Here is a 72,089-nt window from a genome sequence, read left to right as displayed (position 1 = left end):
AATGCCTCAAATTTGTACTTATCAGACCAAAGGACAGATTTCCACCGATCCATTGCTCGTGTTTCTTGGCCCAAGCAAGTCTATTCTTATTATTGGTGTCCTTTAGTAGTGGTTTCTTTGCAGCAATTCAACCATGAAGGCCTGATTCATGCAGTCTCCTCTAAACAGTTGATTTTGAGATGTGTCGGTTACTGAAACTCAGAAGCATTTATTTGGGCTGCAATTTCTGAGGCTGGTAACTCTAATGAACTTATCCTCTGCAGCAGAGGAAACTGGGTCTTCCTTTCCCGTGGCGGTCCTCATGAGAGCCAGTTTCATCATAGCGCTTGAAGATTTTTGCGACTGCACTTGAAGAAACTTGACTGACCTTCATGTCTTAAAGTAATGATGGACTGTTGTTTCTCTTTGCTTATTTGAGCAGTCTTACCATAATGTGTACTTGTTCACTTACCAAATAGGGCTATGTTCTGTATACCTCTCCTACCATGTCACAACACAACTGATTGACTCAAACACATTAAGGAAAGAAATTCCACAAATTAACAAGGCACAGTAGTTAATTGAAATTCATTGAAATGCTTGCAAAGCTGTCATCAAGGCAAAGGGTGGCTACTTTGAAGAAACTAAAATATATTTTGATTTGTTTAACACTTTTTTGGTTACTACATGATTCATTGTGTTATTTCATAGTTTTGATGTCGCCACTATTATTCTACAATGTAGTAAATATTCAAAATAAAGAAAAACCTTGGAATGAATAAGTGTCCAAACTTTCAACTGGTACTGTATTTACCTATGACAATTCTGACTAGTCTTATTTAAACTGTTATGTAGACCATAATTGGTCTTTAAACGACGCAAAGAAAATACTAACCACACTATGTTCTTGAATTGAGCTGTCCTGAGCGGCGAGAGAAAGTTAAGCCCGACTGTACTTACTTCAAATGTGCCATCTAGACCCTCTGCCAAAATAAAGGAAACACCAAAAATAAAGTGTCTTAATAGGGTGTTGGGCCATCACGAGCCAGAACAGCTTCAATGTACCTTGGCATAGATTCTGTGTGTAGAAGTGTCTGGAACTCTATTGGAGGGATGCGACACCACTCTTCCAACAAGAAGTTCTATAAATTTTGTGTTTCGTTGATGGTGGTGGAAAGCGCCGTCTCAGGCGCCGCTCCTGAATCTCCCATAAGGTGTTCCAATTGGGTTGAGAACGGGTGACTGAGGCGGCCATGGCATATGGGTTACATAGTTTGTGTGTTCATCAAACCATTCAGTGACCACTTGTGCAATGTGGATGGGGCATAGCCATCATAGCCAAAATAATGCCCAGAATAACAGGATGCCCAGTATTTTTTTGACATGAACTGAAGATTGATGGGATGTTAATTGCTTAATAAAATCAGGAACCACACCTGTGTGGAAGCACTAGCTTTCAATATACTTTGCATCCCTTATAATATTATTTACTCAAGTGTTTCCATTATTTTGGCAGTACATTCCATTGATAAAGTACACTAGTGCCATCTATTGGTAGTATAACTGAACAGCATGATATTGATAAACACTCACATGAACCTATAAAGATGTTGTTTGACACACAAGATTGAGGCTTTAGGAATCTGTCTCAAAACAATTTATTCATACAATAATCAAACTTATATCCTTTGATAAATGTGTACAAAAACCCTGCAGTGCTGCAATCATAGAGATACATCTATGCCTCCAACAACAATTGAGAGTGTATTCTTTTACCATTTCACTTGTCCATATCCACATGAATTGCGCTAGGCAAACCAAAGTCCACATTTCTGTCCGATGGAGACCGACTGGTGATTGTATAACAGGCCACAGAAAGGTCTGGTTGATGATGCGTTTCCTGTTCAAAGAAGTTTACCTTTCTCAGCACTTTCTCTTAGCTTCAAACTTGTAGACGGCAGAGGCATTGACCGTCTCTTTGCTCACCTTCACCTTCTTGTTCTTATCCTGGACAGAGAGGAGACACCACAGAGATGGTAATACTGTTGAACATTCTATCATTTAGTGTGTCATCGTATTCTGTGGGAGACACACACAAGCACAACGAGGATCAAAGAAACCTCCTATATAGTTAACAAGCAGGCTGTTCTTTCTAGAAGTAGACGCCCCCTTTGGGACAGTGGATAGAATCGAATGGATTAGAACAGAACAGAACAGAAGCCTAGAATTAAGTACAACTTATCCACCAGAGGGGGGAAACGTACCTTTGGACTTTCTAACATGTGAAGCGCCTAGAAATACCCCATCAATACAACTATCATGGGGAAATCCATGTCTTTCCCAACCACCGCCGTAAGCATTACGAATCATTAAGTTTATATGGCTTGCGGTCATCACCTACTCACGTGTAGGTCTTTGCGTGTCTGGATCTTCTGGCCAATGACAAACATCTTCTTCTCCCGGTCAATCCGCTGGGACAAGATCTTATACTGGTGCTTCCTCTGTCTGGCCAACTTCTGCAGAGAGGAAAACATACGCAACCATCAACACATGTAACAGAGAAATACTCTGTAGAGAGTTGAATAACCACACACCACCATAATTGAGAAATATGAGAAATCTTCTGAGTTTATGCTAACAAAAGGCCTTAAAATGAGACTGGAATGGTCTAAAAAAAAATTGCAAAATCGACCCACCCGGTGCCCTGGGCGAGCTAAAACGAATGCACCCATTGCTGAGGATCAGTGTGGCTATCAGGCTACATGGGGGCAGTCCCGACTGACCTTTATCACGAGAGGCTCCACGGCACCGTGGATGGTCTGGCTCTCCAGTGTATGGAGGGTGGGCCGGTTGTACACTCTATCCACCAGCTCAGGAGCTGTATCCAGGTGGCTGGCCAGGTCAAAGTCTGCTACTGTAGTGGAACACAAAACCAGGAGATATGAGGGCTCTGTCTGTTTCAGATGGTCTTTAAAAACAGTCTTCAGTTCAAGGAAAGATTCACCCATCTCATTTCATCTCTGAGCAATGTTCTAAAGATTCCCGGGGACATTTCATGCTTATCGGAGCTACCTGATCCTAGATCGGCTCTCCTATACTTAAGACGCTTTATGAATATGGGCCCTGATCCCGAGGTGTACAAGAAGAACGTCTGTACGTATGATGAAAGTGGGAGTTAATGGCCTTCTGTATGAAATATCCAACACAATACTACAAATAACACTGCCCAGTGTGTATATACAGTTGAAGTCGGAAGCTTACATACACTCGTTTTTCAACAACTCCAAATTACTTGTTAAACTATAGTTTTGGCAAGTCGGTTAGGACATCTACTTTGTGCATGACACATGTAATATTTCCAACAATTGTTTACAGACAGATTATTTAACTTATAATTAATTCACTGTATCACAATTCCAGTGGGTCAGAAGTTCACATACACTAAGTTGACTGTGCAGTTAAACAGCTTGGAAAATTCCAGAAAATTATGTCATGGCTTTAGAAGCTTTAGAGGCTAATTGACATCATTTGAGTCAATTGGAAGTGTACCTGTGGATGTATTTCAAGGCCTACCTTCAAACTCAGTGCCTCTTTGCTTGACATTACGGGAAAATCAGAAAAGAGCCAAGACTTCAGGAAAAAAATTATGGACCTCCACAAGTCTAGTTCATCCTTGGGAGACATGTCCAAATGCCTGAAGGTACCACATTCATCTGTACAAGCAATAGCATGCAAGTAGAAACACCATGGGACCACGCAGCAGTCATACCGCTCAGGAAGGAGACGCGTTCTGTCTCCTAGAGATGAACACACTTTGTAGGGTGCTTTGCTGCAGGAGGGACTGGTGCACTTCACAAAATAGATGGCATCATACTTCCAAAGTTGTGGCAAAATGGCTTAAGGACAACAAGGTCAAGGTATTGGAGTGGCCATCACAAAGCCCTGACCTCAATCCTATAGAACATTTGTGGGCAGATCTGAAAAAGTGTGTGCGAGCAAGGAGGCCTACAAACCTGACTCAGTTACACCAGCTCTGTCAGGAGGAATGGGCTGAAATTCACCCAACTTATTGTGGGAAGCTTTTGGAAGACTTCCCAAAAAGTTAAACACAAGTTAAACAATTTAAAGGCAATGCTACCAAATACTAATTGAGCGTATGTAAACTTCTGACCCACTGGGAATGTGATGAAAGAAATAAAACACTAATATTATTCTGACATTTCACATTCTTAAAATAAAGTGGTGATCCTAACTGACCTAAGACGGAATTTTTACTAGGGTTAAAATGTCAGGAAGTGTGAAAAACTGAGTATAAATGTATTTGGCTAAGTTGTATGTAAACTTCCAACTTCAACTGTACTTTGCTTGGTGTTTGCATTAATGTATTCCTCTACCTTCTTGCTTTGAGTCCAAGTAGAAGGTGTGCCCGTTTTTCTGTTTGCCGTCAGCGTCCAGGAGATGGAGTTCTGATTTCAACCTCTCAATTTTCTGAGGGCAATTCAAAACACTTAAGCAATTCAAAACACTTAAGCCTGCACTATCACCACTGTATACCACCATTGACAACTTCAGTGATTTAACAGCGTGAGTACAAGAAAGCAACAGTCTGCACGTTGCACTCCACGGGATAAATTAACAGTTGATGTTGTTCAATTGCTTTTCATAGGCTCTTATTTGTGCTGACTGGCGTAGGTTCACCTCACAATTTCACACTGTACATATTCAAAGCCCATTCATTTATCTAATCATACAGCTAAAAGGAAATATGTTCATTCAAGAACACAAGGAACAGTTTATTCAAGTTTAAAAAGGCACCACACTGAGCTCTTACCTTGCCCTCAGCCACTCTCTTCATCTCTACATATCTGATATCCTGCGTCCTCATCACCTTCCTCTGTTCCTCTGTATTCTCCTCCTCTGTTCCTTTAGCCTTATTTGCCACATGCACTCCATCCTTTCAGAACACAAGAGGACCAGAGATCAAATCAAATTTATTTATATAGCCCTTCGTACATCAGCTGATATCTCAAAGTGCTGTACAGAAACCCAGCCTAAAACCCCAAACAGCAAGCAATGCAGGTGTAGAAGCACGGAGATGAGGGTATTTTATTATCAGACTGCAGAAATGGCACAGCCATTAATCTATCATGTTTTCCTTTCATTCTTATACCAGCGAGGATGAAATATGGACATGGTAAGACAGTCAAACATGAAATGACCGTATAAGCTAGCTATTGTATTAGCCCGAGTGCCAGTCTGTTTGTGCCATCATGCCAACTGATTATCACGCCTAACAATGAGCATGGGAGTTGGCAAGTGCACAAGCAGATCTGGGACCAGGAGACTCCTGTACAACCCGGACCCAGATCTTTGAGGTCTTACCCCATTGTGTTTGGCTTGACAATGACCAGAGGAGTTGACAAGACAGCACAAATCTGGGACCAGGCTAAGCAACATCCAACGAGTGATGACTTACCTTAAGCTGAGAGTTGACCATCTTAAAATAGAACTCATCGGGGTTTTTGTCCAAGGTTTTTTTATGCAAAGCAGCAAGGGTGTTCTGTTTCTTGTGGTAGTCACTGAAAAAGGTCGAAACAAAGCATATAAAGATCAGCAACCACATCAAATCTGTACATGGACCACACATATCTAGCTGTGTGGCTCATGTGACAGTTCAGCAAAAGGTGAATATGTGTTACTAGAATAAGCATGAATTAGATTGACTTACTCCGCGCGGAGTTTGTAATCCTTTTTCTTTTCAAGATGTCCCAGATGTTTTCTGAAAACAGGCTGTGGCACAACATTGAAGATGATTAGTTAACGTTAGTTATTACAGTAGGCAACAGGAACCACATTCACATTGTCATTAAATCGTTAGCAACATAATGCTACATGTCAACAACCACCAATCAATACTTTACACATTGGTAGCTGTACAAACAATAGCATTGCTACCTGGAAAGTTAACGCGTTAGCTAGCTAGCGATAGTAGCTAGCTAACGTAACAACTATCTCATCCTTACCTGGGATCTTTCTTTGTGATTTTTTTGTTGGGATTTCAATGCCTTTCTAAACGACGACATATTTCCGATTTTCAAAGTAAAAGAATCTATAAAGTAAAATAAACTGTCTGACTAACTACAAAGCCAAGACGCAAATGCCTCAAAATTCTCCCTTAGTAAAACACGTGGGTATACAGGAAGCGCTACTTCACTTTTCATTTAAGAAGATTCGCTATTTCTTCGCTCTTCGCTGGCAACTATATGTAGTACAAATCAAACCAATGATATTATAGTGAGCTCTCTTGATGTTATGGTGGGTGAAACGAGTGATGACAAAATATTAATATATGTTTCGAATTTCCGTTAGTGTCATTATTCATATCAACAAAATAGACAACATCAAACTTTTGTTGAAATTATCGGATGCAATATTCGCAAATAAACAGTACGTGGCACTGTTACACACATTTAGAAAATTAACCAGGCACTCCTGCCCTGATGTTGAAGGTACTATGTGATAGGTATTTGGGTATGACGATGAGTCAGGCTCCTCCTGTACGTGTCATCTTTCTGATAATGAATGTCCTAATACAGATGATATAACTAACCCCTTGGTCCTAAGGACTACCTTCTAGTATTCAGCAGAATATGCTCACTAAACTGAGGGGCTTAAAATATCTATTTTAATGCTATTATGTGCATATATTGTTATTAATGTCATTTTTCAGCGTGAATTTAAAAAGTAGCTTTAACTTTCGTTGTTGTGAGGATAATCAAATTAAAAATCAGCGATAAGACAACCAAATTAGCCATTCAGCTCAGTAAATCCTTTACTGTGTCGAAAGTTTTCCGTTAAAAGTTTTACTGTGGCTTTAAAATATCAACTTTGGCAATCTTTCTTCAAGCAGACCAAGGCAGATGCCAACATCCTGCTACAGAGACACTGAGCACACATCACCACATTATCTTTATATGGACTTTTTAAATCATCGGCATCCAAAACTGGGATCGTCCAGTCTAGTCTGTTCTGTCGCATGCTGCAAAATGCCAGGCTTGGAACCAGGAAAAGCTCCATAACAAACCCAGGTCACTGCGCTAGTCAGTTTATATGTCTTGGCCACAGTTTTGATGCTCCAAATGACTTAAGTCACCGTAATGAAGACCTGCTTTTGCCAAAGAAGTTGATTAACACAAACAGATAATAAACTCAGCAAAAAAAGAAACGTCCTCTCACTGTCAACTGCGCTTACTTTCAGCAAACTTGTGTAAATATTTGTATGAACATAACAAGATTCAACAACTGAGATATAAACTGAACAAGTTCCACAGACATGTGACTAGAAAATGAATAATGTACCCCTGAACAAAGGGGGGGTCAAAATCAAAAGTAACAGTCAGTATCTGGTGTGGCCACCAGCTGCATTAAGTACTGCAGTGCATCTCCTCCTCATGGACTACACCAGATTTGCCAGTTCTTGCTGTGAGATGTTACCCCACTCTTCCACCAAGGCACCTGCAAGTTCCCAGACATTTCTGGGGGGAATGGCCCTAGTCCTCACCCTCGGATCATGGCAGAACACTGATATTCCTGTCTTGCAGGAAATCACGCACAGAACGAGCAGTATGGCTGGTGGCATTGTCATGCTGGAGGGTCATGTCAAGATGAGCCTGCAGGAAGGGTGCCACATGAGGGAGGAGGATGTCTTCCCTGTAACGTAAAGCGTTGACATTGCCTGCAATGACAACAAGCTCAGTCTGATGATGCTGTGACACACCGCCCCAGACCATGACGGACCCTTCACCTCCAAATTGATCCCGCTCCAGAGTACAGGCCTCGGTGTAACGCTCATTCCTTCGACCATCACCCCTGGTGAGACAAAATCGCTGCGGAATACTGTGGTAACCATGCTGGTTAAGTGTGCCTTGAATTCTAAATAAATCACAGACAGTGTCACCAGCAAAGAAGCCCCACACCAATGAACCTCCTCCTCCATGCTTCCCGGTGGGAACCACACATGAGGAGTTCATCTGTTCACCTACTCTGCATCTCACAAAGACACAGCGGTTGGAACCAAAAATCTCAAATTTGGACTCATCAGACCAAAGAACAGATTTCCACCAGACTGATGTCCATTGCTTGTGTTTCTTGGCCCAAGCAGGTCTCTTCTTATTATTGGTATCCTTTGGTAAATGGGTATAAAAAGGATATAAAATATATTTTGATTTGTTTAACACTTTTTTTGGTTACTACATGATTCCATAAGTGTTATTTGATAGTTTTGATGTCTTCACTATTACTCTACAATGTAGAAAATAGTAAAAATAAAGAAAAACCCTATAATGAGTAGGTGTGTCCAAACATGTGGGGCCACAGTGCATGAACCATAACCATGTCGGAAATTACACACTCCCCATCTCTCTCGCACAAAAATAGTTATTATTAATACATTACATATACTGTCACGGGCATCGAAAGCATGCTCTTTTCCTCAGTGACATGGGGGTAAGGGGGTACAACACCTCCTTGGGGAACACCGCTCTCTCTCGCTCCACTTCCTGATACAATAATCCAAGGAGAGACCAGGCAAAGCCACAGTGGCACCAGATCCCTAATCCCTAATCTCATGTAGAATCTCACTTTGGGAATGCTATGGAAAAAGCTCAAGAAGGAAGAGAGATAATTCCACTATTCCACAAACCATCTTTTTTTCTGGGTTTGCACTCTCTGTGCTCTATCCCCCATGACCACATGACCACAAAGAATGTGTTTAATATGTGTGAGATTTGCCCAGCGAGCAGAATATTCTGCGGGTGATGAAGAAACCACTGAATGGGTTCAGTGTTTCCACTTTATGTCACTCACTTGTTTTTCATTTTCATCTCTAATGACCCTACTGTTTGGGGTCTGCCTCGGGGCCACTGTGATATACTAGTCCACTAACATGAGTCTAATTACCAAAACACAGACAGCACTTTAGGATTTATGGGTTAAATAATGTCTGTGTAGATTTAGACTAATCAGCACTACAAGCCCAAATGCCTGTTGAATTATTGTAAGGGGTAAATAGTAGAATGACGATTGTGAGTCATAACAAGTGGATCCTAGAGTGGGAGGACTAGGGCATTCGCCAAGGGTCAGGGATTTCGAAAAACCCTTATGGTGGCAGATCAAGTCAAATCAAACTTTTTGTCACATGCGCCGAATACAACAATTGTAGACCTTACCGTGAAATGCTTACTAACAAGCCCTTAATCAAACAAAAGTACCAATTGTGATGTTTATGGGACATATTGGAGTGCCAACAAAAGAAGCTCCTCAAAGGTAATGCATGTTTTATATTTTATTTCAGAGTTTTGTGTAGCGCCTGCAGGGTTGAAATATGCTAACCCCTTTGTTTACTGCTGGTGCTATCATCAGATAATAGCTTCTTATGCTTTCACCGAAAAGCATTTTTAAAATCTGACATGTTGGCTGGATTCACAACAAGTGTAGTTTTAATTGAGTATCTTACATGTGTGATTTAATGAAAGTTTGAATTTTACAACATTTTATTTTAATCTGGCGCTCTGCATTTTCCCTGGCAATTGGCCAGTTGAGACATTTGCGTCCCGCCTATCCCTAACTAGATTTATCCAACAGTGCAGTTCAAGAAGATTTAAGAAAATATTTACCAAATAAACTAAAGTAAAAAATAATAAAAAGTAACACAATAACATAACAATAACAAGACTTTATACAGAGGGTACCAGTACCGAGTCAGTGTGCAGGGGTACAGGTTAGAGGTCATTTGTACATGTAGGTAGGGGTGAAGTGACTTTGCATAGATAATAAACAGCGAGTAGCAGCAGTGTACAAAACAAATGGAGGTGGGGTGCAATGTAATAGTCCTGTGGCCATTTGAATAATTGTTCAGTAGTGTTATGGCTTGGGGGTGGAAGCTGTTAAGGAGCTTTTTGGTCCTAGACTTGGCACTCCGGTACCGCTTGCCGTGTGGTAGCAGAGAAAACAGTCTATGACTTGGGTGACTGGAGTCTCTAACAATTCTATGGGCTTTCCTCTGACATCGCCAATTATATAGGTCCTGGATTGCAGGAAGCTTGGCTCCAGTGATGTACTGGGCCGTACACATTACCCTCTGTAGCGCCCTACGGTCAGATGCCGAGCAGTTGCCATACCAGGCGGTGATGCAACCGGTCAGGATGCTCTCGATGGTGCAGCTGTAGAACTTTTTGAGGATGTGGGGACCCATGCCAAATCTTTTCAGTCTCCTGAGGGGGAAAAGGTTTTGTCGTGCTGTCTTCACGACTGTCTTGGTGTGTTTGGACCATAATAAATCATTGGTGATGCGGACAACAAGGAACTTGAAACTCTCGACCCGCTCCACTACAGCTCCGTTGATGTTAATGGGGGCCTGTTTGGCCCGCCTTTCCCTGTAGTCCAGGATCAGCTCCTTTGTCTTGCTCACATTGAGGGAAATGTTGTTGTCCTGGCACCACACTGCCAGTTCTCTGACCGCCTCCCTATAGGCTGTCTGATCGTTGTCGGTGATCAGGCTTACCACTGTTGTGTCATCAGCAAACTTAATGATGGTGATGGAGTTGTGTTCGGCCACGCAGTAGTGGGTGAACAGGTAGGACAGGGGGGACTAAGTACACATCCCTGAGGGGCCCCAGTGTTGTGGATCAGCATGGCAGGCGTGTTGTTGCCTACCCTTACCACCTGGGGGCGGCCTGTCAGGAAGTCCAGATTCCAGTTATAGAGGGAGGTGTTTAGTCCCAGGGTCCTTAGCTTAGTGATGAGCTCCGTGGGCACTATGGTGTTGAACGCTGAGCTGTAGTCAATGAACAGCATTCTCACATAGGTGTTCCTTTTGTCCTGGTGGGAAAGGGCAGTGTGGAGTGCGATTGAGATTGAGTCACCTGTGGATCTGTTGGGGCGGTATGCGAATTGGAGTGGGTCTAGGGTGTCCGGGAGGATGCTGTTGATGTGAGCCATGACCAGCCTTTCAAAGCACTTCATGGCTACCTACGTGAGTGCTACGGGGAGGTATTCATTTAGACAGGTTACCTTCGCTTCCTTGGGCACAGGGACTATGGTGGTCTGCTTGAAACATGTACATATTATAGACTCAGTTAGGGAGAGGTTGAAAATGTCAGTGAAGACACTTGTCAGTTCATGCTTTGAGTGCACGTCCTGGTAATCCATCTGTCGCGGCAGCTTTGTGAATGTTGACCTGTTTAAAGGTCTTGCTCACATTGGCTACCGAGAGTGTTATCCCACAGTCATCCAGAACAGCTGGTGCTCTCGTGCATGCTTCAATATTGCTTGACTCGAAGCGAGCATAAAAGGCATTTAGCTCGTCTGGTAGAAATGTGTCACTGGGCAGCTCGCATCTGGGTTTCTCTTTGTAGTCCGTAATAGGTAGTCCATAGTAGGATTCAATCTTCATCCTGTATTGACGCTTTGCTTGTTTGATGGTTCGTCTGAGGGCATAGCGGAATTTCTTATAGCCTTTCGGATTAGTGTCCCGCTCCTTGAAAGCGGCAGCTCTATCCTTTAACTCGATGCGAATGTTGCCTGTAATCCATGGCTTCTGGTTGGGATATGTACAACAGTACCACAGTATGGTCACTGTGGGGACGATGTCGTCGATGCACTTATTGATGAAGCCGTTGACTGAGGTGGTATACTCCTCAATGCCATTGGATGAATCCCGAAACATATTCCAGTCTGTGCTAGTGAAACAGTCCTGTAGCGTAGCATCCACACCATATGACCACTTCCGGATTGAGCGAGTCACTGGTACTTCCTGCTTTAGTTTTTGCTTGTAAGTAGGAATCAGGAGGATGGAATTATGGTCGGATTTGCCAAATGAGGGTTGGGGAGAGGTTTGTATTCATCTCTGTGTGTGGATTAAAGGTGGTCTAGAGTTTTTTTCTCTTCTGGTTGCACATGTGACATGCTGGTAAAAATGAGGTAAAACTGGTTTAAGTTTGTCTGCATTAAAGTCCCCGGCCACTAGGAGTGCTGCTTCTGGGTGAGCATTTTCTTGTTTGCTTATGGCCTTATTGAGTTGGTTGAGTGCGCTCTTAGTGCCAGCATCGGTCTGTGGTGGTACATAGATGGCTACAAATAATATAGATGAGAACTCTCTTGGTAGATAGTGTGGGCTACAGCTTATCAGCCAAGCAATACCTCGAGACTTCTTTAATATTAGACACCAGCACCAGCTGTTATTGACAAAAAGACACACACCCCCACCCCTCGTCTTACCAGACTTAGCTTCTCTGTTCTGCCGGTGCATGGAAAATCCCTCCAGCTCTATATTGTCTGTGTCGTCGTTCAGCCATGACTCAGTGAAACATAAGATATTACAGTTCTTAATGTCCCGTTGGTCGGCTAATTGTAATCGTAGGTCATCCGTTTTATTTTCCAATGATTGCATGTTAGCAAGTAGAATTGATGGCCATGGGAGTTTACTCGCTCTCCTATGGATTCTCAAAAGGCAGCCTGATCTGCGTCCTCTTTTCCTTCGTCTTTTCTTCACACAAATGACGTGGATCTGGGCCTGTTCCCGGGACAGCAATATATCTTTCTCGTCGGACTCGTTAAAGGAAAAAGCTTCTTCCAGTCAATGGTGAGTAATCCCAGTTATGATGTCCAGAAGTTATTTTTGGTCATAAGTGATGGTAGCAGCAACATTATGTACAAAATAAGTTAAAAATAATCCAGATCTATGTCCTGTTTGGTTTTTAATATGACCCCATAAAAATAACAGCAGTGAAATAAGCCTGCTGGACAGTGGCTGAGTTCAGGACTCTGGTCCTGTTTCCGCTGGCCCTGACCATTGCAGGGCCTTTTTTACAACAGGCCGACCCTGTCAGAAAAGTCCTCGAAAGGAGTTCCCGCGTGTGGTTCTAGATCTGTTTCTGCTGTCTGTCTAATTCCTATGGTCATTGGCGTGACAATGGCCATAGAAGTTGACAAACAGCCCAAACAGATCTGGGACCAGGTTAGGAGTTTAACATTTTAGTCCCCGGACCAAGACCACAGTATTTTTCCAGTACAATTGCATTACATTTCTATGATGAGGCCCAGCCTCTAAGACATATAGTGCGAGACATAACATTCTTCCTGTCTTTTCTCCCCATCTCCCCCGCTGTTCCTCGAGAGCCAGCAACAGTGAGTGCACCCCTGGACCTGATTCCCACCCTCACTCTCCAACCACAAATTCCTATAAAACGTAAATCATCTACAATGAACTGTTAAGTCTGCTGCTTAATTTCTCTGCTTGAGGTTGTGGTGTATATTGCTGGATTACCTGTTATATTATGGAGCCTCAGAGTGAGGTAGAGTGAGGTAGAGTGAGGTAGAGTGAGGTAGAGTGAGGTAGAGTGAGGTAGAGTGGGTGTTGGGTGTTGTAAGTCTCCAAAATATGTCTGCAATCCTGAGGTAAAGACAGTTAATCTCAAGCTTCAGCTCAAGCAGCTGTGAGCTTTAGGCCTAGGATTCTCTTATTGTCTTCTACATTTAATTTTTGGACAAGCAACCAATTGGATATTGCATTTGGACAAGCAACTACCACTTCTTAGACGTGGTCAAAAATACGTGGTCTTAGACATGGTCTATAGATAGCTACTCTAGCCTATGGTGACCCATTATGGCTAACTCTCTTGGCAGATGTGACAACACCCTTCAGAAATGAAAATGTCTTTTTTGTGCCAATGACACATATAGTACATGACAGTCACCTGGCTGAACTCATAACAGGTCATACCAGGTTGTATTCCAAACCGCATCCAAATCTGATTCTAAATTGAATCTAAAACTCTAAATCTAAATCAAAGGTCAAAATGTGTCCTGACATTACTGGACTCTGGTGGAAAATTGGCACTCGTGTTATTTTTGCTGTGACGGTTCCCAACCCGACACCACACACACACACACGACAGGCTGGGTGCAGAACAGGGTCAGCCGCAAAGCAACACCCCTGGATCAGTTTGGGGGATAATACCTTGCTCAAGGGCACAATGGCTGTAGGTGGTACCTGAAATAAATGCCAGCCTCCGAATTCCAACTCACTCCATATTTTTCCCATCAGCACGGGTAATCCCCCCCCATCAGGAAATGTATCATACTCATATCTCTAGAGTCATAGGGCTTCAATTAAACTCTGTGCTTCTGTGTTGGGGTACAATATGGATCTCAACATTTCTCAACATCTCTGGGAAGAAGATCACTTTTTTCCCCTGTGTGAATAGAGCAGCTTCGATTCTCTAATTTGTTGTGCAGGACTGACAGGCTTCCACCGAGGTGTGTAAAATAAGAATTTATAATTAGGGGAGTGAGGTGCTGAGAGGTCCTGACAGTATCAGAGACACACTCTTCCAATTGTCTTGCCTTTGAACCGTGAAGACTGAGGAGTCTCACATGTCTTAGGAAGGAAACATGTGAAGAATCCTTGCTTATCAACCCTCCCTCATCCTTTTAAGAAATGTGACACAATATTTTTTTCCCTAATGTTTCGCAACCCAAGATGCAGGTTGTAAAATATAAAATAGGGTTCTAATATGGTTCACATCACATGCGTGTGTTCTTTATCCCATCAAATACAGTATACTGAATCTAACGGTAACATGCACACTCTTGGTAAGGACCCTGCTTCAATGTCAAGACCATATCCACCCATTTACTTTTCCAAATGACCCTATCTTGTTTTCCATCTATGTACATTGATGATCTCGAGGCAGCACTCAAAACACTTTTTTTAAAAGCTGCTTTTAAGAATAATCCAAGCAGTGCTCAAAACTATTTCCTTGTTCCCTTTTTAAATTATAATTTGAAAACCATAGATTTATTTTATCACATCCATCTTTTTCTTGACCAAGTCCTCAGTGAACTGGCACCGTTGGCACCCAGTTGGCACTCATGCCTAGTGTTTGGACTGAGTGCAGAACCATGTGAAATGGCGATCTGCTAGAGCTAGCCTTGGCACTTGTCTCCGTGTAGTCTAAATAAAATGTGACGGTCAAAACACACCAGTTCAGACCAGAACAATACCATGGTGCAGGGTGATGCATGTGTCAACATCATGTTCTACAGGCTCGGCACAGCTTGCTGATGAAACACTTGGATTAACCTCTCCTCTATTCCTGGGAGTGTATAAAAAAAAGTTGATATAAGTGCCTGATCTAGGATCAGGTAACGTAATGTCCTTATAATGTTATTCATTATGATCTAAAAAGCCAAACTGATCCTAGATCAGCAATCCTACTCAGAGACACGTTTTGCATACTGGCCCAATTTCTACCCCAAGGACATACAGCTGTTGACATTTATATTGAGAACGCTCCCTCTTGTTGACTCATATAGACAAGATGAGACAAATGAAAAAAAGAGGGGAACAGAAGACAAATCGTATGAAACAGGAAGTGAGATCATTACCCATATTGGGGCAAAGTGCGCCAGATAGATCATGCCTGAGTTAAGAGAAAGAACAGCTGTGCAGTTTTGGGAAAATAGGAGAAAGTACTGATTCTGGTCACACACACACATACATACACACATATAGGTTTCAGTTGAACACGTGTAAAAGCTATCAATAAACTTACAACAGGAAAAAACATAATGAAAGAATGACCAAAGGAATTGAAAGCAATACCAATCCCAGTGGGCCTATTATGCACTTGTTGACAACATTGGATGAACTCTACGCAATGGCAATTCAAGCCCATAACACAAAACTATACAGTAGTAGGCTTACTGTCCATATTGTTGTGCAGGTTTGTTTGTCAGTGTTGTGTGTAAGCTAGGCCTACTTGTTGTCTGTTATCCCCACCTACCTGTTATGTGTGTCTAGCAAAATAATGATATCAGGTGTAGCCTAGATTGCAATCAAATCACAATTTCCATTAAGATATTTTTGGGAGAACTTGCATCTGTGTAAGGTGTGAATATACTTTGTTAGGGCTAATTGAGTGACTGTCAGTGACTGACATAACAATAGAAAAACTACTGAGGCACAACCCAATTTAGAAATTGCACCTTGTGTATTCTACTATTCTTACTCTCAACAGTAAATTGAGACCCCGACTTTTGGAGGGGAATTCATCGCGGGCCTACAAAAGGGGGGCTGCCAGTTTCCCCATCCCTGGCCTACATGACCAAAGCACAGCACAGTCCGAAGGTTCGAAGTCAGAGGGAGGAGATTTTTCTCCAATATCGGGGCGGGGTCTTGTGACTCACCATCAACTTCCTCATAGACAGTAGAGCCGGTGAACTGTGTCACACTTCAACATTGTACAGTTAGAGGTCTGAGTAGACTGCAGTGAAAAAGGAACGGGAAAAATTGTACAGTATAATAATCTGCCACTGGAGTAGCGACCGGCAGAAATTCACATCGTTTGAATGTCTGGTGACACAGCGCGAGAGGTGGGCTTCGATTGTCAAGTCGCAAAGGTGCATTCAACAGCAGATATAACATCGGGTAAGCGCGATCACCCATTCTACCTTGAATAGTGAATTGCAAACTTTTCGCCATCATATCTCCACTGTTCTTAGGTAGACCTACGTAAACTCTAGAGTAGGCCTACACACACGTTTCTTATTCTTTGCACATGGATATACTGATGAAAACCATTCTCTTTCTTTTTAATCATTCTATTGTGCTATTTTTGAGTCGTCCCATTCATTGCGCATTTTAGCCAGATGTCAGTAATGTAGGCATAATATGCATTTATTGAAGGAAATAAGTTTAATTTGAACTTTTCAGTTTTGAACTTTTCATTTGCAATGTGAGGCAGAAAAGAAGTTGAGCCGTGCTCCCGGATTCTGAATGAATGAATGAATGAAGGATAGATACAACAATGCATATAATGCATGTCAGGACAGGAAGAAAGGAATATCCGACAATTTAGAAATAGCCTACTTTGTAGCAGTTTTGTCCATATTATACTAATGAGACTAAGTAACCTGAGAACAACTGGAAATTGAGACTAGACTATACTTATAAACTAAACTTTCTACTGGACAATGGAACAACGGGAGTTATAAAGTAATTCCATAACAGCATGTACGCTTTTGTTGTCTCACGTCAAGCATAAGAGCCTCGGAATGGGATCTTGTGCCTAATGATATGTCAATTTCCATATGACGTTTCTACTTTCCACATTTCTAAAGCAACAAATGGTCAATAGCTCCCACCTAAACCACTCCAATTATGTCCTTATAAGTATAGTAAGGAAGGTGACCTAGCAGGCTATATCACTTCATTCGTGGATTTCTGCAAGTCTCAGTTGGTTGGAGAGATTTAATATGTCTGCATATTGTTATGTCTACTAACTCAGTATTTAACCATGTCTTCTATACAAGGGTATAGAAGTGCTGAGATAATTGGAGGTTCTCTAGACTTTGTAGTGTCCCTGAACATTCTCCAGTTGCACTGAGGGAATATGAACATTCTTGCCACTTAGCACCTTCAATAATTACACACCATGATAACTGGGACTGAAGACAGACTGAGCCATGAATGGAGAAGAGAGGGAACGATTGCAGGGAAAAAGGGACTATTCTTGTCACAGGGAGTGCTGGCATGTCCAGTGCCCACAGATGGGGCTGCATCCCAAATGGAGCCCTATTCCCCACAGTGGAGGCTGCTGAGGGGAGGACGGCTCATAATAATGGGTGGAAAGGAGCAAATGGAATGGCATCAAACACATGGAAACCATGTTTGATCCCATTCAACTGATTCTGTTCCAGCCATTACCACAAGCCCGCCCTCCCCAATTAACGTACCACCAACCTCTTCTGATTCCCTACAGAAACTGCAACACATAGGGCCCCATATGGCTCTGGTCCAATGTAGTGCACTATGTAGGGAATAGGGTGCCATTTGAGACAGAGCCATGGAATACTTACCACCCTCTGTTTTTCCCTGGCTTTCGTGCTACATGTCGTACCCCGAGGCTGTCATCAGGACTGGCATGCCTGGGGCATCCTGGCACTGATGGCGGTAGCTAGCTATCTCCTCATTGACTCGGTGGTCAGTCCCCAAGGCTGAGCAGTTCTTGGTTAGAACACTTTTGGAATCAGTATGGACTAAGCAGGAAAACCTGGGAATTTTGCAACCCTAGTCATGTTTCTGACTCATCTGTTGCCGTTTCACACGTGTTACATTGGGCGAGAAAGGGAAGATAAATCATACCCTTAAAATAGCTGTGTTACCAGGCTTACTGTGAGTTCCAGACCGACTAGCTAAGGCACCAGCGCAGTTGGTTCTCCCTTGCATGCTGCCTGCCTCCTGCTTCACCTGGGACAACTTTAGAGATCCCTGCTGTCCCAAACTTAAAAGACTACAATAGCCACAAGGCTGTTGACAACCAAAGCATCCATTACTGCAGTTGTTTAGCAGTTGATCCATTTCCTGTAGTTTGTTTCATGTAATCATTTTATTTTCAATTTCTACTTCAAGTGGCGCACCCTTTGTTAATAACATGTATTAAATAATATGAAATGTCATTTAAAAATAAGTTGACTCACCCACATAAGTATACCTGGATGCACATGTATCAACATTGAAATATGTTTTTCTTTGTTTGGCTAATGGCTAGGCTAATGTGGATTCTACCTAAAGCGCAGACATGACAGTGGCAATAGCCTGCAATTCACGTCACCCATGTAGATGGCAAACATTTGTTTAACTCTCAGTGCCCGGCCTCTTTCCCTCCAAACATTGTTAATTTAGCAGCATTGCTGCGTGAGCTAGGCGATGGGAGACCAAATACAGCGCTGCTCAATTCACTGCCCTTTCGCCGACGCAGGCGGTGACTCTTCTTCCATCGGTGGCATCATTTAGGTTGGCCCCTAGGTATACTTTTTTTGGGCTATGAACCAAGTGCGAACCGGCAGAGTTCCCACATTTGTTGTTGCGTCACCTCGCCTTAGCTGAGGAACGCACCCTTAACCTCTGACAAACTACAGTGTTCTTTGAAGGAGCCTCTCTTCTGGGTGTGTTGGTACAATATAACAGATGCTCAAGCTAATTTATAAATCGGCACCATTCCAATTTACTTTTGTGTGTATATAGTGTATGTGGACACCCCTTCAAATTAGTGGCTATTTCAGCCATACCCGTTGCTGACCGGAGTATAAAATCGAGCACACGGCCATGTAATCTTTTTGGACAATCATTGGCAGTAGAATGGCCTTACTGAAGAGCTCATTGACTTCCAACGAGTCAGTTCGTCAAATTTCTGCCCTGCTAGAGCTGCCCCGGTCAACATTAGGTGCTGTTATTGTGACGTGGAAATGTCTAGGAGCAACAATGGCTCAGCTGCGAAGTGGTAGGCCACACAAGCTCACAGAATGGGACCGCTGAGTGCTGAAGCGCGTTTGCAGCACTCACTACCAAGTTCCAAACTGCCTCTGGACGCAACGTCAGCACAAGAACTGTTAGTTGGGAGCATCATGAAATGGGTTTCCATCGCCAAGCAGCCCCACACAAGCCTAAGATCACCATGTGCAATGCCAAGCGTCTGCTAGAGTGGTGTAAAGCTTGCCGCCATTGGACTTTGTAGCTATGGAAACGTGTCCTCCGGAGTGATGAATCACGCTTCACCATCTGCCAGAAGAACACTACCTGCCGGACTGTATAGTGCCAAATGTAAAGTTTGGTAAAGGAGGAATAATGGTCTGGGGCTGTTTTTCATGGTTCGAGCTTGGTGTTCATAGTTCCAATGAGGGGAAATCTTAATGCTACAGCATACAATGACATGCTTAGACAATTCTGTGCTTCCAACTGTGTGGCAACAGTTTGGGGAAGGCCCTTTCCTGGTTCAGCATGACCATGCCTCCGTTCACAAAGCGAGGTCAATACAGAAATGGTTTGTTGAGATCGGTGTTGAAGAACTTGACTGGCCTGCAAATACAAATACTGGCCTGCACAGAGCCCTTACCTAAACCCCATCAAACACCTTTGGGATGAATTGGAACACCGACTGCGAGCCAGTCCTAATCGCCCAACATCAGTGCCCAACATCAGTGTCCAACCTCACTAACGCTCTTGTGGCTGAATGGAAGAAAGTCCCCGCCGCAATGTTCCAACATCTAGTGGAAAGCCTTCCCAGCAGAGTGGAGGCTATAATAGCATCAAAGGGGGCATCAGCTCCATATTAATGCCCATGATTTTGGAAAGAGATGTTCTACAAGCATGTGTCCACATGCACTACAATACCAAAAGTATGTCTTCTAAAAGATCTCATACATTATTTTAAATAAGAAAATAAGCTATTGATTTCATAAACAAGGATGGAAATAAGTATCTTATGCAAAAACCTTCATTTATTAGATCAAATACAACGCTTGTTTCATAAACATGGATAGAAATAATAGTAATCCTTGTCTTTGCTACATTTGATTTATAAAATTAGATTAGATGAGAATTAGATTACTTTCGACATCGATGCTCTTCATTTTTCTGTAGCATCACATTGTCACTTATGAAAGTCCAAGGTCATACCCCCAAGACATGCTAACCTCTCACATTACCAATAACAGGGGAGGTTAGCGTGTCTACGGGGCATGATCTTTGACCCTCTCTAGGGTCCTATAAAATCAGTGTTGCGGAGAACGCGGATGGAATCACAGAATCCAGACATTTAAAACGGAATTCAACAATATGAAAACATTTATTGACCATAGGAAATCAACTAAATGCATTAATATGCCAAAGATTATCATAAGACATGAACTAAATGCATCAGTGAATCATATTTTCCTGTAAGCTTTCTGAAGAGGCAACGGCACAGGAATTCCCCTGTTTGAATTTGCGCATTTGTCTACCACTTTGTGTAGCCGTTAGCGATGATGCTAATTTAAGACAACCTCTTCTGGTAGATGGAAAGGTTCTCAAAAACCTTCTCAATTAAATGTTAACTACAAAGTAGCCTATGCCTACCTGGCAGAATGTTAACATGATTGTTTGTATCAATCCAGTGGCCATTTGTTTTGTAAAATCTGCAGTCACATGATCATTACAGAAACATTGCTAACCAAATGGTCTCAGGATGGTGCACAGTTAAATTTAAAGGGTAACTACACCCAAAAAACGAAATTGTCGTAGATTTTTCCAGACCCCAAGTGGTCTCCTGATATGGTTTAAGCATTGTTGTGGACTTAACATCCAATTTTGTTGTTTTCTATCACAAAGTGTGATTTTGAGAGCAAAAAGCTGAGAAAAACAGAAACCTGGGAAATAAACATTTTTTTGGGGGTGCGACTAACTGAATCAGGCATAAGATTTGACAGATTTTTTTTTTTTTAGGGCCCTACCTATGTAACTCAAATGATGCACTACATTATTTACCATTTCATTTCTCTTGGGCACAAAATAATCTGAAAAAGAAACTGCAAATGCATCCAACAAGTTTGTAGCCACAAACATGATGCAGTCATGGCGTGCTAGGAATATGGAACCAAATACTAAACTTTTGACTACTTTATTTATAGGAATCTTTAGTAGTGATGGGAAGTTCGGCTCTTTTTACTGACTCAATCTTTTCGACTCCTTCAGTCAAAAAAACAAATCTTTCAACTCATTTTGCTCATTAGAGTCAGTAATGCCCAGAACACGCAGGACCCCTTACCAGTGAACAATGAACTGAAAACTCTAAAGAGTCATGGTTCTGCAAGCCTCTCGTTCACATGTCAGTCATCATAAGGGGCTTATTGGAGCTGTCATTTTGTCACTGAGACTTGGACATTGTTTTAAAGCACAATTTAATTTGATTGCGAGGCATTTGAAGTTGTGGCCGTAACCAAACTAGATTGTGAACAACTCTTGGCAGAATGCATTGCTTGACTGCCGTGAGTGTGATTGGCACTATATCATTTGAATTGCAGCACCCCCAACTATTCATTCTCGAGTTAGTTTGTTGAGCAAAGGCTGTGTGTACTGTATGTTTTGGTTCTTCAAATCTGTCCATAACATTCAATAATAAATGAATTGCATTAATTCTTACGCCATGCGATCAGTTATCAGTTCTATACATGTATATAATTTTTTTGTGTGTATTTTACCCACCTTTTCTCCCCTATTTTGTGATATCCAATTCCGATCTTGTCTCATCACTGCAACTCCCCAACGGGCTCAGGAGAGGCAAGCGTCGAGTCATGCGTCCTTCAAAACATGACCCGCCAAACCGCACTCCTTAACATGCGCCTGCTTCACCAATGTGTCAGAGGAGACACCATTAAACTGACCATAGAAGTCAGTCTACAGGCGCCCGGCCCACCACAAGGAGTCGCTAGAGCGCGGTGAGACAAGTAAACCCCCCGGCCAAACCCTCCCTAACCCGGATGACGCTGGGCCAATTGTGTGTCGCTCTATGGTACTCCTGTTCACGACTGGTTGTGACACAGCCTGGGATTGAACCCGGGTCTGTCGTGCCACTCGGGAGGCCCACGTGTTTTCTTCTTTATGCTGCCAGCAGCATGAAATGTTTCCCTGCGCGCATATATGACAGACAGCTGTTGGTCGAAGCACAGCTCCCGAGCCACTGAGTTGAAGGAGTGCGTATTAAGTCATTCAAATAATGAACTGTTTGCTAACTTCACATCACTAATCAATGTCAGTGTCAATCATTTGTTGTTGCATACAATATTATTTGAATAATTTATTTTATATAGTCATTATTAAACATCTTTGTCAAGGGTGTCAATAATTTCTGACCCTACATGGACAGTGGTAGTACATGGCTTTGTGCGGAACTATCGTCAACTTTAAAAAAAAATAGCTCTTCCTCTCAATTGTACACCACAACTCAACTTCCTCCTATGAAGAACTGTGTATCTGTAGTGTCCTGCTGTGCCAACCAGGCCAATCTGATGGTTTTCCAGTTACTTTTCCTCACAAGAGGGCAATAAAATCCAAAAGTAAACCTCCTTTATGTAGCGTCTGGCATGTCTTTGTCCCAGCTTATGGAGTATATCATGTATTTGTTTGCCTCTTTCCTCTTTTCTCTCTCTGGTGTTTTAAGCGATCACATTCTGTCTCTGTCTCATTCTGTCTCTGTGTTTTGCTGAAGGTTAGCAGTTCTCTGTTTTGGAGTGGTGCCGTGTTTAAACTTCAGTGGGACCATAATGACTTGTAATCAAATGTATCAGTCGCATACACCTTTTTTTGCAGATGTTATTGCGTGTGTGGTGAATTGCTGGTGGGTGGGTTTGGGGGCTGACAGTTTCTAGCCCGTAGTACAACGATGACGGACAATCCACAGTCAATTGCTTGCAGGTTGTTAGACTGGAATGTTGAATTGTAGTTTTGACACTGCACCCCTTTCGTTCCCTCTTTCTCCAACTCTGTTGTCGAGGAAGCTACTGGAACCCGTTTTCTTTTTGCGGTCTGCTTGCTGTCTATTTGCTGACTCTCAAACACTCTTAAGGGGAATCAGTATTGCAGTATGTGACATATTGGTTAAGATGGCCAGTTACTTTAAGACCGACGTAAAAGCTACCCAGACAATCTGAACACTAGTTCAGAAAATAGAACATTTATAAAGGTATTGAGCACACAAGTGAACCTGTCAAGCATTACCTCCAAAGCAGGCTTTTCTCTCTGTATCCTATATCCTCAAACCCCAACAGCCATTTCCCCCTTCTTCCTGCCTTCCTCTGGTAGTCAGACTAGCCACTAACCAGGCACCCTTCAATTGAGTATGGGGGTGTGTGGCACGCAGCTTGTGTGTGTGTGTGTGTGACCTCATGTTTCCTGCGTGAGTGGGGGTGGGTGTCCAGGTGCTGCAGTGTTATTGTGAGGGGGCACAGCTTCCTCCAGCGGCTATTTTGTTGGAAAATGTCCGAAATCCGATTCTGAGAGTTTGACCCCCTGCGGGAGGCATCGTAGTTTTTTAAATTTAATTGTTTTTTTTATTTCACCTTTATTTAACCAGGTAGGCCAGTTGAGAACAAGTTCTCATTTACAACTGCCACCTGCCCAAGATGACGCAAAGCAGTGCGACAAAAACAACACAGTTACACATGAAATAAACAAAAGTACAATCAATAACACAATAGAAAAATGTGCATACAGTGTGTGCAAATGAATTAAGGAGGTAAGGCAATAAATATGCCATAGTGGTGAAGTAATTACAATTTAGCAATTAACACTGGAGTGATAGATGTGAAGATGAGAATGTGCAGTAGAAATACTGGTGTGCAAAAGAGCAGAAAACCAGAACAAATATGGGATGAGGTAGGTAGTTGGTTGGATGGGCTCTTTACAGATGGGCTGTGTACAGCTGCAGCGATCGGTAAGCTGCTCTGACAGCTGATACTTGAAGTTAGTGAGGGAGATCTAAGTCTCCAACTTCAGTGAATTTATTTATTTTATTTTTTTTGCAATTTGTTCCAGTCATTGGCAGCAGAGAACTGGAAAGAAAGGCGGCCAAAGAGGTGTTGGCTTTGGGGATGACCAGTGAAATATACCTGCTGGAGCGCGTGCTATTGGTGGGTGTTGCTATGGTGACCAGTGAGCTAAGGCGGAGCTTTACCTAGCAAAGACTTTATAGATGACCTGAAGTATGTAGCGAGGACCAGCCAACGAGAGCATACAGGTCGCAGTGGTGGGTGGTATATGGGATTTGGTGACAAAACGTATGGCACTGTGATAGACTGCATCCAATTTGCTGAGTAGAGTGTCTGAGGCTTTTTTGAAAATGACATCGCCAAAGTCGAGGATCGGTATGATAGTCGTAAAACTGAGGGTATGTTTGGCTGTATGAGTGAAGGAGGCTTTGTTGTGAAATAGGAAGCCAATTCTAGATTTAATTTTGGATTGGAGATGCTTAATACGAGTCTGGAAGGAGAGTTTACAGTCTAGCCAGACACCTAGGTATTTATAGTGGTCCACATATTCTAAGTCAGAACTGTCCAGAGTAGTGATGTTAGTCGGGTGGGCGGGTGCGGGCAGCGATCGGTTGAAGAGCATGCATTTAGTTTTACTAGCAGTTGGCGGCCACGGAAGGAGTGTTGTATGGCATTGAAGCTCGTTTGGAGGTTTGTTAACACCGTGTCCAAAGACTGGTCAGATGTAGGTGCTCTCTGGTCTCTCTCTCTCTTCTCTCTCCTCTCTTATGTATAAAGGTTATTTAGACCATATGTTGTTCACTTCTCCCCTCACCACTTTCACTCTTTCTATCATAAATGTTTCTTTGGTCCCTCCCATGACATCAAATAATCCTTACCGTCTACCCGATCTTGCCAATGCATGTTGTGTAAGAGTTTGGCTATTCCAATAACATTTTGTGAGAGCCCTGTCCACTCTCCTAGCTGCGTTCGAAACCGCATGATGTCAGCGACAGCCCCATAGCTCTTGTGATGAAGCAGATGTTTTAGGTGCGTGATTCCTGTCGAGTCACCCCCCCCCCAAGTCATGTATCCGGCTTTGTGAGTCAGCCATGACTGGTTCCCTGGCTGCGCCCAGACCTACAGCAGGAGGATGTTGTCTACTGCAAGACTATGAGAAGTACAGCTATTGAGTAGTTGAAAGGCATGTAATCATATTTAGGCCCCTCTGCAAGAAACAATCATGTGACACACTGATTTTTTAAATGTTTTTATTTTTATCCTGTATTTTAAGCCTCATCCAAAAATAAGAATTGGACAAATGAAAGTAATTGGCTGAGGATGATGCTGGACCATCTGACATAAAGAGGACAGTTTTGATAAATAAAATAAATAAAAAAGTTCAAATCCAGGCACATCACATGATTGCGCAAAACACATGGCCCTAGTCATGACGCAAGACGGACTGTCTCGTTAACATCAACACCTCCCTCGTGATTAGTGTTATCCTGTTAGAAAAGGTTCACCGTTTTAATGGCACATCTATAGTGAGTTAACCTGCCGTCTAAGTTGAACTGTTGTGAAACAATAGTGAGGACAGTGTTCAGTCTGGTTTAGGCAGGCTGATGGTTGATTCCAGCATTTGGCATGCATTTCTATCCCCCTCGCCTAGACTTGCAACACTGTTAGAGAATGTGCCCTAGAACCCTGGCAGCCACACCACCGTGCCTTGTCAGTTGTAAACATCACTCTTATTCCCCATTTTCCCATAAATGGAGGCCATGTATAAATATTTATTTTTTTCAAGCAAACATGCCTCCAGAACCAACACGCAAGTCCCATCAAGCTGTGTAAAAAGTGCACAAGGCACACATTGCGAGTTTGAAGACAAATTGCAGCGGTTTTGAGATGACGAGTAATGTGATGTGTATTATGAATTTCATACATACGTTGGGATGTGGCTAATGATTAAATCATAGGATAGGCCTATATGGTTAACAGAGGCACTTGGGGGGGAGGAGAAATGTAGGCCAATTTATACAGCGTGGTAGGGTGTGTAATTTCGCCTTGCAACAAACCTGGGAAAGACGGTGTGAGGAGGCCTCTATGCTGCTGTTCACTCAGCAACCCTATGTCCTCCATTGAATTGTGAGTGTATATGTTTATACAGATATATTCACCCTACAGTAACTTAAACATCCCTTCCGTAGCTGTCCCCTGTAATTACTTTGGCAACTCCCAAAGCATTTATCTTCGAGGACCATGACCTACCAGAAAACTACTGTCCGACAACAATAAAAGAAATAACAATGAGGAAGAAGGAAGTTTTATCGAGGAATCCATTTGTCAATCAACCACACAAACCCAAACCTTTTTTCTGTTTGATTTCTTCCGATGATAATAATACATGGGTTTTATATAGCCTCTTTCAAGACCAAGACGCTTCTACTCTGTGAACTTAAGGGCGGGCCCAAAAAAAACACATCTGTGGGACAGACTGTCCTGAAGGATCACCCTCTCGTGATAAGCATGTAGTATCTCTTGTCATCTTTCAGTAATCCTATTCTCGCCTAGATTTACACCTCCCGTAATGTATGTGATAGAAGTCATTGTTCATCTGGAGTGTCATGGATTTAGTCTTTTCCTTTTTTTTGGCTTGCTCTCACACGCCAAGCATATGGCCTAATTGGCCTTCACTTTGAGGCATTGTGGCTTGCTATGATCCCCACCAAAGAGTGATGCTCAACAGCCCTGGAACAAGGCCCGGCGCTAATGCTAACGATACAACCAGAGAGCATTAGAGGGCCTGACATCTTTCCACGACAGCATTCTCACAAGGCTTTCGCACAACAGTGATGTCCTGGCGTAGCAATTTGCCTGCAATCCTTGTTTGTTCCAACATGCCATCAGCACCATCGACACCACCGCAGTGGCTTTGTCTTTACATGGTTCGGCTACCCACCTCGCCCCAGCACTCACTCACGCACACGCTGAGCTAAGTGCCGAGGCCGGTGTATTAGGCTTGATTGCTTCCCAACACTTAATGAGCCTAGCCTCCCACCACATCTGCAAGAAATGAAACCAAATGACTGACATCATCACAGATGTGGTGTAATCGGAGGAGAGTCTGTGTGTGTGTGTGCGCATTTCCTTGATTTGTGTGTGTTTGGATGTATGTGGACCCATTTTTGTGCAGGTATTGAACCCTGTACCATAACAAGTTGTTACTCACAGCTTTTCTGGAGGAGCTGTGGTGAAGTGTGTACGTGCGTAAACTCCTCAACCCAAGTTATGGATTGGCTCACCCTGGACGCCCCGTCTTGCATGAATGTGTTAAAAGCTGTTACTTGTACAGATTCGATATGCATTTTTCTCCTCTGTTAAATTCATATGGCTGTTTATTTGGAGCACAGCTGCGAGTGAGTGTGTTCCCCTCTTTAAGTAACACAAGCAAATCCCTGTTCCACATGATGAAACTGGTGGGCCATCAAGAATGTAACTCCTTATCGGGTATCTTCAGTAGCCGTCTCTCTCCATCTCCGTGGTTGAATAGACAGTGGAGTTCTCTACTCCGAGGAGGCAGGCTGAGACAGGCCAGACCGACCTGCCACATTCACACATTCCGATAAAGGTGTGAGCGCATGTCACTCCGTGGACCTTAAATTAAATCGAAGTGTATATGACAAGTTGCCTAAGTCCAACATAAACCTAGGGGAGTGTTTACTTGGCAGCAGCATGGGTACAGGTTGGCACTAATGTGCAAGAGTCAAAGGCAGAGTAAAGGGGGGGCTGTTCCCATCAATGCCTTGTACTTGCAGGAGCCATAAATGGGAGAACATGTCCTTGGCTTGGCTATAAAAGAACACAAGCTCTTGGTTGAGGAAGAGGAGAAGACTGAGGTGATTTACGACAGGACGGGCAATGGAGAGCCACTGCCAGGGAGCTTGAATGAAGGGATGCAGAGAGGAGATGGCGAGAGGAGTGGCCCAAGAGGAACACCATTAATGCTCGTAGGCCACTGACAGGTGTGCCTGTCACAGCATGGCTTCATCTGAGATTACTGCAAGTCCCTACTGTTTGGTTGGAGTGCAGTGCAGTGCATACTAATGTTATTGACTCTCGCTTGTAAGGGTTTGTGTTGGGCAACTAGGCCGGAGAAATTCCACTCCCTTTTTTTTTTCTGCGGATTTAAAGGTGGACTCAGTAATATGACAGATGCAGAAAAAACACATTTCCGCAACAGTCTTGCATCTCTATCTGCAGCGCCGCTCATGGCAACGTTATTTAGCGGCGACTACCTTTTAATTCAACAGAGAGCGGAAGAGAACGTAATTTTATTTGACACACTTGATTAAACTGTTTACCTTTTACTCTTAAGGTCTTTTGTCATGCGGTCGGATCTATGAGATCATTGGACTAATGTTCTCCAAAGATCTGTTTGTTTCGATAGGGCATGCAGAACCAAAGGGCGGATTAAGCCCAGGATGTTTGTGGTAATTGAATATATACACTATTTAAAAAAATTCTAGTTTCAACTAATAATAATTAGTATTTTTAACAGCCTTTTTTTAGTTTTCTGTTAAAGTGTAACCTGAATTGAACTGTTTTTGAGAAGTCTGTCAGTTCTGTCAACATAAAATGTGTTTGCTCAATTTGTCTCATGTTTGTTCAACTATTATTTTGGCATGTTAACAAAAAAAAGGCTGTGGAACCAATAATAATTATACTTAACAAAAATATGAATGCAACATGCAACAATTTCAAAGATTTTCCTGTGATTCAGTCAATTGAAATAAATTCCTTAGGCTGTAATCTATTGATTTCACATGACTGGACAGGGATGAAGCCATGGGAGCCAGGTTGACCCACTGGGGAGCAAGGCCCAGCCAATCAGAATTGTGTTTTTCCCCACAAAGGGCTTTACTACAGACATAAATATTCCACCACCCCCGCAGGTGAAGGTCCTGGGCTGGCGTGGTTACACATGGTCTGCGGTTGTGAAGCCGGTTGGACATACTGCAAAATTCTCTAAAACAACATTGGAGGCAGCTTATGGTAGAGAAGTGAACATTCAATTCTATGGCAACAGCTCTGGATGACATTCCTGCAGTCAGCATGTCAATTGCACACTCCCTCAACTTGAGATATCTGTGCCATGTTGTGTGACACAACTGTGCATTTTAGTGGCCTTTTATTGTCCTCGGCGCAAGGTGCACCTGTGTAATGGTCATGCTGTTTAATCAGCTTCTTGATATGCCACACCTGTCAGGTGGATGGATTATCTTGACAAAGGATAAAATGCTCCCTTACAGGGATGTAAATAGAGAGAAATAAGCTTTTTGTGCGTATGGCGCATTTGTGGGACATTTTATTTAAACTCATAAAACATGGGACCAACACTTTACATGTTGTTTATATTTTTGTTCTGTGTAGTTGCAGCAACTACAATTTATTTATTTTTTCTTCAGTGTAACTCATTCCAGAGCAGAGACCAGAACATCTAACACATTTACCAGCACAGATGGGACCCAGACCTTAAATGCCATAGAGGTTCTGTTGATGTTGTGTCTGCTGTTGTGCACATTTCTTTGAGGTTCCCAGGCCTGTTAGACTCCGTAATGTAATGTCCAGACTTTCTGGTTCTCTGATCAAGACTTTTATAAGTGTCCTGCTACTGTCAATCAAGACAACTTTTTTTTGTGTCTTCATTCGAGAGGGAGAGATGTCTTCACTTAAAGGGGACCGTGACATCCATAGAAACAGAATCTATTAGAGTCTAATGTTCATGATGACATCACTCCCATGCCCCTGACCGTCAAACACCAAGCTGACCCTTACTGCAGATGGAACCCTATCCCTACACATGACCACTGACTTTGACCGTGACCCTGATCTGAAAGGTTTAGAGGACCTTTGGTCAGAGTGAAATCTATAGTTTCCCAGCTGCATTCCTGTTTAGGGCTTTTACACCCAGAGAGGAATTATTCTTGAATCTGTTTCAATACTATACTTAGGTTGTGAAAAATACTAATGTTGTTATAACTCTGCATTGGTGTGGGCTGGAATATAATCGCTGCTTTGCACTGTTCAGCTCTCCTCAAAAGGTGTAGAGCCGGGGTGCTGGGTAACCAACCATGCACGTTGCCATCTCCATTCAGACTTACTTAATGGGGGTTGCCAGATTACCTCTCTATTCTCTACTGAGACTGTCCAGCTGTACATTCTCAACGCATCCACCCATTCCTCTCGAGCAAAGTCTGGCAAACATTATTAGTTGTTTGTTCTCTTCTTTTTGCCATACGTTAGCAATTCAGTTTTATTTTAAGGGGAGTAGGAGACCTAGGCATCCAGCATCAAACAGAACCACATCCAATGCAAGTGTAAAATAAATGAAATCAATGAGTAGAATGGGGGAGCGCCAGACTGCTTGGAAAGTAGTATAGCATGGGGCCAATGACACCAACACCATGACTTCGCCCCGAAAATATTTCACCCCCCCTCGGCTGCCCTCATCCCCTCGCCGGCTGAAAAAAAGAATTAAGAAAACAGTGGCACCCCATTGGTCAAAAACTGGTTGAATCAACGTTGTTTCCACATTTCAACCCCCTCAAAAAATCTAAGTGATGACGTTGAATCAACATGGAAAAGAGATTTGGATTTGCAAAAAGTCATTGACGTTGAGGGCATTTTTAATCACTTTTTTTCAACCATTTTTAAAAAAGAATAATAATCGAAATCCAATGACATTTTGTTGAATTCACAAAAGTTGACAACTCAACGCTTTCGGTCTTAAGTTTGCATATAGATAAGGCTCATTGGTCAGACCACGTCATACTTGTTCTCTGTTGGACACCGAGATCATTTATGTATGGTGTATATGTGTGCTCCTACACATTCCTGTGTTTTGTGTGTGTGTGTGTGTGTGTGTGTGCCAGCTTTTTATCCTTTACAGTGTAGCCAGATTGAATGGTGTTTACTGTAGAGTGCCGTGGGATGCCTTTTGTCACCATCTGTGGTTGACTGTGACGCTGTGCAAGCTAGCAGCCCACTAATCAGGGGTTGTGCAGTAAATTTAGTTAATTTACACCTTGTGTGACAAACATGTACTTTTAGTTGATCGATGGAGACGTTCTCAGAGCAGTGACTAAACCTGGCGCCTTTGACTAGGGAGTGTCAGTCTGTCTGCCAGGTTTCTGTCTTTTCCTGTCTCACTGCTAAAGTAATTTTCCTGTTCCTACTAGTGTTGCATGGCATACCGAAACTTCAGTACTTTTTCAATACTAGAACATGAAAAACGGTTTGGTACTTCTGTGAAATGTGTCTCACGTCGTCTACTGATTGAGAGAGGATCATGTCTCTCTTACAGCGTAGCTGATGTCCCCTTTATAGTGCAAACGCACCATGCCTGCTCCACTTACTCATTGCTAGCTCTATCCTGTACTGAGGAACCACTGCACTCACTGGGAGTCTGGGCTGCATCATCACTTATGCTGCACAGAGGTTAACACACTTAAATAATGCAACACGGCATTTAGAAATGTTAAACTGTTCATTTACTGTTCGCAAAACAATGTCCATTACAGGCTAGAACACTTTATAATGCAAGATTCCGGTAGCTTCCAGCTTTGTAGGCCAACTTTTTCTTACTAGCTTACAGCTGAAGCTAACATCAATACACTACCCTAGTACCTTGAAAAAAAAAAACATATTGTTGAAATCCAAAGCTGATTTGAATAAAGTTTTTGGTGACATTCACTTAGTCTCCCTTGCCTCACATCTCTCCCAGTCAAGATCATCTTTGCTCGAGCCTTGAACTGACTGTGGTGTGTGTGTGAATAAGTGCTAACTTTATAAAAAGATATTGCTGCTTCTATGCAAATGTTGTTGACCAGTATAATAACATGAGTCCCAAATGGAAAGGAAACTGTTTCATCTGTAGCCCCATGAAATCAGTCAAACAAAGCTCAATAACACAATGAATGCACACACTTCTATTTAATATGCATTCACCTGTATTGTGACTAGGCCTAGGTTACATCCTGATTTACCCAGTTTCAGTAAATTTACCATACAAATAAATCAATACCATTGTTACGTAGTTGGATTGGTAAAATAAAAAAATCGAATGGATTGTATAATTGATTCATTAATGCATAAATTCAAACATTTCATCAAATGTAATGACATTAAACTAAAAAAAGATCTGTCTGGATCAAGTGCAATTCTGTGACTTTGGGTAATACGTCTTGTTTTTTTGTCATGTATCGAGTATCGTGATACTAAACCTGGTATCGAAGTAAATATTCTGGTCTTATGTCAACACTACTTCCTACTCTGTTAAGCTGTTCTTATGTCCTAGTCTTGAAGTTTCCCCTATACTGTTTCCTATATAGCCTACCGTCTCCTAAAGAAGAGACATGTATAGGACCAGAGTAAAATAGGGAGTTGAGAAAGAGTGGGGAGATTGTAGTTGATATATTGAGAGAGCGAGAGAGAGATAAGACATGTCTGATTGGGACTCGACATAATTCACCTCCACTACCTGTGTTTACCGAAACACCTGTGCTTGCGTACATTGTCTCTTTATTTAACCAAAGCGCTGGGTGGACTTTGCATTTTATCACTTTGCAGTGAATTAGGCGGAGAACACGAATAGTGTTTTGCATGATAAAGAGATCCCATGTGACACAGCGAGATAAGAGCGTGACTGATTGTGGCTCTCCTCTGGTAAAGTCAAAATCGGATTTCTTAGATGGGGCTCTCCTTCAAGCACTTTTGAACACACCAACAGTCGAGCTCCCTGTCCATTCGCACCAAGGTATATCTGCAATTTCTGATAATGATTATGATGACAAAAATGTGTCTTCTGAGCATCTACTTATAACAACCTGCCACTCCCCAAATATCTTCTATGACAAGGATGCAATGACCTGCCCTTGACCTGGCTACTACTAGTTCTGACTCATTTCTTCTCAGCAGTGGAGTCAGAAGAAGGACGGGACCAGAGTGAATGAGCACTGAGAATGTGCCTGCATTGCAAAGTCCAGCCAATATTGCACAATATAGACCCAGAATAAAGAGTTTCATCTCTGAGTCCATGCTCTACCATCTTTCATGCACAACTGAACGTGGCCCAGGTTCTCAGGTTGGAGAAGGGCAGAGAGATGGAGGGGTGAGGGGGAGAGGTGCAGAGGGGAACGGGATGGAGTCCTTGGCATGGCAGCTTGATTTATGGACACCTTTTTGAAGTGAGCTCATTCCAGCCGCATGCTCAGCCTGCGTTTTGAATATCAGAGCCGGTGGGGGGGGGTTTATGTATGTGTGTGAGCCAGGGCGTTCTCCCTGCGGTACGAAGAGGGAAAAAATTGACCCGCGGGTCGCTGACCCCCACTGGCTGCACTGTTGGCTTCTCCAACAGACACGTGACATTCTCTTCTCTCGGGTCCTATGTGAAGGTCAAAGAAAATGAGAGAAGGGAGGGGTGAGTGAAGAGGTGGTTATTTTTTGATGGGTCTGCTGGGGATTGTACAATTGGTTCAGGAGAGGCGTGTTTCGGCACAAGCCAGCCGTCATTCCTCTTTCTTCCCTCATGCCGGACTCTGGAAAGATGTTTAGTAACTGTGTGGTTGTGTAAGTTTTTTTTAATTTATTTTTTATTTTTTGTGTGTCATTATTGGCCTAATGCAGATTTTTTTTTTATGGCCGGCGTGTATAGAAGTTGACACTTTTCCCTGTTATGTCAGCTTCAGTGAAATCACTGTTGGAATGAGCAGCTTTTATTGGTCTCTTATACCAGTGAGGAGAGTAATTTGGCAGGATTATGCCTATTAAACCCTAGTGCTTCTTATCCCAGTCTGGTCCGCTCTCTGTCTGGATTGATTATCCACTCAGTGTGCTTTGATGACTATGACCAGGATCTGCCCACTTTGTTTTTAGAGCTCATTTCCTAAATATATCAAGTTGTTTGATCTTATCGGGTTCATTTATGAGTGGAACAGTCGGAATTGTGAATATGAGCATTAATGACACTCAATGGGAAGTCGCCACAAATAGACTTTTGTTTTCATCCCAAATGGCACCCTGTTCCCTATATAGTGCCCTATGTTTGGCCAGAGCTGTATGTGCCCTTGTCAAAAATAGTGCACTATAGGGAATAGGTTGCCATTTGAGACTCCGCTTTAAACAAACAAACTGCTGGTTGCTCACCGCTTCTGGTCTTCCTGCACTAGTCACCCATTTGTCCCCTGATTTTTATTTTATTTAAAAAAAAAAAAGTTTTGTCTTTGAACAATCTCTTCCTATTTAGCTTTTCAGCGTAAAGAAAGAGTGTGTGTGTATGCAAACTTTTACATGTGCTGTATATGTTTGTAGATGAGCGCAGTGGCCTGCTGTTTCTTTGTCTACTTGCTTGTCTCTGTGTCAGGCGTGTTTATACAGTACGTGTCTGTTTTTTTCTTTGTGACCGTGTGGGTACTGTGTCTGTGTTGGGATCTGTGAGAGCTCTGGGATATACCTCTGTTCTGGGGACAGGAAGGAGCAACTGGCCCCTGCATTGTCTTTGACCCCACGCTAGTCATAGGGGTCACCCTCCAGCAGGAAAGGAACCTACTTCTGGCCTCTCCTACAAATACCAGAATGAAAGAAATGGTCATTACGTTTTTATGAGTGGAAACTTCAAATTTGATAGGTATCAGACAGGCCAACTGGTGGAATGGGACTCTCGAAATAGAAATGCCTGTCGCTCCACCACCATTATCACACCTAGTTATTAGGTCTATTATTCTATTTTTGTACAGTACATCTTTAGTACGATGCTTTTAATATGCTTCTGTTATACGGTCCCTTACTGTACAGACATGGATTGACCTGATCCTCAGGTTCTGGAGACTTTTGGCCAACTTTCCAAGAGTTGCATCAGTTTTATATACAAGTTTTTATTTTTTTTATTTAGGGCACCTTAGATCCATAATGTGTTTTTTTTTTTATCGGGGTAAAGGGAATGAAGTCAGCCCACGAGTCATGTACAGTATCCGATGAAAGTGAAATAGTTAATCGAGCATATGTGTACTCATTCAGTGCCTAATTGATAATTGATAGTGTAAGAGTCAACATATTTCGCATTGCCACGGTATCACCTCCAGAACGCCCTTGGTGAACTCTGGGAGGACTAGAAGCAAGGGAAGACTTCACTGCCAAGTGTTTTATGGTGCCGGGGAATGAGGGCACTGTTTACACATTTCCAAGGAGACCATACTCTGTAGGGGGGGGGAAAGTACCTCTGCATATTACTGGAAATTACTTTTAATGGTGATTTCATCCCAGTCATTTCCCATTTGGCACGTTCCCTCAGCATTTTCTGGACATACGTAATGTTCCCCCCTCAAATAAACCCATCTTTTCAAGGTTGTGGAGCGAGTGAGTGAAAGGGCTGGTTTTTGGTGACCGCAATTTATTCTTGTGAGTTGCAGAGAACATAGCTAGGGTAGATGTCAGCTTTGATACTCATTACAAGTGTACATAACTAGGAACGTTGTGCAACACTTCTAATAGGACATGTCTCAGATGCCTACACCTGCAAGCCACAAAGCCTCCAGATAGTCCCTGTATAGGTTTGAAATAGAGAGAGCGAGCAATGGGGAAAGAGAGCATTGACCAAAAATCTGTCATCTTAACCCAAGGATCAGGTGCCACCATAGCAATCATGAGTGGCCATGTGTGTGAGAGGAATAATTGCTTGCAGTTGTGGCGAGCAGCAATTGCATGTGGCCATCAAAGGGTGCTCAAATTGCTGACTGTGCGGGCTCGGAAACTCTACACCAGCTCCTTGATGCCCTCGCTAACTGTGCTGAGTCGGCAGAGTCAGGCGACCACCTGGGAATGGCCAGTTTACAGGAGCCATTTTGGCTCTGTGGCGCGTGGTCTAGCCTTGGTTTTTGGTCCGTGTGGGTTGGAAATAGCCATGGACCTATAAAAGGCGGCGAGGATGTATGGCATGAAAGGGATGATGTCAAATCAACTTGCTGACGTATTCATGAACATTGTGCTTTCTCTGTTAAATGGGCTGTGTAGCATTTGACTAGCCAACTTTGTGTCAAAGGTTCAAGGGAACTACACAGATGACCATTTGGTAAGCAAATAGAGAATGTGAAGTGTCTTTCAGGTCAGATCCCTAGAAACCAGGAAGGATGGAATTTGCATTGCCCGTTACAGACGATAAGAGGCAGTGTGTATCTTTCACCATGGTCTCTGCATGACGGACCGGACTCTGAGAAATGCCTTAGGACACGAGTAACTTGATATACAGTACAATCTCAGCCTTGAGACCAGTCCTACTACAGCAGGGGTCTCCAACATTTTCTAGCTACTTTTAAATTATGAAATATGTTGCAAACTACTCATGAATTCTTTCCTCGCTAAATATGCACTATTTAGTATTTTCACATTTTATTTTTCCTGGTTTGGGATTTTTTCTTCAGTTTCTCACTCTCAAAATTGCAAGTATCCATAGAGAACAATGACATTGGATGTTCTAAGTCCATGTCAATGCTTAAAACCTCTCTAGGGTATGTGGGCGTCCCACCTGGCCAACATCCAGTGAGATTGCAGAGCACCAAATTCAAATACAGAAATTATAAAAATTCAGAAAACAAAACATATTTTACATGGGTTTAAAGATTAACTTCTTGTGGATCCAACCACGGTGTCAGACTTAAAAAATGCTTGATGGCAAAAGCATACCTTAAGATTATTTGAGAACATAGCCCAGTTGACAAATTATTACAAACAGTAACCAGCCAAACAGAAGCATTACAAAACTAAAATTAATCCCTTACCTTTTGATGATCTTCATATGGTGGCACTCAGAAGACATTAATTTACTCAATAAATGTTCCTTTTGTTCGATAAAGTCTCTATATCCAAAAACCTCTGTTTTTGTTCGTTTTCTTCAGTAATCCACAGGCTCAAAACAGGCAGACAAAATCCTAATTGTATCCGTAAAGTTCATAGAAACATGTCAAACGATGTTTATATTCAATCCCCAGGTTGTTTTTAGCCTAAATGATCTATAATATTTCAACCAGACAATAATGTTGTCAATATAAAAGGTAAACAAGAAATACACTCTCTCGGGAGTGCGCATGAAAAAAGCTCTGTGACACGTCAGGGTCCACTCATTCAGACTGGTCTTACTCCCTCATTTATAAGAATACAAGCCTGAAACAATTTCTAAAGACTGACATCTAGTGGAAGGCATAGGAACTGCAAATTGAGTCCTAAGTCAATGGAGACTGTAATGGCATTGAATAGAAAACTACAACAAAAAATACTTCCTGAATGGGTTTTTCTTGGGTTTTCACCTGCCAAATCAGTTCTGTTATACTCGGACACTATTTTAACAGTTTTGGAAACTTTAGTGTTTTCTATCCAAATCTACCAGTTATATGCATATCATATCTTCTGGGCCCGAGTAGCAGGCCGTTTAATTTGGGCATGCTTTTCATCCAAAATTCCGAATGCTGCCCCCTACCCTAGAGAAGTTAAATTGCATCACAAAATTTGAGGGCTGAAAAAAAAAAAACACATGGATTTTTTTGGGTGTAATACCCCTTTAACTTGTGCATTTTGCAAAAGAGGAATGTGCTGGTCTAGTGATGTTTTTGCTGCTGCATATATCCAGTGGTGGAAAAGTACCCAATTGTCATACTTGAATAAAAGTAAAGATACCCTTTTCTAAATGAAAATACTACTTGAGTATCAGTATCAAAAGTATAAATAATTGCAAATACTTTATATTAAGCAAACCAGATGTCACAATTGTTGGGTTTAAAAACATTTAACTATGGATAGCCAGGGGCACACTTTGTGTAGTGAGTCTGCCAGCTCAACGGCAGTTGAGATGACGACCAGGGATGTTCTCTTGATAAGTGTGTGAATTGGACCATTTTCCTGTCCTGTTAAGCACTTTCAGAATTGTTTGGCGAGCTAGTGATAGGTGGGCTGCCAGCGTTCAGCCTGTTAGACCCCAGTACTACAGCATAAAATGTGTGACTGAATCCATTTCTATGACTGAATCACTGACCTCTAAATTAGAAAATCACCATTTCCGTACCAAAGTGTCAAGTCTTCACAGTTCAGAAATATTTAACAGATTGTGTTTTTTTTTTCTGGGTCCAGACATAACAGCCTTGTGTCTGATGACTGGGGAGGTTGTTGTGTCTAGCTCTAGGTACAAACGAGGGGGGAGGTAGGCGAGATGTAAAACACCGGCAGAGATGAAATTGTCACCACGCCAGTAAAGATATTGCATAGGAGGACTCCCTCCGTTTCCCCTTCTGAAGATTAGTGCAAACACCGTCCTGTCCGGAGACCAGCTAGGCTGACCTGCTGCTGAAAGGGAGCCAGAGTGTACTGTGACCCACTGTAACTAAATATTCTGGTCGTACTGCTCTAGTAGCACCATTCTCCTTTAGGTGGGAGAAATGCAATACTTTTTCAAGGATCAAGCTAAGGCGGCATGTTAAGTTCTGTTTGCAAGCATGAATTAAATTTGCCGCACAAAAAAAACCCACAGCCTTTGACAGATATTCAAACAATCAACTTCCCATGTTATCTACACGTCTGCGTTTCCACCTTGCTCCAATGAAGCCTCAGCGGATGCTATTGAGCCAAACCCTCCCCTCACTCTGCCAGTGTCTAGTATTCAGTAGGGTTCTGTTTTTCAAAGAGATGAAAGGGAAGCCCTGACCTATCCCCTGGATCTGAGTGCAGATGACCAGCAGCCCAGCCAGGGGAGGACAGGACAGTGACGAGAATTATGGGATGGCCATGTTTGGTAATAAATCTGCACGGTGCTGCTGGTCAGTGGGACTCCTGGGAATCAGGGCCATGTTTTGTTTGTACAAGGAGGAATAATATACTCCACCTTCTCATACAGTGGCTTCTGAACTGTACTCACCCCACTCCATATAATCCACTCCCTACCCCTACCAATGTCCACTAGGGCCCTAACTGGGACGATTTACTATAATGACTGTCAACTACATGCTTGCTCCTTTTTTCAGACATTTCTCTCTCTCCCCTTAGCGTTTAAGTCTATCTTGTTTCTATCTTTTATTACTACGACTAGCTTTTTATCCTTTTGTTGAACATTGATCTCTATATAGCCTTTTGTCTCTGCATTCTTTCACTTCCTGTGTTCCCCTTGCAATGCTGACAGTCTTGTCATTATCTCTCCCTCAACTAGTGTTTCCCAACTCAGATCTAGGCCGATATCTTTTCCCACTTGCTCCCAGTCTGTCACTTACTGTACCTTTCTCTTTCTCGCTCTCTCTGTTTTTCCCTCTGCCCTCTTAACATTTACCGGTGAATACCAGTGCTGCAGAGAAAGTAAAGACACCCCTTCCTGAATTCTCCAGTCAGTGACTGTCCAAAACCTCCTTTGGCATGCTGGAGTTGACTGCATACTTCCCCCGAATCCAAACCAGATGTGAAATTGTAATGTATGGCAGGGTTTTTTTCTTTCTCTTCAAAGGAAGTCGAATGTGGGCCAAAAATGTAGTCTTTTGACCATCCACACCGGGATATAAAAATGTATCCAGATACATTTTCCAGAATCTAAAGCTGTTTTTCATGATTGGTTGAAAAAGCACTGTAGGATTTAGGTACATTTTCTGTTATCGTTGGGGGAAGAGTTATGGTAAGCTTCGATAGACATTTGGGGGAGGGGGAGGGGGCGATATATGACAATTGCATTTCGGGCTGTGCTTTACTTCTGAGAGTAGCTATTCATTCTTTCCTCACAATGAACATGTCCTCTCTTGGCAAGTAAGAATACGTTTTTATCACAATGTCATTTTTGGCATTTACAAAAGTCTGTAATAGGCCTACAGAAATTACTGATGAGTGCTGTGTTGCCTCATTTTCTGTGGTTAACTGACATTCTCCATAAGATATTCTAAATCACTATGAAACTCCTCCTGTTCCATGTTGAGCCCCATTTTTTTTTTTCTTCCCCTTCAGGGCCAGTTAGCGCATCCTTCTACTCGCTGTGCAAAGTAAACCCTGCTAACATTCTAGCGGAGGTTTGTGTCCCGCATAGGCCTGTTGTTTTCCTGGGTTTCCTCTGCCTCTCTTCAAATCTCTAAATCACATCTCTCCTCTACACCTGCTCGCTCATTAAAAGCTAAGAGGAGAGACAAATGCCCTGCCACAGGTACTCATTTGGCCACCTTTATGTTTACGACACTCTCCCTCATCGGAGCCCTCTGTCCTCCCACCACCACACCAGGCTGTGTTTAAATGCTCAGGGACAATGACCGGTTAGACCTCCTGTGTCTGGTCCTCGGCCCAGCCCTCTATTGTTGAAGTCAAACCCTCCACATAGGAACAGTGTACCGCTTTGTCACTACTGAGCAAAATTAAGATGAGCCGTACTGGGCCTGCCTGTTTACGGTTCCAGCATAGTTGCTGGAACCATGTGGGAAGGACGATATGAGAAGAAAATATCTGAGCCAGCACAGTATGGCTTGAGTCTGCATGATATTATGAAAATGGTCAGTAGAGACAAAGCATCTCAACGCTGTTATTCTAGGTATCACAGAGAGTAGCGATGGCCACAGCAGTAGTGTTTTAGTGGGCCTCGGGCCTACTGATTGTAGCCTCATGAAATGTGTGAGGAATGAGGATGTTGGTGGGTGGGCCAGGTTGTTCTCGTCTGAAAGTGGGGGAGAAAAGACGTAGAAGTGGCAACTCTTCAGCTGGATCCTCTGTTTGTTTACCAACGGCGTCCGATCTGTGGCTCCACTCCGTGTCTGGAAGCGTAAACAGCGGCGGCCACAGATTGCGCAATGGCTATGCATCCCGACCCGTGGAAGCTATGGAGTGCTGGGGCGGAGTTGGCCTGTTCCAACCGCAATTAAGGAAATGATGCATTGCTTAACAGGAAGTGTTGGTTTAACAAAGGTTTGACCTACCGAGACACATCAGAGTTTAAGATATGCCTCTGGCATTTTAATCGTGATGAGTGAGTGCCTTTGTCCTTGTTTTTTTAAAATGTTGGGTACTATTGGAAAGCAGCTACATAGGTTCTGCGTCATATTATCCCCATGTGAATCGTCATTTGTCAGTTAGAAGCAGAAAGCATCTTTGTGGTCTGAGTGTCTGTTCATTAGGTTGTTATAGTGACTGTGTTTGTAAGCGTGGTTATCTCGTTTTCATTGGGTTGTTATAGTCACTGTTTTTGCAAACATGGTGTGATCTCGTTATCATGAGCAATTTCCTCTGCTTCCTCTGACTTCATTGGCTCACCCCTTCCTCACAGTTACTGTAGTGTCTTTATCTGATACAGCGAATGCCAGCGAGTGCAGCTCACAACTACAAAAGTACAAACAGATGTTGCTCATGAAATGTATCCCCTAGTTTGACTTTGTTGCTTCATTGTGCCTCCAGTCTTATGTCAACCGACATGCATAGGCTGAGTTACAGTGGCTTCAGAAAGTATTCGTACCCCTAGACTTATTCCTCATTTTGTTGTGTTACAGATTACATCCAAAATGTATTACATGTTTTTTTCTCACCCATTTTCACACAATACGCTTTAATGACAGTAAAAAAATTTTTTTTTTGCACATTTATTGAAAATATCTCATTTGCATAAGTATTCACACTTCTGAATCAATACTTTGTAGAAGCACCTTTTGGGTAAGTCTCAAAGCTTTCCACATCTGGATTTTGCAACATTTCTCCATTCTTTTCAAAATTCTTCGATCTCTGTCAAATTGGTTGTTGATCATGGCTAGATAGTCATTTTCAGGTCTTGCCATAGATTTTCAAGTAGAAGCAATTCAAATCTGTAACTCGGCCACTCAAGAACCTTTACTGTCTTGGTAAGCAACTCCAGTGTAGATTTGGCCTTGTTCAAGTTAATTGGGAATTCATATCCCAGTGTCTGGTGGAAAGCAGACGGAACCAGGTTTTCCTCTAGGATTTTGCCTGTGCTTAGCTCCATTCCATTTATTATTTTATCCTGAAAGACTCCCTAGTCCTTAACGGTTACAAGCATACCCATGACATGATGCAGCCACTACTATAGTGAAAAATATGGAGAGTGGTACTCACTAATGTGTATGTTTGGGGCAAATCCAATAACACTTTGTATTCAGGACAAAAAGTTATATTGCTTTGCCACATTTTTTTGCAGTATTACTTTAGCGCCTTGTTGCAAACAGGATGCATATTTTGGAATATTTTTTTCATTCATGTACATGCTTCTTTTCAATGTCAGTTAGGTTAATATTGTGGAGTAACTACAATGTTGTTGATCCATCCTCAGTTTTCTCTTACCACAGCCATTAATCTGTAACTGTTTTAAAGTCCCCATTGGCCTCATGGTGAAATTCCTGAGCGGTTTCCTTACTCTTCGGCAACTGAGATGGGAAGGACACACATGTGACTGGGTGTATTCATACACCATCCAAAGTGAAATTAATAACTTCTTCATGCTCACAGGGATATTCAATATTAGTTTTTAAAAAAAATCTATTTTCTTTGCGAGGAATTGGAAAACCTCCCTGGTCTTTGTGGTTGAATGTGTTTGAAATTCACTGCTCGACTGAGGGACCTTACAATTATCAGTATGAGTGGGATACGGAGATGAGCTAGTCATTCAAATATTGTTAAACACTATTGCACTCCGTGAGTCCATGCATCTTATTATGACCTTAATGTGACCTTATAAGCACATTTTTACCCCACTTATTTAGGATTGCCAAAACAAAGGGGTTGAATACATATGGACTCAAGACATTTCAGTTAATAAAAATAAAAAATATATATATAACGTAATTCCACTTTGACATTACGTGTTATTGTGTGTAGACCATTGACAATTTTTGGGATTTTTTAAAATCAATTTGAAAATAAAATGTCTCAATGTGGAAAAAGTAAGGGGATGTGAATACTTTCTGAAGGCACTGTACTTATCCAGCACAAGACTTGCAGTAGCTAGATCATTGTGTTCTCAAAAGCCTAACAAGGCAGTTGAACCTGACAGCCCGTTGATGTCCTGATGTTAAAGTGGAAGTGGCCAGGCAAATGTCCAGTCATCTTGGCCTCCTAGCTGTCTCTGTGGAGAGTGTAGTCCTTGAATTATCAACTGTTTAAATCCCAAAGGACACTGGCCTTGCCTTAAAAAAAATAAACGTAAAGGGATTGTAATCCTAAGGACAGTCTAACACAAACAGGTTCTGGACCATGAAAATATTTTTGTGTAATTCATGCAATTGACATTTAACATTCGTCACCAAATGGAGAGTCTTCTCTAGCTGACACGGCGTGATACATTGAGTAAATAAGGCAGGGAGAGGTTCCCCGTTTGGCTTAGTTTTGAAATGGCCATTGCGATTGGACTGTAACACACATGAACTTTTCTCGATATGCTCAACCGGGCCTTAAATGATATACTGAAGTGTCCAGCGCTGTATTTTCTACCCGTCTCAAAGCCAGCCAAGGAGCTTTACTCTGTCTGGAAGACATCCAGACGGTAGAACTGAGGAGCATAATGTGGTGGTATGTGTTTATCCAAACCCAACGTTTCACTTTTCCTCTGCTCTGATTTATGACGTGTCATAGGTTTCAGATCCAACGCCAAGATTGGATTTTCCTCTAAATGTCACCCTCTTCTTTGCTCTTTCTATCTATTCCATTTGATTTCTCCTTAATTTCTTCTCACTCTCCGTGCGTTTTCTCTGTCCTTCTCATATTGCCCATTCTAGCCAGTTTAGCTAATGCAGCAATTGTCATGTTTTAATTCGAAAAATACTAAGCAGGTTAATATTAACTGATACACTACATGACCAAAAATTATGCGGACACCACTTCAAATAAGTGGCTTCGACTATTTCAGCAACACCGGTAGCTGAAAGGTGTAGAAAATCGAGCACACAGCCATGCAATCACCATAGACAGACACTGGCAGTAGAATGGCCCGTACTGAAGAGCTCGGTGACTTTCAACGTGGCACCGTCACATTTTTGTGACCTGCTAGAGCTGCCCCGGTCAACTGTAAGTGCAGTTATTGTGAAGTGTAAATGTCTAGGAGCAACAACTGCTCAGCTGTGAAGTGGTAGGCCACACAAGCTCCTGAAGCATGTACCATGTATAAATCATCTGTCCTCTGTTGCAACACTCACTACTGAGTTCCAAACTGCCTCTGAAAGCAACTTCAGCACAAAACTGTTCTCTGGAGTGATGAATTACGCTTCATCTGGCAGTCCGATGGACTAATCTTGGTTTGGTGGGTACCAGGAGAACGCTACCTGCCCGACTGCATAGTGCCAAATGTAAAGTTTGGTGAAGAAGGAATAATGATCTGGGGCTGTTTTTCATGGTTCGGGCTAGACCTCTTAGTTCCAGTGAAGGGAAATCTTAACGCTACAGCATACAATAACACTCTAGACGATTCTGTGCTTCCAACTTTGTGGCAACAGTTTGGGAAACAGTCCTATTTCAGCATGGCAATGCCCTGTGCGCAAAGCGAGGTCCATATAGAAATGGTTTGTCGATTTTATGTGGAATAACTTGACTTGACTGGCCTGCACTGAGCCCTGACCTCAACCCCATCGAACACCTTTGGGATGAACTGGAACGCCGACTGCGAGCCAGGCCTAATCGCTCCCAACATCAATGCCGACCTCACTAATGCTCTTGTGGCTAAATTCTGAGGGGACTTGCTTCCAATGTTCCAACCTCAAGTGGAAAGCCTTCCCAGAAGAGTGAAGGCTGTTATAGCAGCAAAGGGTGGACCAACTCCATAATAATGCCCATGATTTTGGAATGAGCTGTTTGATGAGCAGGTGTCCACATACTTTTGGTCATGTAGTGTATCTGTAAGTATTGACTACGTAATAGTCAGTTGTGAATATTCTTTCATTGCACTCTAGGATTTATTTTGAGGGTGCATTGTGGGCTGTATTCCCTCCTCTCCCATTCACAACATTCATTGTTGAGGTGACAACACAAGTATGAAAGGAAGCAGAGGTATTTGGCAACTACAGGAAGTATAGGTCAGCTGGATGCTGGAGACTCAGATTCCCTGTGCTCTACTGATTTGCGCATACTCGCCAATACTCAATGAAACCTATTCCCACACATCTATAGAAACACACAACCATCTAAACAGACACAAACACAGGATAGACACAACAAAAGCTATAGACTAAACAAAATTGTACACTTGTCGTGCCATTTATAAAACCTTTGATTGGTCAAAACAGAGGACACTGGCTCTAAGTCCCTGGAGAGCCACAATGTGGTTTGTAGGGCTCTATGAAATCACTAAAAATGTTTGCCTGATTCCAATGCCCCCGTGCACAAAGCGAGGTCCATACAGAAATGGTTTGTCGATCTTTGTGGAAGAACTTGACTGACCTGCACAGAGCCCTGACCTCAACCCCAACAAATACCTTTGGAATGAATTGGAACGCCTACTGCGAGCCAGGCATTATTGCCCGACCTGACTAATGCGCTTGTGACTGAATGCAAGCAAGTCCCTGCAGCAATGTTTCAACATCTAGTGGAAAGCCTTCCTAGAAGAGTGGAGGCTGTTCTAGCTGCAAAGGGGGGGGGACCAGCTCCATATTAATGCCCATGATTTTGCAATGAGAAGTTTGACAAGCAGGTGTCCACATACTCTTGGTAATGTAGTGTATATGCTTTGATGTTTTTATATAGACCAATGGTTAGTTCAATGTGTGTGAAATATATGCCTTTGGGCTGCAATAGGAAGCCATCTTTGTTTCCCCTATACTCCTCCATGTCTTTGAGATGTTGTAATTTAGAGAACTATTGGATAGACTCTTAACGGACTGGCTTATCTTGACACTTTTACTGAGGAGTGGCCATAGACTGTAGGGGAGTACTCTTTGCACACCAGACTGGCCTGACCAACTGCAGAGCGCCGAGTGGTTAGAAGTAATATTCCTAAGGAGGCCAGCTCATGTCTAACACAACCACTCCCCATATTCTGGTAGTCGATCTTTTCTTTTCTCACACTTTAAGATGGCCATTAATGTCCTTTTTTTCTTAATATATGTCCTTTTAAAAAGAACAACGGTAGTGTCATTCACAGTCGGTGAAATAGAGGTGTTTTAAAACCGGGAGCACACATTCTTGTCGAAGTTAAAACAGTTGTAGTCGGTAATAATAAGGTTTTGTTGACCTTGTTTGATTCTGCTTTTCACACTTTGGAAAGGAGACAAAAGATACAGCAGCATTGCTTGTGGTTGATGTCTGTGTGTGTGAGGACACTCTGAACCTTTTTTGAGGATCGGTGTGTGTGTGTGGTGTGTGTGTGTGTGTGTGTGTGTTTGTATGTATGTATGTGCTTAATCATAGAGTACACACAGACAAGCAAGAGCTTGAACTCTACACAGAACACCTGTTGGGTGAAGTACACAGGGCGATGTCGCTGTCTAGTACGTCAAGGGCTCTCCTTGCCATGTTTACATCGGCTCAGCTCCAGCAGCCTTACGCTTACTCATCAACATTCTGATCCACTCCGACAGACTAATCCTCAACAAATGATTATAGAGGAAATTTCCAGAAATGACACAAGTACAGTAGCTATAGCGTCACAGTTTTTTTTTCAGCCTCTAAGACATGCATGTGTTTCCCATAAGATTGAAACGTGTTAGTCGTGTCCACTCTGGCTATAGATAGACCTATTATGTACTTGGTTTATTTGGTTGTCTCGTAAATATCACCCTTTCATATCCACATTTTGAAATCCTTTTCGAATAACTTTCTCTGCTCATGGTCTTCATAACATTTTCCTTCACAACAACTTGTCTCTCATCAATGCTATTCCTGTGTCTGTAATTGTGGAACATTAGATGGTTATGTCATAATTTGCTTGTGTAGCATACTTTGGAACTCGCTACAGTCCCTTTTTTTTCCCGACAGCCAGGGACTGTCTCTCTCATCTGTTGATGTAACACACTGTCTACTGCTTTGTCTGGCAACTCTGACCGTCGCCAAACAGACGTTTTACAAGCGGATACTCTCACCGGGGCGTTGGGACAGAGGAAGAGCGCTAGGGACTGTTCCCAGCGCGGAGTGCAACGGCCGGCTCGTTTGGAGTGAACCGAAGCGCGAGCAGAGTTTTTAATCAGGGGATTAGCGGGCCGTCAGTTAAACCGGACCGAGCACTGGGGTTGGTGGGAGGGAGCCTTAGCTAACCCATCTCTGGCGCACATCCTGAGTTTGAGCCTCATCAAACGGTGTATAGTGCTGACTGACTTGGCAGCAATGAGTAAACAACTTGCATAGACCCATAGAGAAAGCAATCCGCCACTCTATTGTTTTATGCATAGAGAGAATCACGTTTACATTGCTAGGGTTCTATCTCTACGCATAAACCTCTGTCGGGTCTCCAATAAGCCCACCAACATGTTAATCGGGGGTGGGGGGCTGCGGGTTGTGATGACTAGACTAGACTGACCTTGACGTTCTCTAGCTATCTCACCGAATGTTCTGGCTGAGACTGAGAGACTTCAACCCCAATCAACGGCCTTGAAAGAGTAAAGAAAGTCTGAGGAAAAGGCACTGGTGAGGAGCCGCTCCATTTCTACCTACAGTATATAGCATTTGCAGCATCTGGATACGTTTCCATTGAGCTAAATGTCTTCCAGACAGTTGCATTCCCTTTTGGGAATTATGCATGTAATATACCAGAATGTATTACAAGTAACCTTCCCTACTGCAAGACATGATATCATAAACAGAATTGTTGGGTTGTTGGTCATCCTTGGCGGGGGAGGTAGTGCTTTCCTAGAAGTCTCTCTCAGGGGAATGTGTCACTCACTACTCTAGTGTTTGGGAATGTTACGAGCAGAAAGTGGTTTTTCTTAGTCACTGCGCCCCAAGCATGGATAATATGGACTCCTTCCGGGAATCCGGGATACACTGGGAGCAAAGCAGTGTGAGAAATAGTCTCAATCGTAGTTCTCTGAGTACCACTTCCACCCCCTACATCCTTCCATTCTCTCGGTCTCGCTCTCACTCTCTCTGAGCAAACAGCAGCCCCCTCACCATCTTTTTAGGGGGTGGTGGTGGTTTGAAGGGTGGTCGTTTCGGTTTCTGGATTCAATCACTTGTGGAGCCCCAGGGTCGTACACTGACGTCATGCTCTCTCGCTGTGAGAGCCCAGGTCCTGTGGCATCCGGAGTTAATTTACCCATCAGGGCTGTCCGCTCGCCCCTCACGGATTGTTACTCTTGCATTTCAATACTACAAGATGTGAAGACCAAACAACCCGTTCTGTCCTACCCTAATATGTATTTATGTAACGGGCTTAGGAATGTCGACGAGTGTAAAGTTCCCATCCTTAGTTTGGAGTCCTTTGGAGCCACTGGCCGCTTCCTAATCTTAACTGATTGCTGGCAGGCGGGTTATTGTAGCTCAAGCCGTCGTCTCCCCAGGGGCCATAAATACTTGTGAACTCGGCAAAAAAAGAAACGTCCTCTCACTGTCAACTTTATTTTCAGCAAACTTAACATGTAAATATTTATGAACAGAACTGAGACATAAACCTAACAAGTTCCACAGACATGTAACTAACAAATTGAATAATGTGTCCCTGAACAAAGGGGGGAGGGGGAGGGTCAAAATCAAAAGTAACATTAAGTATCTGGTGTGGCCACCAGCTGTATTAAGTACTGCTGTGCATCTCCTCCTCATGGACTGTACTAGATTTGCCAGTTCTTGCTGTGAGATGTTAGCCCACTCTTCCACCAAGGCACCTGCAAGTTCCCGTACATTTCTGGGGGGAATGGCCCTAGCCCTCACCCCCCGATCCAACAGGTCCCAGACATGCTCAATGGGATTGAGATCTGTGCTCTTCGCTGGACGTGGCAAAACACTGACATTCCTGTCTTGCAGGACATCACGGACAGAACGAGCAGTATGACTGGTGGCATTGGCATTAGAGGTTGACCGATTAATCGGAATGGCTGATTTAATTAGGGCCGATTTTCAAGTTTTCCGAAAAATCTGATTTAAAAAAAATTTATGTTATTTATATATATATATATATTGCTCAAAAGAATAAAGGGAACACTTAAACAACACAATGTAACTCCAAGTCAATCACACTTCTGTGAAATCAAACCGTCCACTTAGGAAGCAACACTGATTGACAATACATTGCACATGCTGTTGTGCAAATGGAATAGACAACAGGTGGAAATTATAGGCAATTAGCAAGACACCCCCAATAAAGGAGTGGTTCTGCAGGTGGTGACCACAGACCACTTCTCAGTTCCTATGCTTCCTGGCTGATGTTTTGGTCACTTTTGAATGCTGGCGGTGCTTTCACTCTAGTGGTAGACTCCGTCTCATGCTAAAACTCACACAAGTGGCTCAGGTAGTGCAGCTCATCCAGGATGGCACGACAATGCGAGCTGTGGCAAGAAGGTTTGCTGTGTCTGTCAGCGTAGTGTCCAGAGCATGGAGGCGCTACCAGGAGACAGGCCAGTACATCAGGTGACGTGGAGGAGGCCATAGGAGGGCAACAACCCAGCAGCAGGACCGCTACCTCCGCCTTTGTGCAAGGAGGAGCAGGAGGAGCACTGCCAGAGCCCTGCAAAATGACCTCCAGCAGTCCACAAATGTGCATGTGTCTGCTCAAACGGTCAGAAACAGACTCCATGAGGGTGGTATGAGGGCCCGACGTCCACAGGTGGGGGTTGTGCTTACAGCCCAACACCGTGCAGGACGTTTGGCATTTGCCAGAGAACACCAAGATTGGCAAATTCGCCACTGGCGCCCTGTGCTCTTCACAGATGAAAGCAGGTTCACACTGAGCACATGTGACAGACATGACAGAGTCTGGAGACGCAGTGAAGAACGTTCTGCTGCCTGCAACATCCTCCAGCATGACCGGTTTGGTGGTGGGTCAGTCATGGTGTGGGGTGGCATTTCTTTGGGGGGCCGCACAGCCCTCCATGTGCTCGCCAGAGGTAGCCTGACTGCCATTAGGTACCGAGATGAGATCCTCAGACCCCTTGTGAGACCATATGCTGGTGTGGTTGTCCCTGGGTTCCTCCTAATGCAAGACAATGCTAGATCTCATGTGGCTGGAGTGTGTCAGCAGTTCCTGCAAGAGGAAGGCATTGATGCTATGGACTGGCCCGCCCGTTCCCCAGACCTGAATCCAATTGAGCACATCTGGGACATCATGTCTTGCTCTATCCACCAACGCCACGTTGCACCACAGACTGTCCAGGAGTTGGCGGATGCTTTAGTCCAGGTCTGGGAGGAAATCCCTCAGGAGACCATCCGCCACCTCATCAGGAGCATGCCCAGGCGTTGTAGGGAGTTCATACAGGCACGTGGAGGCCACACACACTACTGAGCCTAATTTTGGCTTGTTTTCGGACATTACATCAAAGTTGGATCAGCATGTAGTGTGGTTTTCCACATTAATTTTGAGTGTGACTCCAAATCCAGACCTCCATGGGTTGATAAATTTGATTTCCATTGATAATTTGTGTGATTTTGTTGTCAGCACATTCAACTATGTAAAGAAAAAAGTATTTAAGAATATTTCATTCATTCAGATCTAGGATGTTATTTTAGTGTTCCCTTAATTTTTTTGAGCAGTGTGTATATTTTATTATGTTTATTTATATATATTTTTTGTTATATCTTGTATTTAACTGGGCAAGTCAGTTAAGAACACATTCTTATTTTCAATAACGGCCTGGGAAAGGTGGGTTAACTGCCCATTTCAGGGGCAGAACGACAGATTTTCACCTTGTCAGCTCGGGGGATCCGATCTTGCAGTCTTACAGTAGTCCAACGCAATAGCGACCTGCCTCTCTCTCGTTGCACTCCACAAGGAGACTGCCTGTTATGCGAATGCAGTAAGCCAAGGTAAGTTGCTAGCTAGGATTAAATTTATCTTCTAAAAACAATCAATCATAATCACTAGTTAACTACACATGGTTGATGATATTACTAGATATTATCTAGTGTGTCCTGCGTTGCATATAATCTGACTGAGCATACAAGTATCTAAGTATCTGACTGAGCGGTGGTAGGCAGAAGCAGGCGAGTAAACATGAATTCAAACAGCACTTTCGTGCGTTTTGCCAGCAGCTCTTCGTTGTTCGTCAAGCATTGCGCTGTTTATGACTTCAAGCCTATCAACTCCCGAGATGAGGCTGGTGTAACCAAAGTGAAATGGCTAGCTAGTTAGCGCGTGCTAATAGCGTTTCAAACGTCACTCGCTCTGTGCCTTCTAGTAGTTGTTCCCCTTGCTCTGCATGGGTAACGTTGCTTCGATAGTGGCTTTTGTCGTTGTGTTGCTGGTTCAAGCCCAGGGATGAGCGAGGAGAGGGACGGAAGCTATACTGTTACACTGGCAATACTAAAGTGCCAATACGAACATCCAATAGTCAAAAGTGAATGAAAATCAAATGGTATAGAGGGAAATAGTCCTATAATAACTACAACCTAAAACTTCTTACCTGGGAATATTGAAGACTAATGTTAAAAGGAACCACCACCTTTCATATGTTCTCATCTTCTGAGCAAGGAACCGAAACGTTAGCTTTCTTACATGGCACATATTGCACTTTTACTTTCTTCTCCAACACTCTGTTTTTACATTATTTAAACCAAATTGAACATGTTTCATTATTTACTTGAGACTAAATTGATTTTATTGATGTATTATATTAAGTTAAAATAAGTGTTCATTCAGTAGTGTTGTATTTGTCATAATTACAAATAAATAAATACAAATCGGCCGATTTTAATCGGTATCGGCGTTGAAAAATCATAATCGGTCGACCTCTAATTGTCATGCTGGAGGGTCATGTCAGGATGAGCCTGCAGGAATGGTACCACATCAGGGAGGAGGATGTCTTCCCTGTAACGCACAATGTTGAGATTGCCTGCAATGACAACAAGCTCAGTCCAATGATGCTGTGACACACCGCCCCAGACCATGACAGACCCTCCACCTCCAAATTGATCCCACTCCAGAGTACAGGCCTCGGTGTAACGCTCATTCCTTCGACGATGAACGCAAATCCGACCATCACCCCTGGTGAGAGAACCGCAACTCGTCAGTGAAGAGCACTTTTTGCCAGTCCTATCTGGTCTAGCGATGGTGGGTTTGTTCCATAGGCGACGTTGTTGCAAGTGATGTCTGGTGAGGACCTGCCTTACAACAGGCCTACAAGCCCCCAGTCCAGCCTCTCTCAGCCTATTGCGGACAGTCTGAGCACTAATGTAGGGACTGTGCGACCCTGGTGTAACTCGGGCAGTTGTTGCCATCCTGTACCTGTCCCACAGGTGTGATGTTCGGATGTGCCAGGACAATCAGCTGCCCGTCCCGTCTCCCTGTAACACGGTCTTAGGCGTCTCAGAGTACGGACATTGTAATTTATTGCCCTGGCCACATCTGCTGTCCTCCATGCCTCCGTGCAGCATGCCTAAATCACGTTCACGCAGATAAACGGGGACCCTGGGCATCTTTCTTTTGGTGTTTTTCAGGTTCAGTAGATAGGCCTCTTTAGGACAGTAAGTTTTCAAAACTCTGACCTTAATTGCCTACTGCTGTTAGTGTCCGTTCCACAGGTGCATGTTCATTAATTGTATATGGTTCATTGAACAAGCATGGGAAACAGTGTTTAAACCCTTTACAATGAAGATCTGTGAAGTTGATTCGTAAAAATCCAAATATCTTTGAAAGACCGGGTCCAGAAAAGGGGATGTTTAATTTGGATGTTGGGCCAAAGCTGCCTGGATGGTCCACGCAAGGGGGAAAGAAGTGGGCTCCAGAATGCCTTGGATGATCCATGCCAGGCTCCGAAAGCTTGTACCCTTGGTTGTTTAGACATCTCCAATGCAATATTGGTCCAGCCTTCACAGAACTAGTGCTTACATCAAACCTAAGTGCTTTCTGGCCATACTTTGAACGACTTGTTTGCAAGCTACTGATACAAATGAACTGGGAAAGGGCAATAGACAGATCCTCCATTTAAAACAATTTTTTTTAGATGAAGGATGATGTCAGAAAACAGGCTAACCTTTGCTTTCAGTACCGCATGAGTATGCACATGCCTGGTCTCGTTCACCTGTTTGGAAAGCAAGGCTAGCACATACTTGGTGCAGCAGGATATGCTTTGGTTTGATGGTGCAGCCTACACCTTAGCCTTGTGTAATATGTATAGACAAGTCATTGGCATGAAGCTAGCTAACATTTTACTTTGGCTCACTAAAGAAAGTTCTAGGTATTGAACCGTGGGGTTGCAAGCTCAAATTCCATCCAATCATCCATGTTCGGTTTAACCAAGGTGGTTGTCAGTGACGCCAGCCCCCCCAGTTTCATGTGACTATGAAGTGAATAATGGTTGAGTCTCTCAGGTCCTCGGGGGATATGTATCAGTTGCCTCATTAGTTGTAGAGCTGTGGTAGGCTAGTGACGTGAACCGGAGACCGCAGGGCTCCCTAACAGTAACGCTGCCTAATTTATGGTTCTGCTTATTGAAGGGGGAAGAGAGGGGGTTGAAAGTGCCTCGCAAAAATGGGTAAAGTGGTGTAATTTCAGAGAGAACACATCATTGGGTTATTTATGAACATTAGGAGCAGGTGAGGACATTTTTGTCTTTACTCCATCACCCGACTCATTTGAAGCAATTCCACATGAATGACAGACTCCCATTTTTTTAAAATCAAATCAAATCTACGTCAAACAAAAACCAATGATTGCAAAGTTAAACAAACCTTACAACGCTATGCACAAGGACTACTTCTAATAATTTCCAAAAATGTAATAAAAACACATTTACTTGAACAGTGGAATTGCCCCTCACCGAGAGCTGAAACATGATAGTTTAGGTCTGTGGTCTTTGATCCAGTATTATGTGTTGTGGTGATTGCACTGTGTGTGTGTGTGTGTGTGTGTGTGTGTGTGTGTGTGTGTGTGTGAATATTAACACAGGCAGCACTAGACCTCAAGTCTTGACTTCATTATTTCTGGGTGGTTGAACACTTATCACAGGGCTTTCCTTCAGCGACACTAATGTTTTGGCAACCAGATACCATTACCATAATGCGCAAACAATATTATTGTGCACTTTGTGTACTTCAGCTAAGATATAGTATGTCATCAAACTGATGTTCCTTTAAAAACTGTATGTATAAATATAACATTACAGTATATGTTAGTGAATATACACTACATGACCAAAAGTGTGTGGACACCTGCTGGTCGAACATCTCATTCCAAAATCATGGGGATTAATATGGAGTTGTTCCGGCCCTTTGCTCCTATTAGGATCAAATCAAATTTTATTAGTCACATGCGCCGAATACAACAGGTTACCTTACTGCACAGTGAAATGCTTACTTACAAACCCCTAACCAACAACTCAGTTTTAAAAAATATGAATAAGAAATCAAAGAAACAAGTAGTTAAAGAGCAGCAGTAAAATAACAATAGTGAGACTATATACAGTGGGTTCCGGTACGGAGTCGATATGCGGGGGCACCGGTTAGTTGAGGTAATATGTATACAGGTAGTTATTAAAGCGATTATGCATTTATAATAATGGAGAGTAGCAGCGGTAAAAGAGAGGGGGGCAATGCAAATAGTCTGGGTAGCCATTTGATTAAATGTTCAGGAGTCTTATTGCTTGGGGGTAGAAGCTGTTTATAAGCCTCTTGGACCTAGACTTGGCACTCCGGTACAGCTTGCCATGTGGTAGCAGAGAGAACAGTCTATGACACGGGTGGCTGACGTCTTTGACAATCTTTAGGGTGTTCCTCTGACACCGCCTGGTATAGAGGTCCTGGATGGCAGGAAGCTTGGCCCCAGTGATGTACTGGGCCGTACGCACTACCATCTGTAGTGCCTTGTGGTCGGAGGCCGAGCAGTTGCCATACCAGGCAGTGACGCAACCATGCTCTCGATGGCGCAGCTGTAGAACCTTTTGAGGATATGAGGACATGCCAAGATAAAGACAATGGTTTGCAAGCCCTGCCACATCCGATGAGCATCAGCTGGTGTAGTACGATTTGATCTTAGTCCTGTATTGACACTTTGTCTGTTTGATGTTTGTCGGAGGGCATAGCGGGATGAAGTATAAGCTTCCGGGTTGGAGTCCCGCTCCTTGTAAGCGGCAGATCTAGCCTTTAGCTCAGTGCGGATGTTGCCTATAATCCATGGCTTCTGGTTCGGATATGTACGTACATTCACTGTGGGGATGCCATCATCGATGCACTTATTGATGAAGCCGATGACTGATGTGGTGTACTCCTCAATGCCGTAAGAAGAATCCCAGAACATATTCCAGTCTGTGCTAGCAAAACAGTCCTGTAGCTTAGCATCTGCTTCATCTGACCAAGTCACTGGTGCTTCCTGCTTTAATTTTAGCTTGTAAACAGGAATCCGGAGGATAGAATTATGGTCTGATTTGCAAATTTGTTCTTGTCTCTGTGTCTGGAGTAAAGGTGGTCTAGAGTTTTTATTACAATTTTTGTTTTTCCCCTCTGGTTGTCCAGAAGTTATTTTCGGTCATAAGAGATGGTAGCAGCAACATTATGTACAAAATAAGTAACAAACAACGCAAAAAAACTAACATAAACACACAATCTGTTAGGAGCACATAAAACATCAGCCATCTTCTCCAGCGCCGTCTTGGAAGTTGGAAGCACAGAATTGTCTAGAATGTCATTGTATGCTGTTGTGTTAATATTTCCCTTCACTAGAACTAAGGGGCTTAGTCCGAACCATGAAAAATAGCCCCAGACCATTATTCCTCCTCCACCAAACTTTACAGTTGGCAGTATGCATGGGGTAGGTAGCGTTCTCCTGGCATCCACCAAACCCAGATTAGTCCGTCGAACTGACAGATGGTGAAGCGTGATTTATTTGCTCCAGAGAATGCGTTTCCACTGCACCAAAGTCAAATAGCGGTGAGCTTTACACCACTCCAGCCGACACTTGGCATTGCTCATTGTAATCTTAGGCTTGTGTGCAGCTGCTTGGCCATGGAAACCCATTTCATGAAGCTCCCGACGAACAGTTTGTGTACCGATGTTGCTTCCAGAGGTAGTTTAACTCAGTAGTGAGTGTTGCAACTGAATGCATATCATTTTTAACCACAATGCAATTCAGCACTCGCCGGTTCCGATCTGTGAGCGTGTGTGGCCTACCACTTTGTGCTTGCTTTGTCTTTGTTGCTCCTAGATGTTTCCACTGCACAATAACAGCACTTACATTTGACCAGGGCAGCTCTAGCAGGGTAGACATTTTACGAACTGACTTGTTGAAAAGGTGGCATCCTACATTGGTGCCACGTTGAAAGTCACTGAGCTCTTCAGTATGGGCCATTATTTTTTTTATTATTATTTTTTTACACCCTTTTTCTCCCCAATTTCGTGATATCCAATTACGATCTTGTCTCATCGCTACAACTCCCCAATGGTCTCGGGAGAGGCGAAGGTCGAGTCATGCATCGTCCGAAACATGACTCGTCAAACCATGCTTCTTAACACACGCCCACTTAACCCGGAAGCCAGCCGCTCCAATGTGTTGGCGGAAACACCGTTCAACTACGACCGAAGTCAGCCCGGCCTGCCACGAGTCGCTAGAATGCAATGAGCCAAGTAAAGGACCCCCGGCCTAACCCTCCCCTAACCCGGGCGACGCTGGGCCAATTGTGCACCGCCCTATGGGGCTCTTGGTCATGGACGGTTGTGACAGTCTGGGATCGAACCCGGGTCTGTAGGGATTTAGACCGCTGCGCCACTCGGAAGGCCCAGTAAGGCCATTCCATTGCCAATGTTTGTTTCTGGAGATTGCATGTCTGTGTGCTTGATTTTTATACACCTACCAGCAATGGGTGTGAAAACCCTATACACTAATTTGAAAGTGTGTCCACATACTTTTGTGTGTGTGTGTGTGTATATATATATATATATACGGAAACCATCTGTATGTGTGTAGGCCTATCCTCGATTTGTGTCTTCACAAGTCGACTGTCATGAGTTTGACATGAGGGTAGTCTTCACCGCTGTCTCGGTTGGTGGTCCACACAGATCTCCATCTCTTCCCAACATAAATATTTACCTTAAATATTTGCATTTACCGTTTCATTCCTTTCATCTCGGAGACAGTAGATTCAGAGGGGTTGATAGTGTTACGGAGGAGTGCAAGCAAAGCCCAGAGTGATAGCTCTGTGCATCTCTCTCTCTCTCTCTCGTCTGCGTGTGCATCTCGCTTTCATCACTCAGCAATAAAAGTTAATAGCTGTTTTGAACTACCCCTCATGAATGCCAAGTCTCATCTCCTGTTCCCTCTCTTTCTCCTTTCACTCTCCCTGTCTCTCTCCCTCCATTGAGTGTTAAGTTTTAGTTCAACTTCAGTTAAAGGTGAACAGTAGAAAGTGAACAGAATGACAGACCGAAAAATGCTTGCAAATGACACATTTTTAACAGACCAAAACACTACAGGTGTTAACATTGTAAGTTCACTGATGGGCACTGATGTCTCTCCTAACCAGAGTTCATCTCATCTCCCCCTCCACCCTGTGTGTCACCCACTCCCTGCCTCCTTGCCGCTCGCCTTCCCTAGCACAAAGGGTTCATTTTAAAGGCTCATGTTGATGCCAACACTCTTTTTCTGTTGCAGGGATGGAAGAAGTCACAATGAGCGACCGGTTCGACTGCGACAACTGCAAGGAGTCCCTATACGGACGCAAGTACATCCAGGCAGATGGGGGAGAGGGGGACAACCCCTACTGCATCCCCTGTTACGACAGCCTGTTCGCCAACACCTGCGACGAGTGCAAGGAGCTAATCGGCCATGATGCCAGGGTAAGACTTTTGATTTTGAATCCACTAGTGAATTTATTTTTATTTTTTTAAATGTTCATTAGGGCATGCAATACTTGAGTCATTTCAACACCGCAAACTGTTGTTACATGGTAATGAGTGGTAGTTAGTAGTTCTCGTTAATTATGCATACTGTATGCTAAATGAGGCAGTTGTCTTTCATGGTGTGGAAGTGCAAGGTGTAGGCAAACATGCCATTACAGATGGTTTCCAACCAAGCTCAACTAGCCAGCCATGCCATGTCAGACCATCAAATGCTGTGAGGAAAATGTCTTCTTGTTCTCCACAATGAAAGCCGTTTTAATATTTCCTTAATGAAAACAAACACATGACGCTGATTATTTGCGATAGTAACAAGAGGGAGTGGATGAGATAAGCGATGAGGGTGGGTGTGTTCTCTCTCAGCTGCCTATCTCTCTCTCAGCTGCCTCTTTCTCTCTCAGCTGCCTCTCAGCTCGGGGATTTGACCTGCCACCCCAGCTAGCCTATTCCCTCTGTTCATAACCAGAAACTCTATTGTTAGCTTGAGTTTTCCTGGTACTTGCAGTGTCAGGATGACCTGGGAGTCACCAGAGTTATTGTCATTACGGATCCAAAACACATTAAATTAGATGTATAATGCACTATTTCTAGATCATTTACAATACTTGACCATGGTGGTCACAGTAGTTCACTGGTCATTTGAAACAGGGTCACCAATGCAATTCTATCCAATGTACATGTGTAGCCAATCACTTCTACATTACATGTTCCGTTACATTGTGTAGCCTACATTGCACTCCTTTCCAGGAAGTCCTAGGAATTTGTGTCTGTAAATTGTCTTGGATGGAAGAATAGAATGAGCATAAAGTACTAATCTTGCAAATGTAACCGGTATTTTGACCTGCTCCAAACACGACAAAAAAGCACACGGTCAGCAACAGTGCAGCGCCCCTGGAGCAGTTTCGGAGTTAAGCGGCTTGCTCAATGGCACAACGGTAGTGGATGGTAGCTCTGATCTCTGATTCTGATCTCGACTGTTGCCCTTGTATCTCCAGGAGCTGTTCTACGAGGACCGGCACTACCACGAGCACTGTTTCCGTTGTTTCCGCTGTGACCGCTCGCTGGCGGACGAGCCCTTCACTAGCCAGGACGAGGCCCTGCTGTGCAACGACTGCTACTGCAATGAGTTCTCATCCAAGTGTGTGGCCTGCGACAAGACTGTCATGCCAGGTACTGTGGGTGGGGTGAGGGGGGGGTGGTAATGAATGGAACTTTTCCAATCTTTTCCAGCCATTACAACGAGCCCATCCTCCGATTTAGTGACACCAGCCTCCACTGACAAACTCACTTCTAGCATATATATTTAACATATGCTACACATACTGTACACTACGTGACACAAGACTGTAATCATGATCTCCCCCACGTCCTTGGAAATGGTTTGTCCTTGCGTCACCCTGGCACTGTTCATAATTTGTGCAGCTGAGTGTTTAAGATGGTCTGAAGATATAGGATAGTGAACATGAAAAGCACAAAGAGGCTTTGTCGTAAAGCTTAAGATCTCGAGAAATACCTTTGACAACAAAACATTTGCACCTAGCCAGAGAAAGAGATACAGAGGAAGCGAGAATGTCAGAGAGACAAAAGAGCGATTGAGAAGAAAGAGTTAGCGAGTCAGCGCGGCCGGGGCAGAACGTGACAGGGTAATTGCCAGTTTGCCTTACTTGCTGTCTCTGAGCCAAATCCCCGTGCCTTGGAGACTGGCCAAGTGTCTGATGATAACGAGATAAACCCGTAAACTATTTCGGCACCACTGTATCAGCCAAAACAGCAAATGATTCCAGGAAGAGTGTGGAGGTGGTGTACCTTCTTTTTTTTTTTTTTTTTTTGTGGATACTTCTTTAAGTTTAGACAAATTCCCTTCACTGTATTCAGTGTGCGTTGATGGTGTTGGATGGTGTCAGTAAGGGATGTCAGATAGCGAACTGTAAAGATATCATCTGTATCATCTGAGCCTGTAAAATAATGACATGTTTTAGTGCCAACCAGATTGGGTATAGTGTCATATTATTCCGTCACACTTTATTTGGACAAATACTTTTTCTTTAATGAGTTGAACGAGAGGGATTTACTCCAGACACCCCAACAGGCCCTCATCCCCGTCATTCGCAGGAGAAAGAGGCAGAGGTAGGGCAGAAGGAGATCGGGGTGCCTTGTGAGGATCCGGCAACGTGTGGCTAATCTGCCTTTGCCATTGTTACAATTGGCTAACGTACAATCGCTGGATAATAAAGTGGACGAACTAAAAGCACGTATATCCTACCAACGGGACATTAAACTGTAATATCTTATGTTTCACCGAGTCGGGGCTGAACGTCGACCTCTTCTTGAACTGCACTGTTGGTTAAGGGCTTGTAAGTAAGCATTTCACGGTAAAGTCAACATTTTGTATTCGGCGCATGTGACAAATAAAGTTTTGAATAACATACAGCTGGCGGGTTATACCAGAGGCTGCTGCCGATACAGTGTAAGACACCCTAGTCATAGACTGTTCTCGCATGGGGGAGGAGGTGTGATGGTGCTTTACTAGAATTCAAGGCACACTGAACCAGCATGGCTACCACAGCATTCTGCAGCGATACGCCATCCCATCTGGTTTGCGCTTAGTGGGGCTATAATTTGTTTTTCCAACAGGACAATGACCCAACACACCTCGAAGTTGTGTAAGGGCAATTTGACCAAGAAGGAGAGTGATTGAGTGCTGCATCAGATGACCTGGCCTCCACAATCACCCGACCTCAGCCCAATTGCGATGGTTTGGGATGAGTTGGACTGTGAGTGAAGGAAAAGCAGCCAACAAGTGCTCCGCATATGTGGGAACTACAATGTAGAAAATAGTCAAACTAAAGAAAAACCCTTGAATGAGTAGGTGTGTCCAAACATTTGACTGGTACTGTAGATGATCTACAGATAGTCATACTATCAACAACGTATATTTTAGCATCTGGGGTTAGGTTTAGAATAAGGGTTAGTGGATTGTTTGTTTAACTGTTGTTGAACATCTACTGAACATCTCCAAACCATATACTGTACTTGGGAGTTGGGACTATCCAAATAAAGTGTTACCTATTGTTCTGATGTTGTGCTGTCGCTAGTGGCTTCTTGCCTAGGGTGTAGTTTTGCACTGTCAAGCTTCACTTGGTAAAGCTTAGGTGCCAATTTTTCTTAGAACTCCATACCAAACTTCAATCACCTCAAGAATATCCCCTAAGCCATTTGAATGGAATCCTGGAATCCTCAGAAGCACTCTGTCACTTAGACAGATCTGATAGAACAAGACCTGGGTTCAAATACTATTTGAAATCTTTCAAATACTTTGAGCATTTGCTTTAGCCTGCCTGGTGTACCAGGTGTGCGTGGTTTGCAAATGTTGGACTTTTCTATTGGTTCCATTGCAACAGGCAAGTTCAGTCAAGCACAGCTTTAAGTATTTGACATGGTTTCAAAAAGTATTTGAACCCAGGTCTGGATTGAGCCACAGCAATGTCGGTTGCCAGGGATATTCGGCCAAGCGGTGAAATGTTGTGCACTCTTGACAGGGCTTTTTCTTTTTGTTCTCACTCAATTTTCCCTTCAACAAAATATTTCCTCAACAGTGGGACATTCTGTTGCTATTATCGCTGTCAACTGCCATTCATCTTCTGACTTGGACCTATTTCGGTTTTTTGAAAAAAATGCTTTTTACTTCGATATTGTCTTCTACCAAATAAATATCTCCTCCTTTCTCACTTCATTTTTCTCATCTCTTTTCTCTCCTCTCTCTATCTCTGCACTCCCAGGCACGAGGAAGTTGGAGTATGGTGGCTCCACATGGCACGAGGGATGTTTCATCTGCCACAGCTGTGAGCAGCCCATCGGCTCCAAGTCCTTCATCCCAGACAAGGATGAACATTACTGCGTGTCCTGCTATGAGGACAAGTTCGCCCCGCGCTGCACCCGCTGCAAAAAGGTCAGTGTGAAAACTTCCCCCAAATCCCCTCTTTAGTCCCTGCTTATTCCTTATTTCCTGATTCTGGGAACCAAAGGGGTTAAGGAGTTGTGGCAAAAGCCTTAAGAGGGTATCCATTCTGTATTATTCTGAAACATTTTTATCACATCTATTGAGTGTATTCCATTCTATCATTTTGACTTGTGGTCTTTGACTAACTATGGTGACCTTTGACCCTCTCTTCCCTCCAGGCCCTGGCTAAAGGGGGCGTGACGTATCGGGATGAGCCGTGGCACAAGGAGTGCTTTGTGTGTTCAGGCTGCAAGGTGCAGCTGGCAGGGCAGCACTTCACCTCGCGTGAAGACAACCCCTACTGCCTCAAGTGCTTCGGCAGCCTATACTCCAAGAAGTGTGAGGCATGCAGCAAGCCTATCACAGGTAGGGTCAAAGGTCACAGACAGCTATTATGACCCAGTAGCAGGGGACAGTTGAGAAAGGCTGCTATAGACATGTCTTTTTTCTCCTGAGGATCCAGGTTTACTGAGTAACTGTTGGCCATGTTCCAGACTGCCTACATAAGCAGTTGCGCACCAAATCTTCAAAGGGATGGATAACATGGCATTCAATCAGTGGTTATCTTTACTCGTGGTGACTGCATTGCGGATAATCTGATTACACATGTTTATGGGAGGAGACCTCAGTGGCTACTTGCTGTTTTGTTAAATAACACCTTCCTGTCTTGTCCAGGTTTTGGCGGAGGGAAGTACATCTCGTTTGAGGAGCGCCAGTGGCACCAGCCCTGCTTCACCTGCACAGAGTGCTCGGTCTCTCTGGTGGGGGCGGGCTTCTTCCCCAATGGAGACCAGATCCTGTGTCGCGACTGCAACACCAATAGCAATCTATAGACCACACACACACCGTATCGCCCCTCTCCTCACACACACACACACCTAGGTCAACCCCAGGGCCCCCCATCACTGCCAAGGTTGTTAACACAGACCCACAGACTGCCTCTCAGGTCATGCCAACACACACAAGTTGCTCACTAGACCACAGCTCGATCCCTCATCCTCCCCCAGAGCTTTCTGCAGCTTGCTGTCAAATACCAGAGCTAAGCATCAGGCTACTGAAGCACAGACAGACAAAAATCAGCCAGACTAAGGTTGATCTAACTTGGCAGAGGCACGTTTTCATTGTCTTTGCCAAATAGACCTACTTTTCCTTCACCTGTATGTATGAGTGACTTTTAGGTCAGATTATGTTTAGTTTAACAGAGGAAAAAGTCTTATCTTTTGAACAGAACTGAACCGTTATGATTAGTGGTGTCATTTGATGGATTGCCAATGATCTACCAAAGAAATGTAATATCTGCCATCAAAGAATTAACTGGTATGGGGGAAAACCATGGTTCTGAATTCACTGAAGAATTGAATTCCAGTGTCACTACTCCAATATGCTGTATTAGAGGCTATAGCATTTAAATGTGAGGATAACATTGACCAACGTGCAAATTGTCCATCGAACATTGGCCGAAATCATACTATTTTGATGTAGTTGCTATCTAGACTGGAGAGGGGAGATCCACTCCAAGGCTTTCATTCTCCACAATAAGTTGTGACTATGTGGAAAAGCGTTATGTGCCTTGAAAAAAAATGCCATACTTTATATAGTATGTATTATCAAACCAAAGAAAAGAGAAATGCTTACAGCTATGCATACTTTTTTGCTAGATTTTTTTTGTATGAACGAATCACCACTAATCTATGAATGCAACACTTTTGTAAACCAGCCACAGAACACTGATATTTACTACATTGTAAATATGTTGTGCAAGTAAAATATGTTTGAGTGATTTCAATGCTGATAATTGCAGTTTTGTGACACACGACTGTTCTCCTGTGTCAGAGCAGCATTTGCTGTCATGCTTTAGTTGTTACTTAACCTGTAGCCGTATCATGATTTATTTGAAGAGAATAATATTTTGCGGTGGTTTGTTTATGCAGTTGTCAAACACTTTACAGAATACCAAAGAATAGGTCCAAGAGATGAAGAAAAAAATAGAAATTGAGAGAACGTGAAAAGAAAAAGCTTGGTGTACTGGAGAAAACCAATGAAGTCAGTTAAGACATAAGGAAAACGTTGTCATGTATTTGCACTATGGCTAAAATATTCCCCGTGCTCCCAGAATTTGTGAACATACAAACGCAACTCGAGCATTTATATATGGAGCAACACCTAAACCACTCTTTGCCTATTGTTTACTTTTTTCCATATTGACACTTATCTATGTTTTTCGTCAAGCATATTTCCTTTTTTTGACTTTGTATTCAAGCTTTCTGTTACTATCGCTGTCGTTTGATAATAAATGGGCTAGTCCCAAAGAAGCTGAGCTGCATTTCATCAACTAAGTGGTATGCATGTCTTTGTTATTACCAGACATGGGTTCAAATACTATTTGAAATCATTTCAAATACTTTAGCTGGGCTTTATTGAGCTTGCCTGGTGCAATGGGACCAATAGTATAGTTGCAAAACTGCAAACCCCACCCATTGGCACTTCAGGCAGTCTAAGGCAAATGCTAAAGGTATTTGAAAGATTTCAAATAGTATTTGTTTGCCTAGAAATTAAATTGATTGTTGCTGTTGAGATTGTCAGGTATACAAAAAAATATATAAGTATATCTTTATTTCATTATTTTGAGCTTTGATGCTGGCAAGTCAGAGTTGGCAAATGTGCTTTTTATGATTCTAAAAAAAGATGGAGAAACACGCCATCGGCGTGATGGAAGAGTTGAGTCAAATCAGTTAAGTGTATTCTGTGTTAAGTGTATTCAAATTGTCCATTTGTATGACCTGTTTTATAAAATGTTAAAGAAATCTTAATTCAAACATTAATTTTCATTTAAAAATAAAAATGTTTAAATTGAAAACCAGATGTTTTAGACTTAGATTTAGTGAAACACCTCTTCTGGTCTTAATTTTGACAGTTCATTGCAAAAGTGATATTTGTCTTTTTAGTTGTAAATCTAGCTCTTTTTGCTCTTAGTGGTTCAACTCTACCATTGAAATTGCGCCTCTAAGTCATCTCAAGGGAGGTATTCGTTATGAAATACACTCCCTTCTATATGAGCTGGTGGTACCACAAGGATAAATATAAAAGCAGGTGACAATGGTCTTGGTAAGTGGAGTGTGCCAATTATACCGTATATTGCATGATGCTTCCTTGACCTAAGTACTGACACAAAATTCAAAAGGAAGGTCCATTTCCGCATATGACCAAATTGAACGTTTGTACACATGTGCTTTTACGAATCAATAAAACATCTACGAGGATCATGTTTATATTTGTAGCTACATCCATTGTAACAAGAAATAGATGACAATGGTGGTCATGTCAGCTAGATATTTTTTTCCCAAACCGCTATGACTGATTGGTGGCGCAGTCCGATTAAAAACAGTTGGCTCATAGTTTAATCAATCAAATGTATTTATAAAGCCCTTCTTACATCAGCCAATGTCAAAGTGCTGTACAGAAACCCAGCCCAAAACCCCAAACAGCAAGCAATGCAGGTGTAGCAAGCACGGTGGCTAGGGAAAAACTCCCTAGAAAGGCCAGAACCTAGGAAGAAACCTGGAGAGGAACCAGGCTCTGAAGGGTGGCCAATCCTCTTTTGGCTGTTCAATGATTGTGAGTTCTAATTCCACATGGGCCTGTATTTACAATATTAATCCCGCGCAAACACAATTCTGAAAAGTGAAAGCATACTTGTAAGATAGGTCACCCTGGTAGTAGTTGTCGGTTTTAATACAGTAGCCAAGACCAATCTGTGAGTTAATTTGACCATTGGAAAAAAAGGTGCTGCGTAAATACTGCAATGCAGGTTGGATTGAAATGAACCCCTAGTCTTCATTTTCAAGGTGATGATTGCACTTTTCTTCCCCACACAATACTGCAATAAATGTGAGTCCACATTTCCAATATATTTTGCGTGCCCAATGGGGGATTTGAACTTACTCTGCAAGTGGCAATAGATGTCAGGAACTCTCCAAAGCCATATTTACATCCGATGCATATTATTTTATCAGAACGTGCCAGTGGAATTCTGGTAAGTATGCCTTAGTGAAAAAGTGTTGGGATTAGGTACAACTAAATTTACCCACCCCCAAAATGAATATTTACGAGAAATTGCCCCCACCCACAACTTCTCACCTGAATGCATTTTTTGTATTTATGTGAAGAGGTTGGGTAAAGGTTGAAATTGGGGTTGAGATTTACCCTAATGTGTGGGTTGATGTTGTGCTAGTGATCTTATTACGGTAAGTCATCCAGTTCGGCACTTGTTTGTGCAACTAGCTTTTGACAGTCAATGTATGTAATTCAAATGGTATTTTACTGGCAGTATAGTATATGTCCAGATACCAACTTCTTTGTTGGCCGAGCTTCAGTGTAACCCAACTACTGGAAACCTCTAGGCCTGATTCAGCATATAACCCAAGGGTGTAGGAACTACACATCTTTGTGTGTGTGTATGCATGCATGTGTGTTTATGCTGAGTAGGCCGTTTCATCGCCTTGATAAAGCAAACAGGCCAATAACAAACAGACCGCCAGCTACTCTCTCCTGCGGGCATTGGTTCAATGTCTTTCTCCCTCCTGCCTTTCAGATTTTTTCACCAAAAAAGGAAATGGAAAACTTTGCTCATGGGAGGGGAAGAGGACTGGAGGGAACGAGAGAAAGAGGGAGGATGAGCACATCTGGAGCTGCTCCATGGTAACTTTCACTCAGGGCCAGTTGCACACACATGGTCCCTCAGATTTATGGGAAGATGACTTGGGTAGTGAGGTGAGGGCTGATCGGAGTGGTCAGAGCAAGCCCATATGACTGAACTGTCTCAGAAACAGACGTGAGCTGAAGTTGTTTATATGGAAACTGACCTTAAACATGGTATAGGCTACAAGACTCTGGGGCTCTAAGAAGTTAGACTATATTTGTAATGACTGATTATTTTTAGTTAGTGGCCCCTAATTTTTTTATTTAAATTACACAATCTAGCAGGGAATAAAGAAAGATTCAGAGTATTGATGTAATAGTATATTGTACACCTTGTTCTATAGTGATTGGTCAGCCAACAGCAGTGACTGAAAAGTGGTCCTCAAGTAGACAAATGGTGCTGAGAGGAAGGGATTATACCTTAGACCCACTTCAATTTGTATACCGCCCCAATAAATCCACAGACAATGCAATTTCACTGCACACTGCCCTATCCCATTCAGACAAGAGGAATCCCTATGTAAGAATGCTGTTCATTGACTATAGCTCAGCCTTCAACACCATAGAACCCTCCAAGTTCATCATTAAATTTGTGGCCCTGGGTCTGAGCCCCGCCCTGTGCAACTGGATCCTGGACTTCCTGACGGGGTGCCCCCAGGTGGTGAAGGTAGGAAACAACACCTCCACGACACTGATCCACAACACTGGGGCCCCACAAGGGTGCATGCTCAGCCCCGTCCTGTACTCCCTGTTCACCCATGACTGAGTGGCCATGCATGCCTCCAACTCAATCATTAAGTTTGCAGACAACACAACAGTAGGCCTGATTACCAACAATGACGAGACAGCCTACAGGGAGGAGGTGAGGGTCCTGGCAGAGTGGTGTCAGGAAAACATCAACAAAACGAAGGAGCTGATCGTGGACATTAGAGACAGCACAAGAAGACGCCCCTATCCACATCAACAGGACCACAGTGGAGGAGTTCCTCAGCATACACATCACTGACAATCTGAAATGGTCCACCCAGACAGACAGTCTGGTGAAGAAGGCGCAACAGCGCCTCAACAGGCCTACAAACCTGACTCAGTTACACCAGCTCTGTCAGGAGGAATGGGCCGAAATTCCCCAAACTTATTGTGGGAAGCTTGTGGAAGACTACCCAAAACGTTTGACCCAAGTTAAACAATTTAAAGGCAATGATACCAAATACTAATTGAGTGTATGTAAACTTCTGATCCACTGGGAATGCGATGAAAGAAATAAAAGCTGAAATAAATAATTCTCTCCACTATAATTCTGACATTTCACATTCGTAAATAAAGTGGTGATCCTAACTGACCTAAGACAGGGAACTTTTACTAGGATTAAATGTCAGGAATTGTGGAAAACTGAGTTTAAATGTGTTTAGCTAAGGTGTATGTAAACATCCGACTTCAACTGTATATACTCTATTCTACTGTATTTTAGTCAATGCCACTACAACATTGCTCGTCCTAATATTTATATATTTCTTAAATTCATTCTTTTACTTTAGATTTGTGTGTATTGTTGTGAATTGTTAGATACTACTGCACTGCTGGAGCTAGAATAACATCTGCTAAATATGTGTATGTGACCAATATACTTTGATTTGATATGTCGGCTCATTTGGAAATGACCTTCACATTTCTCTCGCGATATCTGTAATACTTCAGAGGAACAGATTGAATAGAGCCCTTAGTGGCCCAAGACTACACACTGTCTGTTGAGTCTCGTGCAGTGTCTCTCAAGCTCAAATATACAATCTCCAAATTCCATGTCACAAGTGCTATAAGACAAATAATCAAATGTATCTCTCACTGGCTTCAAGTGCCCAGATCCTAACTTGAGATGATTGTGCACAATTTAAATTTCAGTGCAAATAAAAATAAATCCCAAAACAGACTGTAAAATAGACTATTGCTATTTAGCAACCACCCAGATGCTTACGAACAACCTTGGCCTTTCTAATATTGTCTACAGATGTTTTTAGATGGTTCACAGTAGGACACAATGAAACAATTCAGGTTTGGCATCTGTATACTGTAAAGGCTAAGCTCCTCACCTGCGATTTGAAAATGCAATCCTCTGGCGAACAATCGCCGTCTTTCGTTACCGCACCTATTAACAGCATTCGATTATGTTCAATTAGGAAGGTTTTCTTGGAAATAGAATTGTGGAATTGAATCAGTGAATGTCTGGTATCTAGCCACAACTGGCAAATGAGAGAATATCACATACTCTCTCAAGGTTTCTACCACAAACAGGAATTCAGAAGACACAAAAATCTCCCGCTCTCTCTCTCTCCCTCCCTTCCATTGAATTTGTTTGCCAACCGTTTCTCAGTTCCAAGCCAAATCATCCTTGCCCAGCAAAAATGCCCAGGAAACATCTCAGGCCAGAAAGCTGGACAAATATCTAGTATAGACTGCATCCAATTTGTTGAGTAGAGTGTTGGAGGCTGTTTTATAAATGACATCGAGGATCGGTATGATGGTCAGTTTTGTTTGGCAGCATTTGTGGATGCTTTGTTGTGAAAATGCAGTGAGTTGATGAGTTCATGTTGCATATGCATGATACACTACAGTATGGGCTTTCACTTGGCTCCATCGGGCTCTGGTGACACATTTGGTTTAGTTTGATGTCCATTTGAAAATGGCTTCACAAGTCAGTTCTCACACGTATCCACGCTATTCAGAAGTCCTTCGTTTCTGAAAAAAGACGGTAGCTACAGTATCTGACTTAACAAACACAGTTTGACCAAACCGCTACGCAATCATGACAACCATGAGTGAAAAGGAAATAGTAGCTAATACATATTTAGGCTGGGAGGGCAGTAAGAATGACAAAGTAGTCATGACATTACTTTAGTTTCTCACTCAATCAAACATACTGACAAGCTTTGTCATTCAAGACTGCCTGACATTTTTTTTTCTTTTCTAATCTTTAATTTCCACTGTTGTGGGGGAAAGGAATGACAGTTAAGAAAATAATATGATGCCTCTGTCTCCAAGTCCAGAATATTTCTCCCAAAATATTTTATTTTAACAAACTAGATGTTTTATTTTTTTATTCTTAAAACTCTAAGCCTTGGTTGGGGTGGGGGTACTATGAGTTTTTATTTTAGGGCCCCTTTAAGAGTCAATTATTATTTTTTTATTTTTATGTATTTGATAAATATTGAATTAGGCCTTTACTAATATAGCCCAGAGAAATGCATCGAATTCATAAATGGCAAAAAAGACAGTCAAAATAGAAACCATAAGAAACAAGGTGTTGAAGTGTTTGTCATATCTAGGTGATATAAGAGGCTCAGGAACATTTTTTAAACATTTTTTTTTTAAACACATTAACCCCTTTTTTGGGTAGGCACAAAATACCTTCTTATACTTCCAATCGTTATTTTTTTTACCAGTACTGGCTACCTTCAGATGAGTCCTGTGACACTTGTGGAGATCATAGAGCAAAACGGAGAACACCATTGTGTTTGTGAGAATCTCCCCTTTCCACATTAGTTTGTAGGGAAGACGACTGATTTTCGGGATGTCTCCTGGTCTGACCAACACCACTCTAGCTCTGTCACTTTTCACCGCAGATGTGGAGGTACGACATCGGCGGATGCGGTGGATTGAGACACGTACGATGCAAAAACATACAATGCACCAGTGCGTCAATCACCTCTAGGGGGTTTACACAAAGGCAGTCTATTTGCTCCACATCTCCAGCTAAGGCACGTCTGGTGCACATGTGAGTTTCATCCCGCTAATAATTATGCTCATCGCACTTCCAGCACGTGGCACAAAATAATTTCCCCGACAATAAAGGGCATAACTGGTTATTATAAAGTCCATAAAAGTAGGAGGGAGGCCTGATTTGACACTAGTTCCAGTGATCCTCAGGCCTTACAGGAAGTTGGGTCCATAAAGCCAGCTGTATAGGGTGATAACAGGCTCCATGTTGTTCCCACATGGCCGTTCCCATTCTCCTAGACCTAGAGGATCAAGACTGCCGGTTACCGGACCAGTTAACAGAGGCAGCAAAATCAAATGGCTGGTTGAACAGTGTAATAATCATTGTTTATTAATAGTTTCTAAGTATGCATATGTAAATACAAATACATAGTGAAACTTCATACTAGACTTGTAATGTTTCAACCACTGTTTCAACCATTGAATGATGAAGTGAGATTCCCTCCACAATTTGGATTTGTGGGCAGTGTAACACTTGGGTAACACAATTGTTGTTATTCAGTTCGGTTGATTTGATATGCTGAAAACATTACCCTACTAAGAAACCTGTCGAAATAGAATAGTTCTGACTCCTAGACACGTTATCTCACTCTCATGATGAATCAGGCCTTTCATCCACTAAGTGGACACATTTGGGATTCTGAGAGCAGTTGAACAATTGAATAAAACAGTTTTTTTCTGATAAAGCTGCTGCATTGTTGAAACAGGTGGTTTCATGGAAGACCGATAAAAAAAAGTAGAAAGTAGGAACCAAAGCGTGTTATACTCAAGAGGAGCGGAGGGAACATAATTAAAGTCACACAGGAATTGCACAGATCACCATCTACACAGCAGCCATTCTTTGCATATGATTTCGGCTCATTTGAAGGGAGACATTTTCAGAGATGAACATCACATCATTCGCACTTAGCACTGGAGTTGGAGAATTAGTTACTGGTAGTCAGTCGCAAGTCAGACATGATCAAAGACGGATAAACCAGTTTTGTCGAGACATTTCGCTTCTTTTGTCTGTTCCAAGAATTCACGCATACAGTGCTTTTCTATTTTTAGCTCTTAAAAGATAACTTCCACCAATATTTCTTTCCCCAAGCAGACATAAGCCCGATTGCTGTAATGCCATTAGCCTGTAGCCATTAGACTTGTTAGCTACAAAACAGCTAAGCCAAAGCTTTGTTCTATTTACCAGACAGAAGATTGAGGTCATTGGCTGTTTGAGGCAGTACTAATGATCAAAAGACAGTGGTTAAGTGTTTGACTTGCGCTGCCACTGTATTATTAGCTATGACAACGAATGAACCTTTAAGGCCTACACCTTGACCGTGTGAACAAGAAGCCATGTTGGGAAGAGTATAGG

General features: G+C 42.9%; 2 protein-coding genes across 2 annotated transcripts; one reads left to right on the top strand and one right to left on the bottom strand.

The window, feature by feature from the left end:
* Nucleotides 1-1,621: 1,621 nt before the first annotated feature.
* On the bottom strand, nt 1,622-6,206 carry LOC112223067 (probable U3 small nucleolar RNA-associated protein 11). The gene is made up of 8 exons (XM_024386023.2): nt 6,003-6,206; nt 5,708-5,769; nt 5,456-5,558; nt 4,811-4,933; nt 4,374-4,467; nt 2,763-2,893; nt 2,385-2,495; nt 1,622-1,986 (listed from the first exon to the last, which is right to left on the bottom strand). The coding sequence occupies exons 1-8, from the start codon at nt 6,060-6,062 to the stop codon at nt 1,903-1,905; spliced, it is 768 nt and encodes a 255-aa protein (XP_024241791.1). The 5' UTR covers nt 6,063-6,206; the 3' UTR covers nt 1,622-1,902.
* Nucleotides 6,207-16,151: 9,945 nt separating this feature from the next.
* On the top strand, nt 16,152-64,586 carry LOC112246067 (four and a half LIM domains protein 3-like). The gene is made up of 6 exons (XM_024414334.2): nt 16,152-16,468; nt 58,025-58,209; nt 59,265-59,439; nt 62,049-62,218; nt 62,449-62,635; nt 62,945-64,586. The coding sequence occupies exons 1-6, from the start codon at nt 16,390-16,392 to the stop codon at nt 63,100-63,102; spliced, it is 954 nt and encodes a 317-aa protein (XP_024270102.1). The 5' UTR covers nt 16,152-16,389; the 3' UTR covers nt 63,103-64,586.
* Nucleotides 64,587-72,089: the final 7,503 nt, after the last annotated feature.

The sequence above is a fragment of the Oncorhynchus tshawytscha genome, linkage group LG23, assembly GCF_018296145.1.
Source record: "Oncorhynchus tshawytscha isolate Ot180627B linkage group LG23, Otsh_v2.0, whole genome shotgun sequence".
Lineage (NCBI taxonomy): Eukaryota > Metazoa > Chordata > Actinopteri > Salmoniformes > Salmonidae > Oncorhynchus > Oncorhynchus tshawytscha.
This window is presented reverse-complemented; position numbering and strand designations above follow the sequence as displayed.

Bases quoted from the DNA above. Each gene is read 5' to 3' on its own strand.
- LOC112223067 (XM_024386023.2), bottom strand. From the start codon at position 6,062: ATGTCGTCGTTTAGAAAGGCATTGAAATCCCAACAAAAAAATCACAAA. The intron at 2,894-4,373 runs GTAGAGGAATAC...GTTCCACTACAG, and splicing joins CTTGGACTCAAAGCAAGAAG to TAGCAGACTTTGACCTGGCC. The intron at 2,496-2,762 runs GTCAGTCGGGAC...TCCTCTCTGCAG, and splicing joins TGGAGCCTCTCGTGATAAAG to AAGTTGGCCAGACAGAGGAA.
- LOC112246067 (XM_024414334.2), top strand. From the start codon at position 16,390: ATGTCTGGTGACACAGCGCGAGAGGTGGGCTTCGATTGTCAAGTCGCA. The intron at 58,210-59,264 runs GTAAGACTTTTG...TTGTATCTCCAG, and splicing joins TAATCGGCCATGATGCCAGG to GAGCTGTTCTACGAGGACCG. The intron at 62,636-62,944 runs GTAGGGTCAAAG...TGTCTTGTCCAG, and splicing joins ATGCAGCAAGCCTATCACAG to GTTTTGGCGGAGGGAAGTAC.